This window comes from Budorcas taxicolor, chromosome 1, assembly GCF_023091745.1.
Source record: "Budorcas taxicolor isolate Tak-1 chromosome 1, Takin1.1, whole genome shotgun sequence".
Classification (NCBI taxonomy): domain Eukaryota; kingdom Metazoa; phylum Chordata; class Mammalia; order Artiodactyla; family Bovidae; genus Budorcas; species Budorcas taxicolor.
In genome coordinates, this window is record NC_068910.1 from 47,786,973 (window position 1) to 47,852,114 (window position 65,142).

The 65,142-nt window shown below is 44.3% G+C and overlaps 1 protein-coding gene and 2 non-coding genes across 3 annotated transcripts; 1 reads left to right on the forward strand and 2 right to left on the reverse strand.

Moving 5' to 3' along the window:
• The first annotated feature begins 24,634 nt into the window (after positions 1 to 24,634).
• Positions 24,635 to 24,706, forward strand: TRNAA-UGC (transfer RNA alanine (anticodon UGC)). The gene has a single exon. It is a non-coding gene; the product is annotated as a tRNA-Ala (tRNA).
• A 4,167-nt stretch (positions 24,707 to 28,873) lies between these two features.
• Positions 28,874 to 38,045, reverse strand: MOBP (myelin associated oligodendrocyte basic protein). The gene is made up of 3 exons (XM_052648712.1): positions 37,840 to 38,045; positions 37,303 to 37,548; positions 28,874 to 28,913 (listed from the first exon to the last, which is right to left on the reverse strand). The coding sequence occupies exons 1-3, from the start codon at positions 38,043 to 38,045 to the stop codon at positions 28,874 to 28,876; spliced, it is 492 nt and encodes a 163-aa protein (XP_052504672.1).
• Positions 38,046 to 41,984: 3,939 nt separating this feature from the next.
• LOC128058648 (U6 spliceosomal RNA) lies at positions 41,985 to 42,091 on the reverse strand. The gene has a single exon (XR_008200508.1). It is a non-coding gene; the product is annotated as a U6 spliceosomal RNA (small nuclear RNA).
• Positions 42,092 to 65,142: the final 23,051 nt, after the last annotated feature.

Sequence of the window (65,142 nt, forward strand, 5' to 3'; positions counted from 1 at the left end):
TTGGGGCCAGAGAGAGCCTGCTTGGTTTCTTCCGCCTCTGCCAGCAGCAAAATGTACTGTCGGTACCACAGTCTTTGGGCAGAGAATGCCTTGGGCACCAAGGCAGAAATCCTAAAGCAGGCAAGGCTCTCGGCCAAGCACATTTAAATAGCGCTGGTAATAGCGTGAGGACCTTCGTTTCCCCAACACAGCATTCTTTGTAAGCAGGGATCTTGCCAGCTGGGCAGGAAGCCACCATCTCCCTACATTTTGTGGAGAGGGGGTTGTAAGTGCGGATTCATCCAGAACACTAACCAAGGTCATACCGTTGGTCTAGGATAGAGGTGACTTCTGTCTGCGAGGCTGGTGTCCTATTTACTCCACAAGGACACCTGCCCTCAGGCGCTGTCAGTGCTGGGAGGAAGCTGCAATCAGCCTGTGACAGGATGACTCACTCTATAAATGTGCTTATTTGGAGAAACTCTGTGATAGGAGGGCTTCCCTGATGGCTCAGACGGGAAAGAGTCTGCCCGCAGTGGAGGAAACCCAGGTTCGATCCCTGGGTCGGGAAGATCCCCTGGAGAAGGGAATGGCTCCTCACTCCAGTGTTCTTGCCTGGAGAATCCCATGGACAGAGGCGCCTGGTGGGCCACAGTCAATGGGGTCACAGAGTCGGACACGACTGAACGACTAACACGTCACTTCTTTCTGTGATAGAAAGAAAGGAGGACTTCCCAGTGGGCCTAGAGATTAAGACTCCATGCTCCCACTGTGGGGGCTGCAGGTTCGATTCCTGGTCAGGGGGCTAAGAGCCCCCAGGCCTCATGGCACGGCCCCAAAGCAAACAGCCCTGTGGTAAGTTCTTAAAGGAAACATTCTACAGTAGAGTACGCCTGCCCACCTACGTTCCCATGGAAGCACCTCTCCACTCCCCACGTCCATCCCGCTCTTACTTTACCACTGTTTATCAACTCTGGGAATCACGGAATCCCCTATGGGGGCCCTGGCAGGTGGGGTGGGCTGCAACCTCAGATGCCTGTTTGGTTCATAGGGAAAGCATCCATGCTTAATAGGTCTATGCAAGTCTACATCAAACAAAAAGTGGCATCATTGAAAACAGGAATATAATCAGACCCACGTCCCTTCTGCTCTTCCTTTGTCATAGCAGCTCAGCCAGACATGGCCTCATCACCTCAGTTAGGCTCCTGCAGAAGGTGAGTTTTGCCTTGAGATGATTTAACAGAACACTGAGGCAGGCCCACGCAACATGTCTCAGGGGTTCTGATGAGGATTAAAAAGCTGCATGAATCCTTGTCTGGGTCAGCTAGCTGTTACTTCTCTGCCCTCCCCATTTGGTGACGGAGAGAAGTGAGCCCACCCACAGTTCCTACTGAAGGGATAGCCTGAGGTTGACCACAGCTGAGCAAAGGTGGCCATCTGACCCCGCTGTGGGGAAAGATGCAGGAATAGCGAATCCGTGGACTGGGCTGAGGCTGGTAGGTTTCTTTTTTGAGAATGTCAGTTACAAAAGCCAGACCCTGCAACTAGACCCTGGGGCATGGAGAGTCAGGCCCATCCTGCTGCCGGGGTGAGTCTGAGCCAGTCTTTCCAGTATTCGTTGAGAATCTCTGATGCAGAGGAATCAGACAGGAGCAGAAGTGGGAGAGTCTTAGGGCCGAAGAGTCAGAGACCCTGGGTTCTGACTCAACAGACTCTGTCCCGTGAGCCTGGCTGACTTTATTTTCAGCCCTTGGAAGTCTATTCAGTTGCCTGTTAAGGCCTCACAAATAACCCTCCTTTTCTTAAACCTCCACAAGGGGGATTCTTTTTCTTGCTGATCTGTGTGCCTGGAGTAAGACAGCTCTTTATACCCACCATGAAAGTCAGTGATGGTGGGATGTGCGGTCAGGCCGGCGATCCTGCTTCTAAGGGCAGGAGGCTGCCCCGGAACCATCCCCCTATGGTTTAGTCTCTGGGGTGCAGGCACACTGGCCGGATGAGAGGGCTGTTGGTGGGAGGCAGAGCTGCCATAGAACGTGCTCAAGGAGCAAAAGCATAGCTGTTACAGTGAAGCAGATCCAAGGTGTTTGTCTCTAAAACATGCTTTTTTTTTTCCCTTGATAGTTTCTCATTTGTGAAATCAGGATGTCTCTCGCAATTCATGGTCTGGCAGCTAGAACCATCACAGTTATTGTGAACAAACTTGGCCAGGGCTGTTCCCAGTGTTGTCACTTCAGCTGAGTTATATGCATCTGTCAGACCCACAAATGCTGAATTTGTTATTGAAAATATCTTCAGAAAGATTTCACTGTAATTTGGCAAACAAAAAAGTCATTGTGTTTGCAGAAAGGCATGAAAACGGAGCAGTGGAGTATATATTTTATATTAATGAAGCCGGTATTTTTGTTAAAGGAATGATTGCAATCTCATATTTCTTTCAAAGCAATAACCAAGTGCTTTAGAAACTTGCGGGTAGAAGAAATGGAGGTACATTTTGTTGCTGAGATAAATGCACAAGGATGGCTTATCACCCACCAGCACAACGCGACCGCAGGCAGGAGAGATTGCCAAGTCCCTCAGAAGAGATGAAAGGCATTTCAAAGCACCAGGAAGCTGGCATGCCCTGTCCATGCATTTCTAAGGCTGTGACCCAGTGTACTAGGCAGTGGTTTTCTTTTTTTTTGGTGGCACGTAAAATATTGATATGACTTACAGTTGAAGGAATCTTAGATTAGGTGAAATGCATTAATAATAACCATCAAACTGTGGCTGAACAGGCTTATGCCCAAAAAAGAAGCACGCCAAAGGCCATTCAGGCTTCAGTCCCTGTTTATCCGCAGCAGGTAACAGTAGAGGAGGGCAAAGGATCTCATAGCTCTGCAAAACTGTGAAGTCAAAGGCTTTGTGGCTACGGGTTTAATACATGAAACCCACCCTCTGCACTACACCAGACACTCAGAAACTTGCCCTTGGTCACGCTGTCTGCCAGCGTTAATGAACATGTGGAGTGAAGACAAGGGGAGTTTTGGTATCCTGTGTTTCTCTTCACTTCAGGGTGCCCACACTCCCGGGTCCACACCTCAGTTCTCCTCTTCCCTACCTGACTCTCTTGTTCCTTCTTTCTCCATCACTCTCAGGGTTTTGAGAAGTAGTGATGTGAAGGCATGAGTTCCTCCCAGTGTATCAAAAAAGTCCATCAAGAAAAAATATAGATGTGTTCCCCAGTATCAAGTACCTCCATTTTCATTCTTTTTATGGCAGAGTAATATTCCATTTAGTGTGTGTGTGTGTGTGTGTGTGTGTGTGTGTGTGTGTGTACACACAACATCTTGGGTATCCATTCATCTCTGGATGGACGTTTCGCTGGCTTCCATGTCTTGACTCATAAATAGTGCCGCTGTGAGTGCTGGGGTGCATGTGGCTTTTGGAATGATAGTCTTCTCTGGTTATACACTCTGGAGTGGGACTGTAAGGTTGTGTGACAACTCTGTCTTTAGTTTCTTAAGGAACTGCCATACTGTTCTCCATAATGGCTGCACCAATTTACATTCCCACCAACAGTGTAGGAGGGTGCCTCTTCAGTTTGCAAAATGACTTACAACTCTAAAACCTTATTCTATGACAATGCTTTCAATTGATTTGTCATAGACTATTTCAATTTTGATATCGTCACTGAAGAGAAAATTTGTCTTTACAAGTACAATGGTAATTATAAGTCAACTGTTGTCATTTTGACAACACCAACTTAAAGTCATCCCAAAGAGGCTTCGCAACCCATTAAAAGTTCAGTGCTGTCGCTTCAAGACAGGGATCGCTCGGTACCCACTTAATGTCAACAGAGCTCATAGACTGTATGGCAGAAGCTGGGTCGAATGTTGAGTGTATCATCCATGTGACTGAGAATATGCTTAAGACAATTCAAACCAACAGTTTTTGAGAACATAACCTTTTCAAGGTTATCTTTGGGGAAAAGGAAAAAACCTTTAACTCTCCAGGATTCTCCCATCCACAGATACCAATGTGTATTATACTCTAATCTCTGCCATCTTCATTGTTGGGGAGAGACAATAGGCCAGGAGAGATGGAAAGCAAGTGACCCAAGGCCATTCAGTCACTTCCAGGCATGGCTAGAACTCAAGCCCAGGGCCTGCCCCATTCCACCCAGCTTTGCGTTTGTATCATTTCAGTTCTTATGCTCCATGAAGCAAGTCTGGGCTCCACTCAGTTCAGAAATACAAAATGGTGGTGCTAAAGGATCTCTTGGTTTCTTTTCTTTTTTTTTTTTTCTTTTTAAAATATATAGTCTCTGTGTCTCCATTAAATCCTAGAAACTTTCCCGTTAACATCAATTCATGGAGGACAGTTTTGTTTCTAAGCTGCAACCAGAGCGCCCTCTAATGGCTATTTATTTGAAAAATTCTGGGGAAATGAAATAACTCCCGTTCTTTTAGAACTGAGGACCTTTAAAACTATTATTGTCTAACGGGTCATTACCGACCTTTGCAACTAGGTCATTTTAAACAAGACTTAACCCAATGTGCTGATTAATTTTGTGTGTCAGCGTGACCGAGCGACAGGATGCCCAGATATTTGGTCGTACCTTATTTGGGATATTTCTGTGAGTGTGTTTTGGATGAGATCTACGTTTGAATCAGTAGCCTGAGTAAAGTAGATTTCCCTCCCTCAAGTGGGTGGACCTCATGCAATCAGCTGCAGGCCTGGATAGAACAAAAAGGCTGATAGTGTCTCAAGCAAGAGGGAACTCGTCCTGCCTGACTGTTGAACTGGGGTGTCAGTTTTTCCTGCCTTTGGCGTGGAACTGAAACATTAGCTCTTCCTGAATCTTGAACCTGGCCACTCTGGGGTTGATACTGAAAATGTTAGTTCTCGTGGTTGTCAGGCCTACCGTCTCAGACTAGTTACACCATCGGCAAGCTTGGCTGTCAGCTCGCAGCTGCAGATCTCAGCTTCTATAATCAGAAGAGCCAATTATGTGTGTGCATATGTATACACATGCAGTCTATCGGCTCTGTTTCTCTAGTGAACTCTGACTAATACACTAAAACACTTGATTTCAAGGAACTTAAAAAAAAAAAAACATGAGGGACTTCCCCAGTGGTCCAGTGGGTAAGACTCCGCCTTTCAATGCAGAGGGTGTGGGTTCACTCCCCTCTCAGGAAGCTAAGGTCCCACATTATGTGGGATACAGCCAAAAATTTTTAAAAAATAAATTAAAGCAGTTGTACTATTAAAAATGTTCAACTCCACTGATATTGCATTTACATATGCTTATACCACATTTGATGATGCTGTGAAAGTGCTGCACTCAATATGACAGCAAATTTGGAAAACTCAGCAGTGGCCACAGGACTGGAAAAGGTCCGTTTTCATTCCAATCCCAAAGAAAGGCAATGCCAAAGAATGCTCAAACTACCACACAATTGCACTCATCTCACTTGCTAGTAAAGTAATGCTCAAATTCTCCAAGCCAGGCTTCAGCAATACGTGAACCGTGAACTCCCTGATGTTCAAGCTGGTTTTAGAAAAGGCAGAGGAACCAGAGATCAAATTACCAACATCCGCTGGATCATGGAAAAAGCGAGAGAGTTCCAGAAAAACATCTATTTCTGCTTTATTGACTATGCCAAACCTTTGACTGTGTGCATCACAAGAAACTGTGGAAAATTCTGAAAGAGATGGGAATACCAGACCACCTGACCTGCCTCTTGAGAAATCTGTATGCAGGTCAGGAAGCAACAGTTAGAACTGGACATGGAACAACAGACTGGTTTCAAATAGGAAAAGGAGTATGTCAAGGCTGTATATTGTCACCCTGCTTATTTAACTTATATGCAAGTACATCATGAGAAACGCTGGACTGAAAGAAACACAAACTGGAATCAAGATTGCCAGGAGAAATATCAATAACCTCAGATATGCAGATGACACCACCCTTATGGCAGAAAGTGAAGAGGAACTAAAAAGCCTCTTGATGAAAGTGAAAGAGGAGAGTGAAAAAGTTGGCTTAAAGCTCAACATTCAGGAAACGAAGATCATGGCATCCCATCACTTCATGGGAAATAGATAGGGAAACAGTGGAAACAGTGTCAGACTTTATTTTTTGGGCTCCAAAATCACTGCAGATGGTGACTGCAGCCATGAAATTAAAAGACGCTTACTCCTTGGAAGAAAAGTTATGACCAACCTAGATAGCATATTCAAAAGCAGAGACATTACTTTGCCGACTAAGGTCCGTCTAGTCAAGGCTATGATTTTTCCTGTGGTCATGTATGGATGTGAGAGTTGGACTGTGAAGAAGGCTGAGCACCGAAGAATTGATGCTTTTGACCTGTGGTGTTGGAGAAGACTCCTGAGAGTCCCTTGGACTGCAAGGAGATCCAACCAGTCCATTCTGAAGGAGATCAGCCCTGGGATTTCTTTGGAAGGAATGATGCTAAAGCTGAAACTCCAGTACTTTGGCCACCTCATGCGAAGAGTTGACTCATTGGAAAAGACTCTGATGCTGGGAGGGATTGGGGGCAGGAGGAGAAGTGGACGACCCAGGATGAGATGGCTGGATGGCATCACTGACTCGATGGACGTGAGTCTGAGTGAACTCCGGGAGATGGTGATGGACAGGGAGGCCTGGCGTGCTGCGATTCATGGGGTCGCAAAGAGTCAGACACGACTGAGCGACTGAACTGACTGAACTGATACCACATTTGATAGGATCCTCACAGCCATGCTGAGATACAGAGCAAATATCCTGAGCTCAGAACATAGATAGAACTGGTGCCCTGATCCCCACAGATAGAGCTGACCTCTAATATTGTGCCTTTTCCATTATAATCACAGTATCACTCTGAGTCATTCTCTGCCGTAAAACAGGAAGACAGCCTCTCCAGTTGTTTCACTGATCACTTAGGCTATTGATGATTTTCAATCCAATACACGCTCTTCAGTGGCTGTTTTCTGGCTGAGTTGGTCCAGTAATCAAGCACACAATGTGAATAATCCCAGGCTCTTAGGAGAGACAAGAGAATAAGATTGCTTACTGTTTCACACAAACAACTTCATACTGGAATTCCAGGCACTTTGTTATTTTTTCAAATAGTTTTACTGTGATCCTTTTTTTCCCACAGATTTCTAAGTGGAAACCTGATTATGAGGCTCCTGCAAAAGTATTGATTTATCTGTGGGAAGGCGGTATAAGTGATCCACATTTACCAGTATTACCATTCCCCTGGATCTAAAAATGAGCAGGAATTGTTCCCAATAAAAACCAGGACTTGCTCTTTAAACTAGGCTTCTCTATCATCTCAGTTTCCCTGGACCTTGACCTCTTCCTTTAGATCTCTTGGAGATTATTTAATAACAACGATGAAAGCTTTCACTCATTTCCCTAGTATTGTATATTATTCCCTTATGTGAATTCCCAGTAATTAATGGGACAGCTTAATAATAAAATTCAAGTCTGAAGGCAGAATAGAATATATTAATTAGTGATGATAATAAACATGTCTCCAAGACCATGCATTTAATCTTCTTTTTATACAGAATGTTTATAAATATGGTGATTTTTACTTGCCTGTCTTCATGGAGAAAACTGTAACTAGAATTCCAGATGAAGATAGATGGATTGAAATTCCTCAGTCATAGATCTATAATATGCATAATCACAAGTTGGGATTCAGGTCACCTGTATTACAATTACAGGAATATCCATATAGAAGAGAACCATGTTCAGTGTATAACCTGAGAGCTGTAAAACCTTGGCAAATGTTACCCAAATGTAGGCCTTTCCTCAAGAACAAAAACAAGAGCAAAAGCTTGCTGTTTTCCCCTTTTCTTTTCCATCTGTGTGTAGAAGAGATAGAATATTTTATACTCTGTCATTTTCTACTGCATTCATTTATATATATATTATTATTAAAACATAGTTGACTTGCAATGTTGTATTAATTTCTGCCGTAGAGCAAAGGGGTTCAGTTATACAAATACATGCATTATTTTGTATATACTGTTTTCCATTATGGTTTGTCATAGGATACTGAATGTAGTCCTCTGTGCTATACAGTAGGACTTTGCTGTTGATCCTTTCTGTATATAAAAGCTTGCATCTCCTAACCCCAACCTCCCACCCCAGCCGCCCCAGCCACCTCCCTCTTGGCAACCACAGTTGTGTCTATTTGTCCACGAGTGTTTCTGTTTTATAGGTAGGCTCATTCGTGTCCTATCTTAGATTCCATGTAGAAGTGATATCAGATGGTTTTTGTCATTCTCTTTCTGAGTTACTTCACTCAGTATGATAATCACTAGTTGCATCCATTGCAAATGGCATGACCTTCTTTTTCTGGCTGAGCAGCCTTCCACTGTATGTATGTAGCGCATCTTCATACCCATCCATCTGTCAGTGGACATTTACGTGGTTTCCGTGTCTTGACTACTGTGAATCATGCTGCTATGAACATAGGGGTGCAGGGACCTTTCTGAATTAGAGTTTCATTTGGATATATGCCCAGGAGTGGGATTGCTGGCTCATGTGATAGTTCTATTTTTAGCTTTCTGAGGACCTTCCATGCTTTTTCCTTGGTGGCTGCACCAAGTTACCTTCCAACCAACAGTGCAGGAAGGTTTGCTTTGTTCCGCATCCTCTCCAGTATTTGTTATGTGTAGACATTTTTAACAAAGGCTATTCTGACCAGTGTGAGGTGGTACCTCATTGTGGTTCTGATTTGCATTTCTCTAATAATTAGTGACGTGAAGGATCTTTCCATGTGCCTATTGGCCATTTGTATTTCTTCTTTGGAGAGATGTCTATTCTGGCGGTCAGTCCATTTTTCAGCTGGGTTGCTTATTTTTTTGTTGTTGAGTTAAATGATCTGTCTGTATATTTTGGAAATGAAGCCCTTTTGGGTTGCATTGTTTGCAAATATCTCTTCATTCTGTCGGTTGTCTTTTCAGTTTTATGTTTCTATGGTTTCCTTTGCTAGGGAAAAGCTTGTAACTTTGATCAGGTCCCATTTGTTTATTTTTGTCTTTATTTCTATTGCCTTGGGAGACTGACCTAAGAAAGCACTGGTATGATTTACATCAGAGAATGTTTTGCCTATGATCTCTTCTAGGAGTTTTATGGGGTCTGTCATGTCTTATGTTTAAGTCTTAAAGCCATTTTGAGTTTATTTTTGTGTATGGTGAGAGGGTGTGTTCAAACTTAATCGATCTACATTCTATTACATTCATTTTTTTTTAACTTTCTGCCACTTTCCATAGAAGACTTAAGAAAAAACACAATGAAGTAGAAAACTATTACTATATAAAACTGACATCAAGAAAATGCAAAAGAACAAACTGAAGAACAAAGTCAAATATGAGTGTGTAAACTATTACTTATCAGAAGTAGAGTGGCAGGAACCGTTCATTGTTCACCAAAACCTGTTTTACTTCTTCCTGGGCACATAACTGGATCATACTCCCCAGCCTCCCTTGCAGTTTGAATTTCAGCCAAGAGAATGTGAACAGAAGTTGTGTGTACTACTCATGGTCCATGAAAGCCTTCCTTTACATTCTCCCATGCTCTTTCCTCCTTCCACTTGACCGGAAAAGACGTGGCAGAGCCCTGCTCTGATTATGGCAGAGCATCTGTCATCCTAGGTATTAAATACCTATGTGAGGGAGAGGTATCCAGCCAATCCACACGCCTTCCCAGGATTGTCCTCTGAGCCAAGGCCCAAATTTTGATTGTCTTTGATCCATTAATCAGTGTTTGTTAATTCAGCTTGCTGCTGCTGCTGCTAAGTCGCTTCAGTCATGTCCAACTCTGTGCGACCCCAAAGACAGCAGTCCACCAGGGTCCCCCGTCCCTGGGATTCTCCAGGCAAGAACACAGGAGTGGGTTGCCATTTCCTTCTCCAATGCATGTAAGTGAAAAGCAAAAGTGAAGTTCCTCAGTCGTGTCCGACTCTTCATGACCCCACGGACTGCAGCCTACCAGGCTCGTCCGTCCGTGGGATATTCCAGCAAGAGTACTGGGTGCCAGCCTAGTGTAGTCTAAATAATACATGCAATTGACACAAAGCACAATAAACCTGTATTTTCTTTTTGGAAAGTCTTTTGGCAAATGGGAAATAGACTAGACAGAGATCCTTGCAGCAAATAGCAATTCAGGGCATGCCTGGCTTTAAATTAATTAGTCCTCTTTTTTGACGTTGGAATAAGTCTCAGCTGGAGGGAGAGGTTAGTTTATTAACCGAAGGGTTAAGCCCACAACACTTGGGCAATGTGTCCATTGAGCCTCAGGAACCTTCGTGGCCAGGAGGTGTCCAGTTGAAGGACATCACCGGTTCAAAACACAGAACCATAACTGGAGACTGAGGAGCCCATGTTGTCTGTGAGTCACTGATTTGAAACCAAGAAGAGGAGCTGTGGCCAGTGTCTGGAGTCGATCCAATGGCAAAATCAAGAGCCCTGGGGAATGGCAGGTCCATGTGGAAGTCAACAAAGCCAGGATCCAAGCTGCAGGGCCCATATCCCAGCTTCACTCCTGACTAGTTATGGAATCTTGAACAACTTATTCATGTTTCTGGGCTGATAGATTTCTTCTCTTACAAAACTTGGATAATAAAGCTATGTAATTCAGAGCATCATGAGAATTAAATATACCTAAAGGGCTTAGTTCAGTGTCTAGCCCATGATAAGCATTCAGTAAATGATGACTGTTTTTTATTCATATGAATGAGAAGGATGATCAAGCACATCTTGGAAGCATCAGGATCCAGTGCAAACCAGGAGCCTGGCCAGCAAGAGCTGAGCACCAGGCTTTGCCCAATATAGGCATTCCCCTATGTGGGATGTGGCTGTCTGTCTTGGCCCACCTGGATCTGAAGTGTGGAGGAGTAACCAAGTCATCCCACTACCCTACAACTTCCGTGATTCACCTCCAGTGGCCACCAGTGGCTAGATAGCATGTAGGAGCTTGCTGGCCACTCACATGGGGGAGAGAGGGCAGCAATAGCAGGAATCACCCATCCTGAGGGAAGACACCCCTAAGGCCTCCCAGCCATGCAGGGGGGCACCAAGCATTGTCAGTTATTGAGATTTACCAGGAAAAGAGGGTTTGCATGGGCATCAGAATCTCAGATCCTCTAAATATCAGCTGTGTGACTTTGGGGTAAGTCTCTCAACTTTATTTCTTCCTCATCTAAAATACTATCTTAAATTGCTATATGATGAATAAATACAATAACATGGTATCTTATGGAATAACCAAGAGGATATAGCTGAGTAAACCTTTAACACATGTCAGTGGAAGGAGGGAAATCGTGTTTATATGATCTGTGCTAATGGGTGAGTGGCTGGGTCGGGCATGTGAACAATTCAGTTTATTCCACAAACCATACTTGGAAGCATGGTTGGTTGTGATTAAATGCTTAATGATGTCCGGTGTGTGGTGAGCTGGTCCCCATACGGTAAAGGACCGCGAAGACGCTGTGAACGGCTCTAGTGGGTGCACCATCCTACTTGGGGGCTGCCCCCGGGTTCCTGTCTCCCACATCCTCTGCATCAGCAGTGCTGCTAACGTGGGTGCAGAAGCTGCGGGTGACTGCATCTGCACTCCTTTTATTACTGGGCTTGCAGTATTTCCACCGTATATTGAATCCTCCTCTGGGACTTCACCACAGGCTGAGTTCCTGGGTACAGTGAACTTTGTCCAGACTTTGCGAGGAAGTCCTGATTCCACGGACGTGGCCTTATGACCTGCTTTCCCTCTACATGCCTCTTAAACCCCCTCCAAGCTGAGTCACTCGGGGCCAAATTTCCTGCCTCCATCTGACCGTACACAGTGTTACCTCACCTAGGAGGGTCTGGTTCCTGGGAAGAGTTAGGGATGGGCAGGTGGGTGGGTCTCTGGGTCATTCGCTGGTGAGGCAGTTTATCTAACAGAAGAATTTCTACTCCTTTGACAGTACAGTCTATTCCTTCGTCAACTATTTTTGGACTTTTAAACATCCTCCTATATGTTTTTCCTGCCAGTCTCCTCCCCACTTATCTCTCTCCTCACAGCCTCCAGAACTGACATCGCTTTCTACACGGTGCTCTTAATGATGGAAAGTGTTTTGAACAATGAGTCTGGGTGTGTCGCTTCAGCACAGCTTCTCTGAGGAACTTGGGGCAGATCGTGCACCCCTCAGGGATGCAGCTTTTCACCTGTAAATCAGGCATGTTGGACTATATGAAGTCTACAGTTGCACTTGCTATAGAGGGCTGAATGAAGGGAGTGGTTTTACAACCTTCACCGTCTTATAGCAAATGACACCTATGCATGAGGACATTTCTGACTCAAAAATGTCACTGGCTCTTATAAGAAACTGTGGGATCCATTTTGTGTAAAAATAATGTTAGTGAAGAATTAGTTGGGGTGAAATGCCCACTGGTTTATGAGAGCACAGAGAAGAGACGGACTACATGGTGAGAGAGGACCAGCGTGTTGTGTTTGTATCACAGGAGTGTGGCATGAAGCCCCGTGGGTAATAGAATTCAGGTAGAGGAACAAAGCCAGGAGCAGACAGCCTCTCAGCATCAGGAAGAAGCTACTGCCCAGGACCTAGGGGAAAGCTGGGTTGGGCCACACAAAGTTCAGATGGTGATGGCAAAAACCAAGAAGAAGCAGGGCAACGTCAGGAAAAAAAGGCAAGATAAAAATCCATTCTGTCAGAGCAAGGGAAATCGGAGTGTAAGGCGCAGATTTGAGAGAATTTGTATCTGGAATGTTATTCTGACTATGACCTCAGCAGCCTGTGATTATAGAAATGGATAACGTATAGTAAGGCTCCCAAAACAAACTTCAAGTCCCAACAAAATACCTCGAATTTCCTGAGTGATCACAGTGGGGTTGACCCCCCAGGCTTCCTCAGCAATTCCCATTAAATCTGCCTTCTCTTCATGCTGACATTCCCATCTGCAAGGGCGCCCATCTCTTCTGCTCTCCGAAGGTCTAGAGACAGAGCCTTCTGGATTATTTTTACTAGATCCAGACCATAGAGGCTCAGCAGGGCCAGAGCCGTATCCCCTAAATCCTGTTCAGAGATTTGAGGAGCCAAGATGGGGACAACGCTCACGTGGTGACAGGCTTCCCTTTCACCCTGTCTTCAGGAGCCTCATGTTTCCTTCAGAGACGCTAGGAACAAGGGCAGCTTGCTTAGAGCAGCGGGCTGTCTCCATCACTGTGAACCCAGCCCCTGGTGTGAGTTCTCACAGGGACACCCATGGGAGAGCAGAGGAGACTAAGCTGCCAGGCCTGTGTGATGGACACAGCCCTGCGTGATTGACACAGACAATGGACGGTGCTCAGAGGCTCACAAACACCCATCCTTGGACTTACACATTGAAACAAAGCCCAAAGCCTCCAGTTTCCGCCCATTACTTCCTGATGCCGCCCACTGAGCAGCCCCTCCGTGTGCTGACCTCTTGCTCAAAGCAGCCCCCCTCACACCCCCACAGCACCTCCTCTGGGGAGAGGGTATGACCTCCTCCTCGCATGGTTGACACCCTGCTCTCCTTTGTTGATGATAAACCTGTTGCTAGGTGGATTCCTTCCGATTTCCTGTAAAGCACAGTATGTGCCTAAGATACCGATTTTGCGAAGAACCAGATGTTCTCAGAAGCACCAGTTCATTTCTGAACGACCTTTTTCTCGTTTGTTTTATCATACATTTAGTTCTTATAGACATCAGTTGACACTGTAGTGACCTGCTTTCCACTTGATTTTTGTGCTCTTGGTTGGGGCTAGTGCAGGCATTTCTCTCCATCTATTCATGACCAAGCTTATCCCTTGTCATTCTACTTTCTGTCCCTTATCTTCTATACTCCCTTAATTTTAAAGTCTCCTTAGAAAGAGAAGCTCACTTAAAATTTAATTTTTAGGGCACATTTTCCCTTTGTTTTTCTCCTCTTACTTTAAAACTAGCATTGATACCCTTTACCAGCATGCTTTGTTTCTATTTGATATTGCCGATTCAGAATTGTCTATTCTTCAGGGTCCACTTAACATTTTTCTGACATCTATGAGATTTTCTCCTCTTCTAGTGAGACATGGTGAGGGTTACTGCAGGAAGAGAAGCTGGTTCTGACTTGCCACCTGAGGCAACCAGTCACAGGGTGGTAAAAATAATGTAGAAATAGGATGTAGAGCCCCTGCCTGTGCGAAGCAAATCATTGTTGGATAAATGGTCATGTGTGTGTGTATGTGTGTGTGAGTGTGAGCATGCGCACATGTGTGCTCAGTCATGCCCGACTCTTTGTGACCCCGTGGACTGTAGCCCATCAGGCTTCTCTGTCCTTGGGATTCTCCAGGCAAGAATACAGGAGTGGGTTGCCATACCCTCCTCCAGAGGATCCTGCTGACCCAGGGATCGAACCTGCATCTCCTGTGTCTCCTGCACTGGCAGGTGGGTTCTGCACCACTGTGCCGCCTGTGATGCCCAAATGGCCGTAAGCAGCATGGCGTATATGACGTGCACAGCGCATGTGTGTTGACTACTTGACTAAAAATCCAGCAGTTTTCAGGGGGTGCCTCTCTCCACTATGCAACCACAGTGGGGAGTACTTAGGAAAGACTGTAATTTATTGCTGGAAAGATAAGAGAAACTACTCTTTAAAAGTCACCCCTGGCATCATGAAAAATCTTGATTCCCTCCAATTCACTTTTCTATCAAATAAACCACATGTCACAGAGATCTTGAATATTGCTATTCTCATGACTATGTCCTGTTACGAGTTCATCTCCTTATAGGAAAAGACAGTTTCTTGCATTTTCAGACTGTTGCTTGTGTGTAGGCCTCATGTAATTTTTATTAATCAACATATGGCCTTTTCAGTCTGGAGAAGGGCATGGCAACCCACTCCAGTATTCTTGCCTGGTGAATCCTATGGACAGAAGGAGCCTGGTGGGCTGCAGTCCATGGGGTTGCAGAGAGTTGTCCACAACTGAGCGATTACACACACACACACACACACACACACACACACACAGCCTTTTCAGTAAACAATTTCAGAGACTGGCTGTATTTTTTTCAGGCAGCTCTGTTTTATCTTCTCTTTTGAACCATTATGGATTTATGACTCTGATACCTTAATGCAACCTTGCTTTCTTTTTTTAAAATTTAAACTTTTCATTTTCAGTTGGGGTATAGCTGATTAACAATGCTGTGATAGTTTCAGGTGAGCAGTGAAGCGACTCAGCCATACATATGCATGTATCCATTCTCCTCCAAAGTCCTCTCCTATCCAGGTGCCGTATAACATTGAGCAGAGTTCCATGTGTTGTACAGTAGGGCCTTGTTGGTTATCCATTTTGAATACAGACGTGAGTACATGTCCATCCCAAACTCCCTAACTATCCGTTCCCCCAGTCCTTCCCCCTACCCCCGCCAAACTTAGAGAATAAGTTCATTGTCTAAGTCTGTGAGTCTCTTTCTGCTTTGTAGGCTCATTTGTGTCACTGCTTTTTAGATTTCACTTATGAGGGGTGTCATATGCTATTTCTCCTTCTCTGACTTACTTCACTCAGGATGACAGTCTCCAGGTCCGCCCATGTTGCTACAGATGCAACCTTGCTTTCTTCCTTTTTTTAATTTTGCTTTATTTTACTTTACAGTACTGTATTGGTTTTGCCATATATCAACATGAATCCACCATGGGTGTACATGAGTTCCCAATGCTGAACCCCCCTCCCACCACCCTCCCCCAGGTGGATGAAACCCTGCTTTCTTTTAACATCTAGAATTTACAAACGAATCCTGAATTTTCCCCCTGCCCAGAAATATGGAGTCAACTATCCCCCAAGGGCATCTGTCCCTCTCATTGGAGAATAGTTTTAGAAACCATAAGCACTATTCTACAAATAAGCTTGTCCTACTTTCTGACTGGAGTTTGACAGATGGCAGCAAAAATATCCAATGGCATAAATCGCTGCAGGGACAGAACAGATAAAGCCTCCTTTAAAAACATGTCCGTGGATTCTTATTGAAATTTCCGATTCATCTCAAGTTTAATAAATTTCTTCTTGGCTTACTCTAATAGAAGAGTTTATTATTCCATTGTATCTCAATTTTTGAACAACTGGCTTTTCTTGTTTTCATGAGCATTAATTTTTTTAAAGTAATACATTATCATACCAAACCATACATCTAAATATCAACATCGCCTCCCCAAACTCAGGAGGCTCTGTGTCTTCTCTTCTGCCTCCACCATCAGCTCGGCCCTCCTGAAACTGGCTTCACGGTGAGCAGGTCCCATCGATTCTTCGGTCAGCATCGTCTTAGCACCAATATCTGAAAGGAGAGGGAACCCTAGCCTCTATCCAGGGGAACACCAAAGAAACTAAGCGTTCAGAACACTCAGGGTGACACACAGATGCTTAATAAAAGATAATAATAAAATGTAGAATATAGACAAAGTTTTTCAAAAAAATCCTCCGCCAGTTTTCTCTGTTTGAGCTCCCAGTTGGAATTTATTTTTCCTTTCACTAATGCCTTTGTATATTTATGGGGCAATATTTTTAGTAAAAAATTGTAGTTTTACACAGGGCCACAAGTATATACAGTGTCCTATACCGACTCACAAGGATCAACTTTGTGCACCTCTTCCCAATTCTGCACTCAGTGATACCACATTTGTAGCCTGCAGTCAGCCATAATGGAAGTATTTACAGCATGGAAATTGGCAAGCACTATCAACCAGGACTTTCCACCCAGAGAATCACAGTTTAAGCATGTCTCAAGACAATTCCAGATACACACCACAGTTTTCCCAAAACCAGTCAAAATGTCAAAACATAATCAGTTAACATACAGAACTATTAGAATAATATGCCAAACATTACAGTTGGGAATTCCCACTCAAGAAATTTACCTAGAGTAGCTTTTGGAGCTTCGTGTGATTTTTGTAATGTTCACTGCATAGGGCGCCGCAGAACCAATCATTAAAAGACAAAAAAATACAGTTGGATTATGGTACATTTTAGTTATAATTCTGTTTAGTTATTCATCAGTTTCAAGTAATTTCCAGATATTTTTGACCCACCTCCCAGTGGCCTTTGTGTCCACAACAGACAACATAGAGAATCCAGTCATTTCTAGTTATTAACATTTCTGTGCTGATATACAGTTTCTTACATGAATTAATACACACCATGCTCTCTGCTCAGTGTCACATTCTGTAGTAACCCTGTTGTATCTCCTGGATGACATGGAGGGTAGAACCCAGCAGGCTTGGAGCATGGGGTCTGGCTTTGCAAGATCTGCAACGAGCTAAAAGAACATGAAGTTTCCTCCCCGGGTCTGAGTGGGGCTGGCCCACTAATGTGCTCTTTCTGGCGCCTGTCATGGCACCTCGGGCGTTACTCCCAGGAGTGTAATGATTCGGCGTTCTCTTCGTTGGAAACTGTTCATTAGAGGTTCTCATTTGGTTGGTCATTTAGCACCTGAATGTAGGCAGGAAGCATGTCTATCTGAAAGCTCTGTGTCCTTCGACTCCCTGCCTGTTATTAACATCACCACTTTCACCGAGAAGTGACCTTCCTACGTGAGGAAGCCAGGGCACTCTGTCCTTCCAGCTGCCTCGGGACAGTACTTGGGCGACTTCCACTCTCCGGGAGGACGGCGTTCTGAGCTAAGCCCATCTGAGTCTCGCACGCTTCCTCCCGGCTCCCTCCCGGCACGCCCTCTCACCCAGCCCCCACCTCAAGCAGGACGTCCCCTGGCATCGCTCCCCCAACTCCTCACGTGCCCCTCAAGCCTGGCTCCGCCTGGCCGTGCCCACTCAGGGACACGGGTCTGTGGCCTTGTTGGTACTTCAGGCATTCGTGCTTGGCCGTCCCAGCCCCCAGCGCCATGCAGGCCCACGTACCCTCGCCCTCCTTGCTCTGAGCTTCCCTCCACTTAATGCTGCCCATTTTACATCCCTCCACATTCTACTACGTTCCATTATCTTCTACTGTGCCTTCCTGCCTGTCACCAAGGGAAGCTTGGGAGGGAGGAGTATATTCTAACGCTTCCCCTTTGCCCCTGTCAGAAACGACAGTTCAACTCAGATTTTAAAAAATGGACTCCAAACAAGTATCTTCGTTTTCTAAGACTTTTAAGTCTGGAGAGACCCCCAGGTTGGTCATTTGTCTCCCTTGCCTCCCCAAGCACATTTGTGTCTGGCTAGTACTATTGACCACTTCTATGCAGCCTTTAATTTCTGTTATTTCTTCAAGCCAGGAATTATTTCAAATCTTCTTTTTGGTTTCCATGAGGATAGATATTTCTTGGATTGCCTTTTATTCTGTTGTCTCTCTCTCTCCTTTTTAAAAAATTCTGTTGCACTCTAGAGAGTGAGAGGTCTTACTGTTTCTGCATATTGGACAATTATTGCTTTGTGGGTGGTTAAAATCTATACATAGGGCATCACTCCATTTACCATCTATTTTTTACATTCCTCATTTTGTCTTCCAAATTTATCTACCTGGTGTGAGAATACCTGATTCATTTAACTGCTGTCCAGGATTTATTTATTGGCGATCCCATTATTGATTCTCCTATTGATGGACATTTTGATTAATTTCTTTCTCTCCGCCCCCCAATGGCAAGCAATGCTTCACTGAACAGATGTACCTGTATCTCCTTTTTCTATGAATGCAAGTTTTCTCAGGATTGGTGCCTAATATCATAATCACTTGATCATAGGCTATACAGAATCTTATTTTGCTGGTACCCCCAGATTGCACCCCAGAAGTGTTGTGATAATTTATAAATTCTCAACGGTGGCTTGAATTTTTCCCACATCCTGGCCGACAACTGATAATTTTTATTTTTGCCTTTACCGTGGTTGTACAACGATATCTTGTGGTGTTATTACACATCCCTGAAGAAAGATACATGTCTTCAGATTGAGAGAAACTTGAGTCCTGAGCAAAATAAATAAAAATAAATCCATACTTAGTGACATTATAGTGAAGACAAAGAGAAAAAGCTTTAAAAGTAACCAAAGAAAAAAATACAATTTACTTACAATGGAAGGACTGCATATTTCTCATTGGCAATTATAGAGGTCAACAGACCACAGGACAGTATTTTCAAAATGCTGTTGAGGGAGGGAGGAAAAAAAAAACCTGTCAGATGAGAACTCCATTTTCCCAGTGGTTGCGTCTGTGCAATCGACCTCCCCACCTTCTTCAGAAATAGATACTGTTCCTTGACTGAAAGCATGGGTAGGTGTCTGAAGCTGGGCAAATTCTAGAACCTCACGCCTTCTGGCCACATGACTGGTCCTTTCCTTTGTTCAGTGCCCTTTCGCTTCATTCTAGGATTGTAAATACCACTTGGCAAGGCAAAGTGCTTTGGTTAGCCATGTATTTCCTGTTCCGACAGCCTGCCCTACCTCAGGGAACTTTGTTCACTTTGCTCAGCCCTAGACATGCATTAGTCTAGGTCCAGAGTAGGGGACCAACATATCCTCTTCTCATCCCAGTACAGTTCCAGGCCTTGTTCTGTATCAATAAACAGACTGGCTAGACTCTGATCACAGCAGTCATCATAGCAGTCAAGTTCCTGGCATTCTAGATGACTGAAAAGTGATAAGCCGACCTCTGTCAACTAGCCTCTGAAAGTAGCCCCTCCAAAAATTTATTTCCATCTTAGTGTGCCAAATCTCTTAGATTCAAAAAGTTCATCTTCTTTACTCTGCACAGTAGCCCTGTGAGAAAGTGAAGGAAAGGTAGGCATCATCCTTTCCCGTTCACAAATAAACCACGACACTGGTGAGTTGAATGACTTGACCCAAGTGATACAGCTGATGAGAAACAAGACATGTCTGACTCCGTTTTTGTTATAAATGCCCTTTCCAGAATCCAGGATTTTTGTCCATTTTCCTGAAACTTTCCTTGAGCCTCTACTTTCAATGCCAGCAATTGAAAAACTTACTAATTTACTATATTTGCTCTTATGTGAAGGTATTAAAATTTTGCAAAGTAAAGGTGTAGACAGCAAGATAAGAAATATCAAGAAACTGAATGTATGTTTAGAAATCAGATAATTTTTTAAAAATCCACATATATATTGTACTGAAAGGTTAATATATTCAAATGAAATCTTACTTTATATTCATTGTGGATAAAGCCTAAATAGAAACATTCATAGGTATATTGCTCAGGGCAGAGGAAAAATAATTTGAAAAACCAAAGAATTTTAGTGCAGTAGATTCTTATTTTCTGAAAGCCATAGCTTAAGTGAAATCAGGTACCTTGATCGTGAGAGTTACTCTGTGGAACAGTGGCAAGGATCCGTATGTGGGGTCTGACATCATTATCTCCTTTTAGATACTCTAATGGAGACAGAGGGCCCTGCAACAGAGGAAGGACTCTGCCTATTTCTTTTGCTCTGAACTGATAACATGAGTTCATATTTGGTCTTTCCGTGGCATAGAGTCTCTGGCTATAGCCCCTCCAGTAAAATGCCTTATTCCTCACTAGGGCCAGGGCATGGAAAATAATCGCCTATTTGTCAAAGTCACAGCTGTAATCCCTGAGTAAACGAACTGGAGGATGAGGGGAGATGGCCGTGCACTATTAGGTGTGCTCTGCCAGTCTCTGAAAGAGCTTTGTGACCTTGAGCATCTCAGGTTGTCATCTGGGCCCTCTGCCTGCTGGTTGGCATTTTCATTTTTTGAGTCTTTACTTACATACTACTCCGTAAGCCTCTAAATAATTTTTTCAATATATTTTCATTATTTACTCAGTCAGCAAATATTGACCTTGTTGGCCGATGTCTCTGGGGATGAGCAGACTTATCTGTGAACTTGAGGACAGACCCTTTTGTTTTGATCTCTTAGGTATAAATATAAAAGTGCTTACTGCTCCAGGGTTGTATGTGAAAGGAGGGCTCCTAAAAATTACAGGTGGAGAGCAAAAGTCAGGTAGTCCTCTAAAATGTTTTAATGGGGGCTGAGATTTTGAGGTAAAATGAACTCTCCATTTAGGAAGGGAAAACACACACACACACCCCGCTGATTTGCCCCCCATATAAACAGTGTCTTTGTTTAAACAATTTCATTGGCATAATGAATTCCCTGTAGGAGAAAGTCACTGTATAATACTGTTCTAAATCAGTTATATCCCAGTAGGGGTTAGAAGTGTTCAAAAAACAGAGCTGCTTTAAGAAGCAGCTTTAGGAAACTTTGTTGGATGATATATGTACACTAAAGCTCCTCCATTTTCACAGCAACATGAGTTTCACAAGTCAAAAGAGAGAGGGAATTGGAATGACGCGCCAACCAAACCTCCTTCTGTGTGGGCAAGAAACACCAGTGGGTTTACCCTTGCCAGGGAACCCTGTACCTCCCACCATCTGCACATGATTTTCAGCACAGGGGTGACAGGGAGTCAGGGGGTGGGAGGAAGGGAGCCAGCCTCCCCAGAGCACCCGAAGCAGCAGAAGGAAAGAGGCCATAAAAAGGAAAGACTCTGTCTCTGTCTCCCTATCTGTCTCTGACACACACATGCACACACACACACACGTGCGCACACACACGCACGTACGCACGCATGCACGCACACACACACCAGTTTGGTGCTAAATGCTCCCAGCTCTTCCTTTGGACTCCAGACATTCTCTTACTAGGACTTCAAGAGCTCACTGAAGGGAAGCGTACACCAGAAGAAAAGGGAGTTGTCATCTGAGGAGGTGGATTCAGGTATTTGGAGGACCTTTGGAGACTTGAGAAGATGCAGGTAGCAGTAAATTAAAACCGTGGGTGAAAGCAAGTTAAGGAGGCAGATTCAGTAGTGAAACAACCGTCGTGACTCAAGAGCCTGACATGATGGCACCTTGGCAAGGCCAGTTAGGGAAGTGAAGAATAGGGACTGGAGAGACCTGGAGCCAGAATACACCTGGGTGTGAGTCCGCACCCCTCTCGGCGTCACTCTTGGTCACCTGAGGGTGGAGACCTGCACAAATCAACGTGCTGGTTTGGGCAGACTCTCCATGAACAGCTGAGAAGAGCATCTGGAGAAGGCAGCGAAGACATTGTGAAACCCAAAGCAATAAAAATGTGTCAAAACTGTTAGTAGCTCTGCTCGAAATCTAAGCACCAAGATCTTCTGTGAATTTAAACTGTAGAAAAACAGATGAGGGCGGGAAAGAGATGAAAGGAAGACGGGAGCTAGAAGGAAAAGCAGCCATTGGAGGGGGCAGGGTGATCCCCTTCTGCCCCTTGCTGTTCCTACCCTCCCAGCCCTGGCCATGGGGACTGGTGAGCAAATCAATTCAGATTTCACGTCTCAGGAAGAAGCTGTGACTTAGAAAAATAATGGTGTTGAAGTTCTCAATAAATATGCTCTGCAGCTAAAACCTAGTCATGAAAGATCAGAGGAGAAAAATCATAGGGAAGGAAATGAACGGGATAATTTTAAAAATAAAGATTTGGTTGGCAGATTACCATTGTAAAAAAAAAAGTCAGGAAAGTAGAAAATCCACATTAACAAGAGTTGAAGAAAACAGACACTATTTACATTCCAAGCCAAATAATGAAGTGTCAGCAAGGCATCAGGTGGAAGAAAAAAAGTTGGAAAATGATTTTCTTTTTCATTGCTTGCAGGCAAAGCTCTGGTTGAAAATAAATGCAAAATCTTGCAGCTGGCAGTAGAGGTCCTTAATGATCTCCATCAGCAGAAAACTAAGATTCTGTTAAAGGGTCTGACTCACAAAGCTTATAAGCCAGAAGAGAAAGAACAGAAGCTGTCAGCTGCAGAAGGGGATGTTCACAGAGAATTCAAGAAACGGAAGATGAATTATAGTGAAGATAGATTATGTAAAAATCTGTTAGATCACCATGTGGTGAAAAAAAAAGCCCAAGAAACCAGAATTTTTATTCCTGATGCATCAAGATTTCTTCCTGGAGAGAAGAGAGATGCTGCCTTGCGGAGACAGGAATTGCAGATAGCAAAGCCAAAGATGGATGTACTTCAGAGGTCTCAGAAGTTAACCAAATCCAGGAAGATCACTAAGTAACTCCCATCAGTGAGACATCCTGGGAGCTCAGGCTCCCTGAGCACACTCCCTAGCAGTACTAGGGCACTCGACCCCACTGTGACCTTCACTTGCTTCTTGCTATGGAAGAGGCATGCCTACAAGTGAATTAGTTGTGAATGGGCTACCACCTGGGTAAAGGTACCTATCAGGTATCAGGAAAAGCTTTGCTTTTGATTTGTAAACATGACTTGATGAAAAACTGCCTATTCAATAGAATGTCTATTGAATCCCACACTCTCTGAATGACAGACTACCCAGCCCTCCTTAATGGTGAACACAATGGGGATTTCTCCACTTCATCGCTAATCGAACAGACTTGCTTGGTGGTCAACAAGGGGCTACACTTGGACCACCTCCTGAGCCAAGGAACTATTTTCAGGATCTGATAAAATATCTGCAACTAATATTGGCCCTGGTGTGGCTTCACTGACAAAGAATGGCCCCAAGAGCTCTTAACTTTCTCCAGGGAGGGCTGGCTTAGCTAATGCCGGTGCCAATAACTTCCCATCTTCACCAGAGCGTCTGCCATTAACTCAACACATAAATGACTAACATTGCCATCAGCCACCTTCTCAAACATGGACGCACACATCCCCAGTCTTTCTTCCTAGCGAGCTTATATCTCTTTGCTGTAGGAAAGTTTAGAAACCTAGAGCCTCTGGCCTTGAGACAGCACCTTCCTTCTTGACCCTCCTTACTTGAGGTTATCTGTCTTTCTCTCGCTACAGAATACATGCAGCCTAGGGTTCTAGAAAGGACCTTCTCCTGATATTACCACCTGCTCCCCCAGGATTCCAGCCTCGGGATATGTTGGGATGCTTCAAAATCCACTGTGAATGTTATTTTAGTAATTAGACAAACACTGTCTTAGAGCTCAGGCTTCCCAGATGGCTCAGTGGTAAAGAGCCCACCTGTCAATGGAGGGGAGACAGCAAATGTGGGTTTGATCCCTGGGTAGGGAAAAGTCCCCTGGAGGAGGAAATGGCAACCCACTCCAGTATTCTTGCCTGGAAAACTCCATGGACAGAGGAGCCTGATGGGCTACAGTCCAAGGGGTCAAAAAGAGTCGGACATGACTTACAGATTGAGCACAGCTCAGAACTTAGTTTTATTGTTAAGAGATCTTTTTGAACCAAATGACTCAAATCTGATAGATATTTGATTTGTTATGAAGACCACCCCTTGAGCTGTCACCTTTCATCTTCTCCACTCTCCTCAAACCTGTTTTATGTACTATTAATATAGTTTATACAGTTAATGTATCTTGTGCAACAGAGATGAGTTTGAGTATGATCCATGTTGAATATAAAACTTTTATATCAATTTGCTTAAAAGGAAAATAATTATCAGAACTATTGGCTAATCTATGTTCTTTTGCTCATCCAAATGTTGGCTAAACCTTGATCAAAAGTCAAAACACTCAACTCGGTGGTAGATGAATGTTGCCTTAGAGGAAATAAGCAGTCATTGAAATACTCTTACCCATCAACTGAACCTAAATCTATAATGTCATTGCCAAAGAATACACTCTTCAAGAAATCACTTAGAAAATTACTAACATAAGTATTCTGTCAATATTTGAGAATTCCCTGCTGGTCCAGTGGTTAGGACTTGGCACTTGCACTGCCAGGGCATAGGTTCAATCCCTGGTCAGGGAACTCAGGTCCTGTAAGTCCCATGGCAAGGCCAAAAAAAAATTTTCTTTTTCTGCTTTAGCTATGAAAGTAGAGATTGTTTGACTCTTTTACCCTAGTAGGACCCTTGATCTATATAAAATTAGAAATCAACATAGACCCTAAAAGCTGCTTTAGTTGACATGGAGGTGGCCTGGACCCCTATTGGTTCTACTTCCCGCTTATCTTATACAGTGGCATCTCCAAGTACCCCAGGGTTTCACCAAGCTCAGTTTGGCAACTTCCATTTTGCTACATAATAGCAGTAAGGTCAAGGTCATGATTCAATGGCCATGGAGGCCATAACCAACTTCTCCTATTTACAAACATAAAACTCTATGTGGCACCAGATAGATATATAATTGATACTCAACAAAAAAAATTTATCACTATCCTTACCCAGCATTCTTGCAAGTGTGTACCTGTGTTACAAATAAGAAGAATAAGTAGGCAAAGTCTCACCGAATTGGAAATAAAACACCCCACTTTTGGGCCAACAGCATCATCTTTGTCTGTTAAAAATACTTCATTTTCTTCAGTAGAGATAGTAAGTACCCGTTATGATGTTATTAATGGGGCTGACATATGTGCTATGGAGTCAGGCAAGAAGCTCTCCTGGGAGAATAAGTTTTCACATTTCTCTGGTGTCTGAACAGCAACCTAGATGGACACTCAGCAATTTACTGCCCCATAGCACAGCCCCATCTCACTGTGATGCATCAGCATTTTTGCAGCTTCCCATAGTGAAAGCTTCCCTGTGGTTCTATATTCTTTGGGAAGATTAAACTCTGCCTTTCCTCTCCAACTCTTCCATCTTCCTCCTGAGACCACATGAGTCTCAGATTTAGATCTTAGATTCACATTTAAATGTGACATTATAGACAACAATTTAGTGTCAAGATATTGCCTTGAACTATAACTTAATTAAGGAAATTCATCTGGAGAAAGGTTTAAGAAGATTTCAAAGACCTTAGATAAAGTGATTTCTTTATAATCCTCTCCACTCTCCTCATATCTCTGACCCCTAACAGCACCACCATCACTCCCATTTGTGAACAGGGCACTTTCCCTCCTGCTCCAGTAGAAAATCAAAGCCATGGGCAGGAATTGCCTCAGGCTCCTGTCACTGACCCTGCAAACCCGCCAGAACCTATGCTCTCCTTTCCTTTTTTCTGATGAGAAGGAACCCCTTCTCTGCACCTGATGCCCCCGCCTGTGCCCTGGCTTCCTCTCGCCAGCCTCCTCACTTCCTGTCATTCAGTCGCTAGGTTGTGTCTGGCTCTTTGCAACCCCGTGGACTACAGCATGCTAGGCTTCCCTGTCCTTCACTGTCTCCCAGAGTTTGCTCAGTTCCTGTCTCCCCCAGTTATCTCCTCCTCCTCCTCACACCCACTCCGCTGCCTCCTTCCCAGCAGCATTCAACATGCCAGGTGTCAGCTGGCTTCATGGAGCACCCCTGCTATGGCCCCCTCCTCTGCCTCCCTTCCTGGTGGGGCTGAGTTGAGGGAGTTGCATCTTCCTTCCCCAATTTCTGTCCTCACCTCCCATGGACTCTCACAGAGGATGCCCTACAGAGTCACACCCTAGAAGGTTCCTTGCTGCTGAACACAATAGACACCTTTGACTTCTCTCTCTGAACTTTTGGAAAATTATGCCTATTTTAAGAATAACAAACAAACACCCATTCAGTCAACAAGCATTTATTGAGTTCTTACTAGTGTTGGGAACTTAGAATGTGGCAGTAAACAAGTATTGGCAGTTGTAGAGTTTACATTAGGAGGAGATGGGGTCCCAAGCAATAAACAAGTAAATATATGAACAAGATGGTTCAAGAAGGTGATCACTGCTAGAGCTATGTGATAGAGCGTTAACTATGGAAACCACACTGACTTCCCAGGGAAGCCTCTCTGACATGGTATTTGAGTTGAAGGCATTAGTGCAAAGATCTTGGGCCAGAACATCACAGGCAGAATGAACAGTAAGAACGGAGCCCTGAGGTTGGCACAGGCACTAACAGATAGGACAACATATCACTTACACGTGCAAAAGCAGAGACCAGAAAGAGGCAAGACAGTGTGATCCTGCTGGGTAGCGAAAGGGCTTCTGAGTCGCAAGCAAAGTGGACCAAGTCTGGAAGAACAACGGTCCCTTTGGGGTTGGGGCCTGGCTCCGCCTCCCCTCCTCCAGCCTCATGAGTAGAAGGGAGGAGTGGAGGACTGGGAGGAGGATCTGTTCCCTGTATCCTCCACCCTTCAACCCCGGCTTTAGAAACCAGTAGGCGCACTGGCAAAAAGAAGTTGGAATAGCCTTCTGGAATGGACCCCACTCGAGCCTGAAGAGAGATGGATGCCCTCAACTCTCTCCTCCCACCCCTCCTCTCTGAGCTGGGTAAGGAAACTAGCCCAAGGAGGGGTGCTCCTACAAAGCCGCTGCTGGGTTTCACAGTGGAATCCTACATCAAGGTCGGCCCTGAAGGGACCGTGGTCTTCTCTCATGATCAGCTTCAGCGGTCAGGGTCCTCCAGGGTCGTGGGATCAACACAGAACTCAGAGGGGCTCTCCAGTATTTGTGCCTGGGAGCGAAGACAAGCCCAGAGATATTCTCCCAAAGCCAAGTTTCTAAACACACACACACAGAGACACACACACCAATCCGCAGGAGCACCAGGTGATCTGAGGGTCCTCTGTTGTACCGGGGGCACTGCCCCCAAAACGTGCATATGTATGGGGAGTATAGTAGAACCAGAGTGGAGTGAGGGAGTAAGTTCCTATGGCCCTGATCAAGAGCCCATCCTCAAGATCAAAAAGTCCTTTTCAAGAGCCTAGGGCTACAGATAGAGGGAGCAAATCAAAACGAAGAGATGAGAAGTCAACCCCAACCCTGCTCCATGATAACTGGCTCCAGACCCCCACACCCCACGGAGTGGGTTCACACACAGGGAGGGAAGTCTTGGACAGCTCAGCTGCCCCAGCTCACCCCTCCCCTGGCTTAATTCTCCTCTCCCAAAGGCCAAATTCCTCTCCTAGCTTTCCTGATCCCTCTACAGTATATAAAGGGGTCCAGGCACGGAGAGCGGGGGTGGGGGTAGGGGGGCAGGTCTCAGCCCTCCCCCCAGGAATTTGGGACTCCATGGCCTGAGAACAGCAACTCTCTGAGCACCCTTTCTGGCCCTGCGAAGGTGGCCTGGGGTCTGCCTGTGTCCTGAGGTGGGGAGGGGGGAAAACAGCTTCGCTGCCTCCCAAGGGGCCGACTTAGCAGCCTTGTCTCTGAGCCTTCGGGAGAGGGGAGGCGGGCAAGGTACTGAGCCCAGATTACTTGCACAGGGTTGCACATTTTACAGAGCAGATAGTGCTGGAGTTGAGACTGTCCAGAGGGGTTGGACTTAGACGGTTGCCTGAGAGTATTTGCTGTCACCCAGGGTGGGTCGGGAGAAGACACCCACAGATCGCTGTGTGAAGCTGGAGACAGGGGCCTGAGGGTGGGAGGGAGCGCCTTCCTCAGACTTTTCTCCAGCTTCTGACCCAGCACATTGGCCTCCTCTGGCAACTAGACAGCTCCTACCCTCCCTGGGAATCTCCGTGCATCTCCGGACCATTTGGCAGCCTAATGTCTTACTACAAAAGAACTTGTAGTTCTTTGAAGCCAACTGGGCCTCTGACTGTGAGCTAGTACAGGGACTGACTAAGGAGGTCAGACGGAGACCAAACGGTGCAGGGGGACAGAGGAGCCCAGGCAGAGGACTGATGCCAAAGGAGGAGGCCAGGATTACAAGTCAGCCTAGGCAACAAGATGCCAGGCACGGAGGGGTCTTGAGGTTGGAGGACAACATATGGGCTGGCAGTGGGGCCGTCCTGCTCCAGAGATCCTGGAGGCCTGTGTACATCCTCCAGGGGACAGGACTGTGGCTGAGACCAAAGGGTGCTGCAGGGACCCACCGCCTGGAGCCTAATGCACAGAGGTGTCCCCTCTCACCTCCAGGCAGGCTGCCCGGCGGCGCCCGCCCCACGGGGACTGTGGGCATCGGCTGTGGCCACATCAGCAGGTGGTGGCCCCTGCGTCATATTCAAAGCCGGGTGACCTGTCCCGGGGCACGTACGTCGAGAAGCAGTGAGTCCAGGAGCTGAGGCCAACCGTTCACCTGAAAGTCCTCCATCACTTCTTCCGAGGGGTCGGCTTGGTCCTCCTTTTCAATCTGGTTAACAAAAAGAAACAGAAGAGCCCTCAGCATCGCTGAGGGATGTGTCCTTTCTCGGGGGTTGGTTACTAGAATTGTAGACTACTTGGTTACTAGAATTTATAGACTACCTTTGAGGTGATCACGTCTGGTAAACTCAGCCTTAAAAATCTCTCTTTAATTTCTCACTTCTGGAAGTATCTGGCCAATATTTTTTATTTTATAATATTTTATATTTCGGGGCTAAGCCTGGGAAAGATATTCTTTAAAAACTCTTCTGTCTTTATATCCAGTGATTATTGTTTCGCTGTTAATCATTGAAAATATTTTTAAATACAGAAAAGTGAAAATGAAAGAAAGTGAAAGTGAAGTCGCTCAGTTGTGTCCGACTCTTTGCCACCCCGTGGACTGTAGCCCACCAGGCTCCTCCGTCCATGGGATTCTCCAGGCAAGAATACTGGAGTGGGTTGCCATTTCCTTCTCCAATTGGAATACAGAAAAACACAAAATCAAAATACCACCACTCCTAGAAAAAGCTACTTTTACTGTCTATAGACATGCACACATGAACATATACACAAATGCACATGGGGTGTGTATGCACATTATAAAATTGTGACCATATTGATGTGTTCCTATTTTGATGCAGAATAGACTTTTTAAGAAGGAGATAACACCCAGTTATTTCCTTATAAATATGTGATCATTATAAATATGTGATCCCAAAATACTATTGCTTGAAAGTCTATTCTCCAGCTGAGGGATTAAATTATTTAGACTGCAGAAATCTATGTGGCTACCTTCAAAATAAGGTCCTGTCAAATAGTTTCAAAATATCATCAAAGTTCTTAATTTAAAAAATAAATTAAAAAAAAACAAGACAAGTGCATCAGGAATATGCATTTTTTCCACCAGAGATTAACCTTATGAGGATCACAGCTTTTCCTATAATTTGGGGACTTTGAAAAATTCAAAATAAAATTCAAAATAAAAATAAAGTGTTAACAACAGCATTCTCCCAAACCCCAAATTATATGGCAAGTGCTAGTGCCCATCAGAAAGGATCCAGGACACCAGGAAAAACAATGAAGAAATACTTTGTTGAAACTTGCCTAGTGAACTGTAGCCTGATAGGCTGGAACACGTCTCTTGACATTTAGGAAGAGAATCTGTTTTCTGGATCTTTTCCATGCCTTCCAGACATAGGCCAGCCTGTTTACATTAGAACATCCTATAGATCCTGCTGAATATAAAACCCTGGATGCTGACACTCGTGTAGATGCTCACATAGCCTGGGTACCACCTCTGCAGTTACCGCAGCACAGAGACCACTTAGCATCTTAGATACTCTGAGCATCTGGTTATGTCACAGGCTCCCCTGTATCCAAACTGTGCAGCAGCAGCTCCTGAGTTCCTTCTCAACCAAGGGAAGCAACCAAGTGGGGGAGGATTTGCCAGTAGTTAGGATTGAGTGACACAGTGTATCTGTTAAATAAAAGTTCTAATAAGAGCCACTTACTAGTAGTAGAAGATGATGAACTAAGCATTTCATCATGATCACAAATAAGGTAGATAATAGCCACATGACACAGATGGGGAAAACACAGCTTTAAGAGAATAAGTGACTTGGATAGACAGCTGTGCTTAGCCTCAAATCTGATGCTGGGGTTTGACCTTTCCATCGGGCTGGACTGACTGCTAGGTGTATTGATAGGTCTGTTCAGTCAAGCCCTGAGTCGGGCCCTGGGGTTGTGAGTATAAGATAGAGTCCCCGGAACTTCCCTGGGGGTCCAGTGGCTAAGACTCTGTGTTCCTAATGCAGGGGGCCTGGGTTCAATCCCTGGTCAGGGAACTAGATCCCACATGCCACAGCTAAAAATCCCATGTGTCACGATTAAGACCTGATACAGCCAAATAAATAAATAAATATTTAAAACAAAAAGGAAAAAAAAAAGTCCCTGCTCCCGTGACTCCTGCACCCTCCAGCAAGGGAGATGGACCCTGGGATGTCAAATGTACCAGCTGAGCTCACACTGGAGTTGGCCTCTGCTCAATGAGAAGGCTTGGTCTAAGGGCCATTCCCGGGCTCCTTCCCACTGACAGCAATGATGACTCTGCAGACACAGGGGTCCTCTGGCTACGTGACATACTCTGCATATCATCCCCGTTGGCCGCATCTGGCCATTGGCCAAACCAAAATAGGAAAATAACTGGTCACTATTAAGCAAAAACCAAAGCTGTATAACAGGTCCTAATCATCATCTTGTAGCCTAGCCCTGAAGGGTGAAAATTATAAAGACCTTCCACGTGGCAGAGCAGAAGAAACAAACGGCTCGAGGCCCTGTGGGGCTGGGGAAAGAAGAGGCGTGAGTTCTGGCCTACACATAGTCAACCATCACAGGACTGTTCTTCAGGGTCTTAGTTCTCCTTAAGAGCTGGCCCTAAATGTAGGTTAGAATTAAGTCCATCAAGTAAATGCAACCCCGAGAGCTTCATCTCTCATAAGCATCAAGGTGATGTCAGTACCTGGTGATCCTGGACAATTGCCCAAGTTAAGAATTCTACTGGTAATAGGAACCTCTTTGATTCTGTAAATGCAAAGCATATTCATGCCCATTCTCTAGTCTGATGCTAGAGGATGTCAATCAATGAGCTATGAGGAAAGACAAGCCACATCCTGAAATAAGAATTTGAGGTAAAAACAGGTATGAACCTACAACTCAACCCAAGTCCAATATCTGGTTGGGCCCAGGCCTTTGGGATCTAATCCCTTTTAATTATTCAGAAAGACCATTTGGCAAGGACTTAATCTTATTAAAATATTTTTCTAAAAATAAAATGTTCTAGGTGAAATAGCAGGATAAACCACATACAGAAACGAGGCATAGAGAGCAAAAAGGAAAAAATAAAACTGTCTCTTTTTACAGATAACATGACTATCAATGTAGAATATTCCAGAGTCTACCCTCCCCCCAAATAAACTAGAATAAGTGAGTTTAGCAAGATCACAGGATATAGGATCAGTATAAAAAATCTTATATGTTTATACATTGGCAATGAACAATTGAAACTGAAAAAGAACCATTTTAATAGTACATAAAAGCATGAAATGCCTAAGTGTAAAGCAAACAACATGTGTAAGACCTGTATGCTGCAAACCACAGAGCAAGAAAGAGCTAAATGAATGGGGAGATACGCCATGTACTGCTCTCCCCAAGCAGACTTACAAACTTAACACTATCCCATTCGGTTCTACCAGGATGTATTATAGAAAATCACACACTGATACTAAAATTCCTATGGAAAAGTGGAAGAATGAGAACAGCCAAAAACAATTTCAAAAATGAAAAAGAGTGTTGGAGAGTTTATAATAAACTGATTTTAACACTTACTACAAGGCTATAGTTAATGAAGCTTGTTAAAGAAAAGACACATAAATTAATGAAACAGAATAGGAAGTCCAGAAATGAACTCACACATGACCAACTGATTTTTGACAGAATTGCAAAAGTTATTCAGTGGAGAATCTTTTCAGCAAATGAGGCTGGAACAATTGAATATCTGTATGTAAAAAAACTTGAACCTCAATCCATATCTCACACCATTTACAAAAAATTAACCCCAAATGGATAGTAACGTAAAAGTTAAATTTTTAAATTTTGAAAAGAAAATACAGGAGAAAATCTTTGTGACCTTTGGCTAGGCAAAGAACTCTTACACACAATACAAAAAGCACACATACAATACAAAAAAAATGATCTATAAAAATAAAAAATTAATAAGTTGCATTTAGCCAAGGTTTAAAACTTTGGCCCTTCACAGAGACACTGTTAAGAAAATGAGGAAATATTTGCAAAACATATATTTAACAAAGGGCTTGTATCCAGATATATATTTTTATATATCTGATATATATAAAATAATTATATTATTTTACAATAATATGGTATACAATAATACAATATTAAGACACAATAATAAAATAATTTGCTTTTTAAGTGAGCAGAAGATCGAGTACACACTTCACCGATAAATGTCTTTGGTGGATGATATACAAGTTCATTTAAAAACCATCATTAATCAATAGGAAAAGCAAAATTAAAACTACAGTGAGGTACCACAACTCTTATATTAGAATGGATAAAATTGTAAAGGGCTTCCCTGGTGGCTCAGTAGTAAAGTATCCGCCCACCAACGCAGAAGACGCAGGTTTGATCCCTGGATCAGGAAGATCCCCTGGAGCAGGGAATGGCAACCCACTCCAGTATTCTTGCCTAGGAAATCCCATGGACAGAGCAGCCTGGTGGGCTACAGTCCATGGGGTTGCAAAGAGTGGGACATGACTTAGTGACTAAACAACAAGAAAATGAACCCTTATGTTCACTGCAGCATTATTTATGAATAGCCAAGATATGGAAACAAACGTGCATCAGAGGATAAGTAAATGAACTGTAGAGCATGTACACACACACACACACACACACACACACACATACACACACATGCATATAGTTGGCCAAAAAGCAAAAAGTTTTTCCGTAACACCTTGCATATATATGTATATGCAATGGCCTATTATTCACCCAGAAAAAGGTACGGAATCTTTCCATTTGCAGCAACATGGAAGGACCTGGAGGGCATTATGCTAAGAAACAGAAGTCATAGAAAGATGAGCATCATAGGATCTCTTCTACATGTGAAATCTAAAAAAGCAAACAACCAAATGAAAAACAAGCTCAGAGAGAGCATAGAGGCAGAGAGTAGGGAGGAGAAGTGGGTAAACTGTTTTGACTTTTTTTTTTAGTTTAAATAAATAAATAATGAACACTTGGAACATTTTAAAATCAAACTACCAGGATTAAAAAAAGGAGTCTGATGGAGAGAGAAGGAAAAGCCAGAGGCACCTGGTGAAGTTTAAGAACAGCTGCTGTTGGCACCCTAACAGCGTAGAAAAGCAGGCTGTTGATGAGCTGGATGCGTCCACTGGTGGTTTCAGAACTGGCTCTTTGTTTCCGTCCCTGGAGAGTAAACTCCATACGAACAGATGGTCCAGACGCAGCTCCATCCAGCAGAGCTCAGCAAGCCCTCAGCACTGCCTCACAGCCTGTGTCTCTGGTATTCCTGACCTACCCTAACCTTCCCAGACCCCTGATTCTCTCCTGCTCAGAGCATGACTTGCCTTCCTCTCAGCCCTTTAATGGGTCTCTCTGCTTTCCAAAGCCAGGCGGCTTCTTCTGCTCCCACCAGCGGCCCATCCCTCCATACACACCATGAAGGAGCGTTACTCTACCCACCACCTCTATGTCCCCTTTGTTTCTAGGCTCAGTCTCCCTTCTGCATCCCTTCACATCAGCTCTAAATGTACTTTAAGTTATGGTTAAAAAAAAAAAATCCAGAAAGTAAAATTGGCAAGCCTGTGTGTGTGGTGAGAGGTTGGAAGTCAGACTGGCGCTTCGGTTTCCAGTGGGAGTGACTAGAGGGGCTGTGATGTTATTTGCTGAGATTGTTGATAAGAGGAAGAATGAGAATTACTAAAGACCCAAAAGGCCTTTGTCAAAATTGTATAACCTCTAAAGGTCAGATCTCAAGAATGTCACCATTTCTAAAAGTCAGTCAGTTTCAGGAAAGCTTTTTGTGACCTTTTCTTCACGTGGAATTTAGTAGCTCTGCTTCAGAGTGAATTTTTCCCATTAACCTTCCTCCTACCCTTTGATTTAGGACAGTCAGTGTCAGTAGAGTATTGTATGTATATTGCATAGTACGGTGAAGTAGTAGCCCTATTGCATTGCCTTAGGACCTTTGGGAACCTGAGAAGGGAGAATGAGTACCACAGGAAGGGTTCAGATGAGTCTGGGATGTCACCGGACATTATGATTGAAGCCTGTCAGGTCCCCTGGTCCCAGGGAAGGGCCAACAACCGAGGAGGCAATAGCCTATAGAGGTGTCTTCTCTGATACCCACTGAGAACAGCTAACTGGGGGAGTCAAAATATGCCACCACTAAAATATTTAAGTAAGTAAAACCAGCGAGGCTAAATCCAGACACATCTGTGTCTCAGAGGAGATTGGCTTTCATTGTCTTCCTCCTCCTGATGTCCTGGTTCAATTCCCAGCCACCCAACAGCCATCACGCAACTCACTGGGGATGGTAGGCTTGAAGCCACCACCGTGGATGCCTTGCCATGTACAATTAGTTTCCTCTGCTCTCCGCGTTTCCTGCTGCTGCTGCTAAGTCACTTCAGTCGTGTCCGACTCTGTGCGACCCCATAGACGGCAGCCCACCAGGCTCCCCCATCCCTGGGATTCTCCAGGAAAGAACACTGGAGTGGGTTGCCATTTCCTTCTCCAATGCACGAAAGTGAAAAGTGAAAGGGAAGTCGCTCAGTCGTTGCGGGGGACTGCCCGTGAAGGGTTAAGTCTTGGGAGCTGCTCGGCAGGTATGCAGAGCCTTAGGCATGTTCCTAAGCTCCCTGTCCCGCCACCCTCAAGAATTTTTATAGCCCTTAAGGCCCCAAGATGTCTTGTTCTTGCAACATGTCATAGAAGATAGATAATCTTATTGTGCTCTGTACACAATGGTAAGGGTCTGGTGATTGTATCCTGAGGTTAAAGAATAATCCTGTGCATGTCTTAAGTCACGTATTTTAGCCTATAAATATTGTAGCCTAATAAAGAAAGGCATCAGCCATTTGTGGTCTGATCCTCTCAACCCCATCTTTTGTCTCTATCTCTTATTTTTCTTAGCGGGGACACTCCGTTCTCTCCCTGTGCAGGTGCAACTCTTGCTTGTGCTGGCCGCGGCAAGTCGTGTCCGACTCTTCGCGACCCCATGGACTGCAGCCTCCCAGGCTCCTCCGTCCATGGGATTTGCCAGGCAAGAGTACTGGAGTGGGGTGCCATTGCCTTCTCCGCCACATTTCCCAACCTCTTCTATATATCAAAACTTACCTGTCATAGGACCTTAGTACTCAGGCCCCTTCGGAAGGCAAAAATTAACGACCAGATTACCAGGTATACAACTTCCTATTACACTTTTAGTGACTTACCAATCACTTACCAATCTGTTATTTCTCTTCACAAATTAATCTCACCTCATCTATGCTGGGGATGGGGTGGTTACTTGTTGAAAATGCAGCTCCCCTGACCTCAGCAGTGACTCAAAGAATTAGATTCTTTGCGAGCATTTTAACATTCCCCACTTGATTCTTCTATGAACTAAATCTGAAAACATCATGAGACATCCACACACTATTATACTCTATGTAGTCTCTGAGCATCAAAGCATATATGAGAATCTCAAATACAATTAATAGCCATGGTCAACTTATAAAACAGGTTCATTTTCAAATACTCAAAGAATTGGATTGCCATGTGTGTGGGCAGAGTATATGCGAAATCTCTAACCTTCTGTTCAATTTTACTATGAACCTAAAACTGATCAGAAAAAGCCATTTAAAAAAAAGAAGGCTGACCTGCCTAAGATGGAGCTGATGAGCACGTGCTCTCCAGTCCACCTGTTCTGTCGACAAGCATCACCCCCTTGGGTTGTTCAGCCACCAAGCTGTGTCCAACTCTTCGGGACCCCATGGACTGCAACATGCCAGGCTTCCCTGTCCCTCACCATCTCCCAGAGTTTGCCCAAGTTCATGTCCATTGAATCGGTGATACCATCCAACCATCTCATCCTGTCGCCCTCTTCTCCGTCTCCCTCTTATCCTCTACTTATTCTAACCTAACCTCTTTGAAGCCCCAAACAGGGAGCCATTCTCCAGGTTCCCATCGCCCAATGCACATGCTGATTATATGAGTACTAGAGCATTTAACCCTACGCTGTGGATAACTATTCTCTCATTTGGTCCTGCTGAGTCACAAACAACCTGGTTGTTCCAGCTGCATCCCCATCCCCAACACAGTATGTGGAACTCTATACATACGCAATCAAGCTTGTTGAATGAATGACCGGTCTTGCCATTGAGATTAACATCAGATGGCGTGTGTTGGGAGGAGGGTTGAATGATCTGGCTGACCCTCTCCTTTAGCACACACACAGACACCCCTGAGAGTCCCCATTCCTTCTCTCTCTGAGGCACAGGAATCGAGGGCCTTGTTTATTCAGTCTCGCACTGCGGCTCACACTCTGACTGTATACATTAATCATTTCCAGCCCTGTTAGACAAAGGAAGCAACCCATACTGCCACCTGAAGTATTGCACCAACAGCATCTCTGAGCAAAACGGGAGCCTCACGAGAAGTTTCAAATGAGGGGATTTAATGCAGGGAACCGAGGACAGTTTGTAAGGCTGAATGAAGGGGGACCATTGAGATAACCCATTGGTAGTAAACACAGGAAGCAGCTACTAACCTGAGGGCTGGGGGGAGCAAAAGGGAAGAGATGGTGTTACCAGAACCTAGAAGCTTTGCCGGGGGACCCCCCACGGCTGGGGCCTGGCCCTCTCTGGGGGCTGCTGCGCGGCTGCTGCTTGGCCTTCTGAGGGGGCCGCTGCTTGGCCGGTGGAGGTCGGACTTCTGGGCGGGGGCGTGGCTGACGTTCGGGCCTCGGAGGGGACCGTGGCTTGGCTGGCGCTCTGACCACCGCGGGGGGTGCAGCTGGCTGGCGCTTGGGCCTCTGAGGGGACGGTGCGCGGCGGCTGGTTCTGAGAGGGCCAAAAGAAGCTGCAGGCTGGGGCAGTGGCTCTCCTCTGCTGCCTACGTGATGCTGACCGGAGCTGGAACAGGGAGGCAGCCCTGCGCCCCCTCCCGCCTTCCAGTCTCCCTCCAGTACCTTCCAGTGGCAGAGCCTAACGGGGAGCCGCCTGCCAGCGGGCTGGGGAAAGCGCAGTTTGCAGAGAGCCCCGGCCCCAGAGCAGAGCAGGAAGGGGGAACCCGGAGCCGGAGACAGAGGCCAACGCCCAGCCCAGGCGCCGGGCGGCAGCACGACCACTCACCTGGTCTTCTGGCAGGCACAGCAGATCCAGTCCTCCTCTTTCTTCTGATAGAAGCAGCCACTTTTACAGATGCTGTACTTGCGGTCCACGATCTCGCGTTTGGAGTTGAGGAAGGTGAACGGCGGGCAGCAATGTATGCTGAAGTGCTCGGAGAACTTCTGGTTCTTGGAGAGTCTGGGGCCCTCCTTAACCACTTTCTGACTCATCTCACTGGAAAAAACAGTGATGGGGGCAGGGGGCAGGGGGAATGGGGAGACATAAAACAGCTCATTAGCAAGGAGGTTTCTACTCCAGGAGCCCACCCCCGGCCACTCGCTGGTCCCAGCTCACATCCAGGGCTGTCTTCCATCCTGAATCTAGGTCAGTTTCCTGCCCAGCTCTATAGAAAGGCGCTATTGAATAAATTGCCCTTTTTAAAATAAAATTAATTTTAAAATTTTGAGTATAGTTGCTTTCCAGTGTTGTGTTAGTTTCTATTGTACAGCAAAGTGAATCAGCTATACATATACATGTATCCCCTTTTTTGGATTCCTTTCCCAGTTAGGTCACTGCAGACCATTGAGCAGAGTTCCTTGTGCTATACAAGTTATCATTAGTTTCCTGTTTTATAGGAATCAATAGTGCATATATGTCATAGTATATATATAAATGTCAATCCCAACCTTCCAATACATCCCATCTGAAATTAAAAAAATATATATATTTATATGGTTTTTAAAGGTTGCATTCCATTTACAGTCATTACAAAATTTTGGCGGTATCCCCTATGTTGCACAATACATCCTTGTAGCCTACCTTACACCCAATAGTTTATACCTAGGCAGGAGAAGGACATGGCAACCCACTCCAGTGTTCTTGCTTGGAGAATCCCATGGACAGAGGAGCCTGGTGGGTTGCTGTCCATGGGGTCACACAGAGTTGGACAAGACTAAGGCAACTTAGCAGCAGCAGCAGGCAGTATAAGGGAAGAGTTTGTTAATTTCTATTTGTGTATTTTAAAATCATGTATTCTGAAAATGGACTCTCTTTTCTCTTATGTGTTAGCCAGTCATTTAGGACAGGAAAAAAATATTATAAAGCCAAATACATCTATGGCAAAATAATGTTGAAGATATAGGAGTGACTATTTCTCTAAAGAATCAAGGAAGATTTGTTATTAAAAACATAATTGCTATTCATCCCATAATATGCTACACCAGAGAAACATCAGGCTATAGACACACATCAACATGGTTGAATCTCACAGACATGATGTTGGACAAAAGAAGTCAGATCCAAAGAAGTATAAACCATGATTCAATTTATATGAGGTTCAAAAACAGGTAAAACCAGTCAAGAGCATGGTGCTAGAAATCAGATCATAGCTGTATTTGGAGAAGGTGGGGTCTGAGAAGAGGCAGGAGGGAGCCCGCTGGAGCAGAAAATGTTCTGGATCTTGATCTGGGAGATGACTGCTGCTGCTGCTGCTGCTGCTGCTGCTGCTGCTGCTGCTGCTGCTGCTAAGTCACTTCAGTCGTGTCCGACTCTGTGCGACCCCATAGATGGCAGCCCACCAGGCTCCCCCATCCCTGGGATTCTCCAGGTAAGAACACTGGAGGGGCTTGCCATTTCCTTCTCCAATGCATGAAACTGAGAAGTGAAAGTGAAGTCGCTCAGTTGTGTCTGACTCTTCGCGACCCCATGGACTGTAGCCCACCGGGCTCTGCCATCCATGGGATTTTCCAGGCAAGAGTACTGGAGTGGGGTGCCACTGCCTTCTCTGGGGAGATGACTACACAGGTGTATATGTATATAAAAGTTCAGTGAGCTCTGCACTTCATTTTTGTGCATTTTACTGCTTACCTAAATTAAAAGGAGGCTTCCCTGGTGACTCAGACTGTTAAGACTCTGCCTGCAACACAGGCAACCCAGATCTGATCCCTGGGTCAGGAAGACCCCCTGGAGAAGCAAATGGCAACCCCTTCCAATATTCTTCTGGGAAATCCCATGGACAGAGGAGCTTGGCGGGCTACTGTCCACGGAGTCGCAAGAGTTGGACACGACTCAGCGACTAAGCCACCACCTAAGTTAAAAAGGAAGAGTAAGAGGAGGAAGACAAGAAACTAGGGAATTTTGATTCTTGGAAAACTTCTGAAAGGGTGGGTAAAGTCTTAATCACTATAACATCCTTCGAGAAATGTGCCACATGCAGAAATAGTCCTACCTATCACTCCAAAACACTGAGGCACACAGGGGACTTAAATGACTGGTAACCAACGAGAGCCTACAGATAAGCACAGGAAATGTGCATATATACTGGACACTGAGCATGATCTTGCTGTCAGCAGACTCAAGGTCAAGTTGCACACACAGGCATGCAATATGTCATTGCAAGACAGGATGATATCAACCAACAGAAAAAAGTACAAAGATCAAGGAAACCATGAAAAAGTGTTGAATTCTTTGAAGACAGAGCAGATAATCTGGGTTGGGTTTTATTGCTGCTGTTTATTTGCCTGCGCCAGGTCTTAGCTGCGACGTGCGAGATCTTCATTAGGGTATGTAGGATCTAGTTCCTCAGCCAGGAATTGAACCTGGGCCCCCTGCATTGGAGGCCCAGAATCTTAGCCACTGGACCGGGGAAGTCCCGGTCTAGGTTTTAAGGATGAATATGTTAAAAACAACTAAGTTACTTTGAAGGAATATTTTGATTTCTGTTTTTGGTTTCCTTTGTTGTTTATTCAAATATAGTTGATTTACAGTGTGTAATTTTTGTTGTTGTTTTTTGATGGGGTTGCCTTCTGCTGTAGTTAGAAGTGAGGGCTGAGGGGCAAGTTGAATGTAGTTATAAAAAGAAAATACGTCCTTTTCACCTCGTAGACCTTGTAGAGTCCAAATTTTGTGTTACACCTGCTATACATGTTGCAACTGTTCTTTCCTGATGTTTCACCATCTTTTATCATGTCAAAAATAATTAATCTTTTAAAAAATGAGTGGCTGTATCAGGTCTTAATTGCAATGTACAGGATCTTTCGACGCAGCAACGTGGGCTTCTCCCTCGTTGTGGCACACAGGCTTAGTTGCCCTGAGACATGTGGGATCTTAGTTCCCCAACCAAGGAACAAACCCTGGTCCCCTGCATTGGCAAGTGGATTCTTAACCACTGGACTACTAGGGAAGTCCCCCAAACTATTAATTTTTAGGTAATTAGGTTTCCTACTTCCCAGGGAGGTCAGTGGTAAAGAATCTGCCTGCCAGTTCAGGAGGCCCAGGTTCAGACCCTGGGTCAGGAAGAGCTGCTGGAGAAGGGAATGGCCCACTCCAGTATTCCTGCCCGGAGAATTCCATGGACAGAGGAGCCTGGTGGGCTACAGTCCGCAGGGTTGCTGAGAGTCGGACACAACTGAGCGTGCACACACACAATGCAGTTTCTTACTTGGGGTTTTATATTTTACTTAGGAAAGTCTTCCTCACTTCAGAAGTTCTTAGTCATAGTCATGAATATCCCATTTTGGAAGAGAATCTTCTCTGAACCTCATTTTCATGTCTCTTATCTCTGTAACTCCTCACTTCTATAGAGAAGTTATCAATAAATACTCTTTTTTCTCTATTTCCACATCTCCTCCCCATCCATGCACTTTTGTCTGGTTTCTGTTCCTATTTGCCCAAAAAGAAGTGCTTCCCACAAAGACCTCCGTGCTGCCAGACCAGCCGTCTTCTTATTTATTTATTTATTTATTTATTTTATTTAATAATCTGCTTTTTTTTTTTTTAAATTTTAAAATCTTTAATTCTTACATGCGTTCCCAAACATGAACGCCCCTCCCACCTCCCTCCCCATAACATCTCTCTGGGTCATCCCCATGCACCAGCCCCAAGCATGCTGTATCCTGCGTCAGACATAGACTGGCGATTCAATTCTTACATGATAGTATACATGTTAGAATGCCATTCTCCCAAATCATCCCACCCTCTCCCTCTCCCTCTGAGTCCAAAAGTCCATTATACACATCTGTGTCTTTTTTGCTGCCTTCCATACAGGGTCATCATTGCCATCTTTCTAAATTCCATATATATGTGTTAGTATACTGTATTGGTGTTTTTCTTTCTGGCTTACTTCACTCTGTATAATCGGCTCCAGTTTCATCCATCTCATCAGAACTGATAAAAATATGGAACGCTTCACGAATTTGCGTGTCATCCTTGCGCAGGGGCCATGCTAATCTTCTCTGTATCGTTCCAATTTTAGTATATGTGCTGCCGAAGCAAGCACCCAGCCGTCTTCTTGTCTGAGCTCTCTTTCCATGTAAACACTTCCCTGTCTGGTCACTGACATACTCTTAGATTCCCTCCACCATCTCTAGCACTTCCATCCCAGTATCTCTCATAGGCTCATCTGCTTTGTCCAAAACTTTTAACGTTAGAATTCTTCAAGGCACAACAAATACTAAATGATTAATACTAAATGATTAATGGGGTTGCTTCAAGCATCCAATTCAGCATTTATTATATGTTCCAGTTGTGCCAGACACAGCCTCTGTAAAAAACACAAAGCTGAGTCATACTGAGTCCTGTCCTCAAGAAATGTATCCACCAGCTGGGAAGATAGGCAAGGATGCACATGGCATGCTCATGAGTAACAAGACCCATCTATTGAGCCCAAATATGTACACATCTCTGGATCAGATAAACATCCTGCTGACAGCGAGCTCACAGTGTACACGAGGAATGTTGCATAGATGTCAGTAAGTGCAATTCAAGGATGGCATGCTCTGGAACACGAGAATGTGCTGAGCAATGGCACGGAGAGTCCACAAGAGCGGGGCCACGTGTCAGCTGGGGAAGCAGGTAGAATATAAGTGGAAACCTTTCATCTGGCCCCGAGATTTGGACAGTCAGAGATAAGAGTTTGTGGAAGGATGGGAACGGTTGATTCCTAAGCAAAGATACAGAAAGGTGAATTGCAGCATGGGAGAGGTGGTGGTGTCAGGACACAGGTGATGAGGTAGCAGAGTTACCTGTCACTGTGAAGGCTCTAGCCCTTGCGGGTCGTGCCATCAGCTGATCAGAAGTCTAAATAGAGGAGAGGGAGAGACCATCTCATTGGTCTGGCTTATTGTTAAGTTGAAGTGTGTATACGACATCTGCGTGGAAATGGACACCTGAAACTCAGGAGCTAGAGCTGTCATCTCGAGGGTCCTTCACCTCACGGAAGAGGCACCACCTTGGGAGTGGGTGTGGTGGGTGTGAGCTGAGTGAGGCGCCAGGGCAAGCGAGGCTCCCAGGAGCAGCAGTGGGCCTACCTTCAAGCCCCAGGAAGAGGGTCTGGGAAAGAAGGAGCCTCAGGGGCAGCAGGGAGGTGGGAGGAGCCTCTTGGAAGTCTCCAAATTTGCGGGAGGAGGAAATGGGTCATCAGTATCCAAAAAACTGCTTTGTACAGACAAGCATTTTTAGACCAGTGAGACACTGACGTTGATTTTTAGAGTCTGACTCACTGTGATTACAACCCTGATGATCTTCCAAGCCCTACCAAACCCTACACACAGGCAAAGTCCAGCTCAGGTTTCTGCTCCCCTGGGAAATGATGAACTGAAACCCTCTTTAGGCTCCCAGCACACAGAGACACTGCTACCCAGCTTTTCACAGGCACTTCAGACATCACCAGTTCCTCTAGCCTGCTCGGGTCATCTTTCCCCCTGGTGTTAGAGGGAGATTTTAAGTCTCCTGGGCCTCTAAATTCCTGCTCTGACTAAATTCTCAATTCCCATCCACCTGACAGGATGCCTGGGCCCACTCTATGCCCATCTAGACTCCTACCCGGAGAGTTCTCAAATTATTCCCTGACAACTCTCCTTACTCTCCTCCTTACTCACCATGTCCAGCAGGGGGCAGCCTCACCACTTGTTACCCATCGAGCGTGTTCCTAAAGGGGAAAGCAGTTCTCTTCCCTGGAACCCTGACATTCTAGAGAACCAGCCGGAAATTCACCCCGCTTTCACACAGCACTTCCCACCTTCCTTTAGTAAAATGTTTACAGTTGGTGGAAAGTCTCTGGCTACTATTGCCTGTGGAAGCAGAAACACTGCATTTGGCTGGGGTACATGGTTAATTGGTTACGTATACTCCTCCAACTCTGCCCACGCCATGCCCCAGCTTAAGAATGCTAAGATCCATGTGCTGAGCCATAGCAACAACATACAAACACAAGCCATCCTTTCCCACCACACCAGGCTTCCGAGTAAGTTAGTTGTGTTATTGCTGTTGATCAGTCACCCAGTCTTGTCCAGCTGTTTGTGACCCCATAGACTGCAGCATGCCAGGCCTCCCTGTCCCTCACCATCTCCCAGAGTTTGCCCAAGTTCATGTTCATTGCGTCAGTGATGCCGTCCAGCCATCTCATCCTCTGACGCCCTTTTAGTTTAACTGCAGGCAAATAGGGCTGGGTGGCTCTGTAGTAAAGAATTTGTCTGCCAATGCAGGAGACGCAGTTTCAACCCCTGGGTCGGGAAGATCCCCTGGAGGAGGAAATGGCAACCCACTCTAGTATTCTTGCCTGGACAATCCATGGACAGAGGAACTTGGAGGGCTGTTACTAGTCCATGGGGTCACAAAGAGTCAGATGTGACTAAGTACACACGCACGGGCAAATAACTAATGGTAGAGGAGCAGATTCACACTTCCTGAGACCCTGTTCTATGGTGGTTGCTGCATATTCTTCATCTCATTTTTCTAATATTGCATAATCATCAGCAAACTAAAGATGAGGTAGGCTAAGGAACATGACTAAGTGCAAAGAGTCAGTGAGAGGCAGATGGGGGTTTGAACCTAGGTCCCTGTAACTCCAGCTTCCGGTGCACATCTGAGCTCCCTGTGCTCAGCCCTCCTCCAGGGGGAGCAGGTGTCCCAGGCGATGGGACCAGCTTGGACTATGAGGGCCCGGAGGTCGGCCCAAGGATGGGATGCGGGCACAGAGATGCATGGGCCTATGTCCCAGGGTGACAAACACCAGAAGCTGGGGAAACAGCTCCCTGAAGAAAGGCAGAGGGTGGAGTTTGGAGACATCACAGCCCCCTGCCGGAGCCCGGGCTGGAATGTAAACTCACGTCAGTCCCTCTCCCTCCAGCCTTTAGGTGGTTTTAAGACCTATATTCACTGTTGAGAATTAGAAAGCCTGGATAAAGGAAAATAATGAAAATTCTTAAATTACTATCTCATAGTTAACCACTTATAAAATATTTGAACATTTTTTTGCCTTGAGAATTTTACATGTAAATATATAGTTAATAAAAAAAGTCACGGGATTTTCCAGGCAAGGGTACTGGAGTAGGGTGCCATTGCCTTCTCTGAAAAAAAGTCACACCATACCTTATATACTTTTCAAATTATATGCTTGAAAATTCAGTCATTTTTTAAGTTTCATAGATACAGACATAATAGTACTTGTGGCATTTTCTTATACCTTTTAAAATCTGTAATAACTTTATAGTCACAGTCCCCTTTATGGTTGATAACATGTATTTGCATATTCCCTCACTTTCTTGATTAATCTTGGCAGAACTTAGCCCCTTTGTGACTTTTTAAAAAAAACAAACTCTTGGTTTTCTTGCTTGTCTTTGCTCTTTTTTTCTAGTCCATTAATTTCTGAGTGCATTTATTATTTCTTTTTTTTTTTTCAGTTTTCTTTAGATTTATATTCTTGTGCTTTTTCTCACATGTGCATTTATAATATAACATTTGCATACAACTTCAGCTGCATACCACAATATTAACATAAATTTTTCGTTTTCTCATTTTGAATATGAATGAGTTCTTCTTTGATTCATCAATTATTTTTTAAAACCTGTTGTAGAATTTCAAAGTGTATGACGCTATTTTTATTACAGTGACTTCTGGCTTTAAGGCATTCTAGGCAGAGAGTTGAACTTGGTAGAGTTCATGTGTTGTTCACAGTCAACATTTTTAAATGTTCCAGGTGTGCTTTGAAAGACTGTGCATTTCCAAAAACCATTTGGAATTATATAGGGAAGATAGGAATGTGAACAAGCTACAGTCTAGCAACTTATTCTGCGCACAGACTACAATCCAGCAATTTACTTTTGGCTCATAGCTCAACCTTGCTGATAGAGCCCCTTGGTGGAGCACAAAGCTGGAGGAGCCCGAATCACTGATGAGAGTCATTCTAGCCTTGGACCCCTGGGTACTGATCACCTTTTATGGGAGAGACAAACCAACTTCCACCTTGTTTAAACCACTGCTTCAGCCACATGTGGTGAAATACAATTCTGACTTAGTACACTCAGTTCTTTCACCTTAAAAAGTGTGTCTTAGTCAATTTGGGTGTTATAACAAAACTATCATAAACTGAGCAGCTTATGAACAGTATAGATTTATCTCTCATAGACTAGAGGCTGGAGAGTCTGAGATGAAGGTGCTGGCAGATTCTGGGTCTTGCAAGAGCCCACTTCCTGGCTCACAGATGGTAGGAAGAATAAGAGAGTCTCTGGGGTCTCTGTAATAAGGGCACTAATTCCATCCATGAGGTCTCCACCCTTATAACTTCCCTAAGGGCCAACCTCCAACTACCATCACATGGGTTAGATTTCAAAATATGAATTGTGGGAGACACAAGCAGTCAGTCCATAATAGAAATAACAAATAATATTTAGCTCAGAGGGCCTTTGAAAGAATTAAATAAAATAAATAGGATAAGAACCTAGTACTACCAAATATGAGTAACTTGCTTCATAAATTCCATTTTCCTTTCACTAAGAATTCATTCAAATGACGTGTCTAATTCCACTGACTTCTTCAGGCACACTCTTTATGTATCTCACATGACATTTAATTCAAGCATTAATTAAATGCTTAATAAAGTAAAGACATCTTTATTTACTTCTGTGACTAAAAGCAGATCATTATAAACACTACATGTGTTTTCACAAACCATACCACCTAATCACAGAGAAAACATAAACTGTCTGACAGGATGAAGAGAAAAAATGACTGAATTTGAAACTGTAAAATTATCGTTTCTTCCAGGCTTTCCAGATGTCTCCATATACTCTAAAAAGGAGGGGAAAGTGAGGCAGTTATTTGAAGAAGGAGAAAAAGTGAAGGAAAGGAACCAAAGGGAGAACAAGAACCTCCTCTCACTGTTTCTTGAGCACCTACTATGCTCCAGATGCTTTCTGTCGTTTCTACACTTGCTCTTAGCCAAAAGGCCGAGGAGCGAGCTGTCATTTCCAATTCCCAGTATAACCTTCCAGGTAGTCTGCACTGTCCCCCTGTTAGAGATGAGGAAATTGAGGCCTGAAGAAGTTACATAAACTCTCCAAAGTTGCATAGTAATGATAACAATAAAAATGATAGAAAACTCATAATGTCCAGTATGACTACTGACTACCCGATATCTGCACTGCCCTTCTATAAAAAACCTTGCTGATATGCCCTGTTAAATATACATAACTTCCTATGTGACCACATTCTGGCCAAGGATGGAGGCAGAAGTCTATGGATGCTTGACCTTTTCCTTCCGTAATAAGGCTTTTATTCAGTGAGGGACTCTCCCCTGGTGAGGGCATTCAGCCCAACTCAGCTCTTCCTGGACCCCAAGGGGCAGGATTATTTCAAGCCTTTGGACCTTGAGCCTTAGGGCTCCTTCCCATACTTCCTTCCCATCCAACAATTAACAGAGCAAATGCTTCTAAGACCTTGGGGCTCAGCCCAAAGCCAAGTCACTTCCCAAGGAGGTTTTCCAGAACCTTCCTTTCCCCCCAAGGAGAAGTGATCACTACTCCCTCTCTTGTGCCCTAGCCCTGTAAGTGAAAAGTGAAGTCACTCAGTCATGTCCGACTCTGCAACCCCATGGACTGTAGCCCACCTCCGTCCATGGGATTTTCCAGGCAAGATTACTGGAGGGGCTTGCCATTTCCCTCTCCAGGGATCAAACCTGGGTCTCCCGCATTGCAGGCAGACGCTTTACTGTCTGAGCGCCCAGGGAAGCCAGCCCTGAATGTTGTGCATAATTCTGGGGGAGCATCTGGAACCTGGAAGGGTGCCCTCGTTAGGTGCCTTGTTCAGAGCAGGTGTTCCGTAGATGCTGAGTGTCAAGAGCATGAACAGGGGGCACCTCTCACGGCTTCTGCAGGGGCCCTCAGACTGCCACTGCCTGCCCCCAGATGCTCTTCTGCGGTCCCCGCGCCCCTCAGGGACCCCTGCGCTGATTCAGACAGCAGGTCTGCCCAGTGAAAAAGGCAACACAGGAAGGGACTTTCCCAACTGATCTTGAAAATTATAGAACTGGGCTCTTTAGGAAACAATAAAAGACACTGTGAACTCACTACTCTTTTGCTTTTCCTTCTTTTTAAAAAAATGCTGTTGAAGTATAGTTGATTTACAATGTTGTGTTAATCATTTACTCTGTACAGTGAAGTGACTCAGTTATATATTCTTTTTCACATTCTTTTCCATTGTGGTTTATCATAGGGAATTGAATATAGCTTCCTGCGCTATACAATAGGGCCTTCTTGTTTATCTGTCCTATATACCATAGTTTGCATCTGCTTATCCCAAACTCCCAACCCTCCTTCCCCTATCCCCTCTCCCCCTTGGCAACCACAAATCGGTTCTCTATGTCTGTTTCATAGATGAGTTCTTCTGTGTCCTATTTTAGATTCCACATACAAGGAAGATGACATGGTACTTGTCTTCTCTTTCTGACTTACTTTGCTTAGTTTGATATTCTCTAGGTTCATCCGTGTTGCTGCCAATAGCATTATTTCATTATTTTTTATGGCTGAGTAATAGTCCATTGTATATACGACCAAATCTTCTTTATCCATTCATCTGTTGATGGACATTTAGGTTTTCTCCATGTCCTGGCTGTTGTAAATAGTGCTGCTGTGAACATTGGGATGCATGTATCTTTTTGAATTATAGTTTTGCCTGGGTATATGCCTATTTTTGGCTGAGCACTGAAGAATTGATGCTTTTGAACCGTGGTGTTAGAGAAGACTCTTGCGAGTCCCTTGGACTGCAAGAATATCCAACCAGTCAATCCTAAAGGAAATCAGTCCTGCATATTCATCGAAAGGACTGATGCTGAAGCTGAAACTCTAATACTTTGGCCACCTGACGTGAAGAACTGACTCATTGGAAAAGACTCTGATGCTGGGAAAGATTGAAGGTGGGAAGAGAAGGGGATGACAGAGGATGAAATGGCTGGATGGCATCACCGACTCAATGGACACGAGTTTGAGTGAACTCCGGGTGTTGGTGATGGACAGGGAGGCCTGGCATGCTGCAGTCTATGGAGTCGCAAAGAGTCAGACATGACTGAGCAACTGAACTGACTGATGCCTAAGAGTGGAACCGCTGGATCATACGGTTATTCTTAGTTTTCTGAGGAACCTCCATGCTGTTTTCCATAGTGGCTGCACCATGTTACATTCCCACTAACAGAGAAAGAGGGTTTCCTTTTCTCCACACCCTCTCCAGCATTTATTATATGTAGTTTTTAATGATGGCTATTCTGACCAATTGTGAGCCTATTACGCCTTTTTTTTTAATCCCATGGACAGAGAAGCCTGGTGGGTTACACAGTCCATGGGGCCGCAGAGTTGGGCAGGACCGAAGTGACTTAGCACGCAGAGATGGCACTCGCATATCCGTGTTCCCACCAGTGTCCTGGGGATCTTTAAGCACACTTTCACTCTTCCCTAAGACACTGCAGGTGAAAATGAGAATCATGAACATAAAATGGATTTTCCTCCTTCGGTTCATCCTTCCTAACATCTTTTTAAAAAGGCAGTTGGGCTGTGGGTAATTGTTTAACAAAAGCAGTATGTGGCCCTTAGCTGTGGATGGTCCTCTGGAAAGAAAGACAGTGCAAGTAGTAAGTTGCCATGCTATATGTCCATAGGATCACAGAAGTCAGACATGGAAATGGTACAGGTGCTACCGAGTGAACGGCAGCGTGCAGGTTAGTATTTGGAAAACAAGACACTTCTCCAATTCTTGTCAATCAGATCCCTCAGCACCGTGAGCAAGGGCCTGCCCTTGTCTTGTGATTAGAGAACTCAACGTGGGAAGGACAGGAGGCAGCCTTTACCCTGACTACCCAGGGCCTGAGCCCTCTGAGAGAGCAATATTCTGGCTTCAGATATCAAAACTCTAAAGGAGGAAAATGATCAGTCCCAAGACCTCTTAATATGTTACATGGATTAAGGAGAAGAAAGTTTAATATATACTTGGTAATTTAAGTTAATAAAGCAAGAAGTTTCAGATGTATTAAAAGTAAGCTCAGTTGTACCTATATATATATATATATATATGACTTTTTCATTGCTCTGTGTTTGTACAAGTGACATGATACTACAAGAAAGGATAGGGAGAGGGAATGAGAACCTCTGCACTCATACCGCCTTGATTATTTCTGGCATGAATTGTCTCTTGCTAATAAGTAGTCAAAGTTCAGCTCCTTATCAGGACTATTCCTCGCCTCCCTGTATTCCTCCTCAAGGTAGATAAGAGTATGGGGAAGCCGAGAGCCCTTGGGGCAATGAGGAAAGGGGTGGCTGGTCCTTGTGGTGTCCACCCCTCCTGGACTCTGTCTTAGGAACCTGGTGTGGTCTCACCTAGCCCCTTGCCATGAATGACACATGTTGCTGCTGGATACTTGACCCACCAAAGCCACAGGCCATCAGGACCCCAACTCAGCAGCCTCCTATCCTGGTCTAGGTGTCCTCTCAACTCCTCAAAATTGCTAAAGGTAGGAGTAGAGACTGAGCAGGAAAGGAAGCCCAGCAATGAACAGGATGTGCAGATAAACTGAACATAGAGAGGAGGGATGAACAGGATTTCTCCAAGAAATATAAAGTTGGGTGATGAATCATTTTGCTAAAGTTTAGGAATGAGAAAAGGGAATAGTCAAAAATTTAGTCTGAGGCGTGTTAAGTTGAAGAACCTTATGAAGCCTCCAAGCAGCTACGAAAGAAAGTAATTTGGCCACATGGGTCAGATCTTGAGAGACAGAGAAAGGATGAGAAATAAATTTAAGAGTATTTGATGCTGGATGAGATTTATAGCCAATGGAACAAAAACACCCTGGGAGAAAGGGAGTATAAGAAAGGGGAGAAAAACTGGGAAACATTTCATTCACAATAGCAGCAAGAATCCTCAGATACCTAGAAGTCAAGCAGAAATTAGAATGTGTAAATCCTTGTGGGGAAAAAATTCATTATCCATTCTTGATAAATATCCTTAGTGGAAAGGGAACAGGAAGTCCTTAACATTATAATGGGCTAGCTACTAAAATATCCACGGAACAGCTTACTGCTGGTGAAATCTTGGAAACACTTTCGTACAAATCAGACACCCCAGGGAGGATGCTGTCAGGGCTGCTATTCAACACCTGAAGTCCTAACTAGTACAAAATACAAAATAAGAAACTGTGAGACTCCATCAGTTGTTAGAACTGAAAGTCCAGTGAGATTTCTGGACCCAGGATCTATATGCAGCTGCTGCTGTTCCGTCTCGCTGAGTCGTGCCTGACTCTTTGGGACCACTATGGACTGTAGCCCACCAGGCACCTCTGTCCATGGGATTCTCCAGACAAGACTACTGGAGTGGGGTGCCATTTCTTTCTCCAGGGGATCTTCCTGACCCAGGGACCAAACCTGCATCTCCTGCTTGGCAGAAGGATTCTTTACCACTGAGCCACCTGGGAATACACCAAAATCAAAATCTTTTCTATAGGTCAGGAAGAGTCAATTTGAAAATGTAAAATAAAAGGAGCCACTCACACTGATCACAAAACCACAGGACACCTTCTGGTAGATGTATATCTGATAAAAGAAATGGAAGACTTCCATGAAGGAATTTGCGAGGCTACAGTAGAAATAAGTGTGCCGAATATCTCCTAATAAATGTATAAACTCAGTGCAATTCCAATAAACAGCAGACTTTCATGGAATTAATAAGATGACTTTATGGTTGTTATAAAGGCCCAAGATGCGCCCAGACAATTTTGAATGGGAACAGGGTCTTGCCCTACCAAGTATTAGCACAAATCGTAAAATATACTAATTAAAACAGTAGGGTAGTGGTTTGGGAATAGACCAACAGATCAGTGGTACAGAATAGAGCACCTGGAAACAGACTCACATATATATAGACGCATGGTTCATACCAGAGGGGGCATTTTTTAAACTATTCCAAAGGGAGACAAAATGGAAGTAAACGAAAGATCCCAACAAGAAAAATGATAGCAGACGCGTGAGATGGAAGTCAGGTACTATTTAAAAGGGCTTTATGTGTTTAACTCAATCCTCATGACCTCAGAATAGCCCCACTTTGCAAATGAGCAAGCCAAGGTACAGAGAAGTCAAATAACCCACTGGAAGACACAGAACTAGAACTTAGGAGCCCTAAGATCCCAGCCAAAGTAGACTAATCTCTATCGCTAATCTTCACAGCATACAGCTTCTAACACAGCAGATGTGAAGAGGAGGGAAGCAAGTCAAAGATTATGATTTTTATAGAATAAAACATACTGTGTACTTACAAGTTTAAAAACCTATGCCAGGAGAGAAGAAAATATACAAACACATAAAACTGTAGTTTTAATCATCAGAATGTTTAAGAAAAAACAAACTACAATTTTTTTTAAACAGGCAAATAATAGAAAGAGAAGATTCTTTAAAAGCCAGTTGCTGCTGCTGCTGCTAAGTCGCTTCAGTCGTGTCTGACTCTGTGCGACCCCATAGACGGCAGCCCACCAGGCTCCCCCGTCCCTGGGATTCTCCAGGCAAGAACACTGGAGTGGGTTGCCATTTCCTTCTCCAGTGCATGAAAGTGAAAAGTGAAAGTGAAGTCTCTCAGTCATGTCCGACTCTTTGCGACCCCACGGACTGCAGCCCACCAGGCTCCTCCGTCCATGGGATTCATTTCCTTCTCCAGTGCATGAAAGTGGAAAGTGAAAGTGAAGTTGCTCAGTTGCGTCCGACTCTTAGCGACCCCATGGACTGCAGCCTACCAGGCTCCTCCATCCATGGGATTTTCCAGGCAAGAGTACTGAAGTGGGGTGCCATTAAAAGCCAGTGATCATATACAAATATGTTTAACTCTGAAGGACTCTAGGAAAGAGACAGTAACAGCAAGGGAATGTCAATTCACACCCCTTGTGATTGGCCCAAAAATGGGATTGGAGGATGACGCTGTGGAAGGAAGGGGGGAAGGCAGTCAATCTGAGCATGGGGAGGGGCACAGGGGCTGGCATCTTCCGTGGTCAAGGTACTGTCCCAGGCTGCCAGAGCCCAGGCTTCCTTCCTTCCTTAAGAGAGGAATGCACCTGGGTGCTTTGTCCAGGAGCTGTTTCTGGGATAAAAGCTGCGACTTCGAAAGTTCCACTGCAGTTCTGAGCTTCTTTCACCTAGACTTACCACAGCCTTCTGCAGACTGCTCAGCCTCAAATCCTCTGCTGTGAAGACCATTACCTCTGAGCAGCAAATTCATTCCACATTCACCACCTCCCTTAGAGATCTTAAATGTTTCTTCAGTTCAGTTCAGTTCAGTCGCTCAGTCGTGTCCGACTCTTTGCGACCCCATGAATCGCAGCACGCCAGGCCTCCCTGTTCGTCGCCATCTCCCGGAGTTCACTCAGACTCACGTCCATCGAGTCTGTGGTGCCATCCAGCCATCTCATCCTCTGTCGTCCCCTTCTTCTCCTGCCCCCAATCCCTCCCAGCATCAGAGTCTTTTCCAATGAGTCAACTCTTCGCATGTACTGGAGCTTCAGCTTCAGCATCATTCCTTCCAAAGAAATCCCAGGGCTGATCTCTTCAGAATGGACTGGTTGGATCTCCTTGCAGTCCAAGGGACTCTCAAGAGTCTTCTCCAACACCACAGTTCAAAACCATCAATTCTTCGGCCCTCAGCCTTCTTCACAGTCCAACTCTCACATCCATACATGACCACTGGAAAAACCATAGCCTTGACTAGACGCACCTTAGTCGGCAAAGTAACGTCTCTGCTTTTGAATATACTATCTAGGTTGGTCATAACTTTTCTTCCAAGGAGTAAGCGTCTTTTAATTTCATGGCTGCAGTCACCATCTGCAGTGATTTTGGAGCCCAAAAAATAAAGTCTGACACTGTTTCCACTGTTTCCCCATCTATTTCCCATGAAGTGATGGGACCGGGTGCCATGATCTTCGTTTTCTGAATGTTGAGCTTTAAACCAACGTTTTCACTCTCCTCTTTCCCTTTCATCGAGAGGCTTTTTAGCTCCTCTTCACTTTCTGCCATAAGGGTGGTGTCAAACCTTGCTAATTCTCAGGTCAGGGGCTAATGCTTGCCTCTGAGAGCAGCTTTACATAGTAAAAGACGGTGCCTTCCATGTTTGTCCAGAGCAGCAAAAATACAATGAGGGAAAAGAACTTTTCTTGTAACTACTAAAGGCTATTTCTAAGGATGGCTGTATCCATTTGTCCTTGCTTATTCATTTGTCGCCTTAGCAACCAAAATGTTTACTAATTAGTACAGCGAATGTTGAACAATAGATTCTTGTTGGGAAACCAGTGCCCCAGTAATGGAAACTTCATACAGATATTTACTTTGAATCGGAGTGCTTTTCCGTAAAAAGCAACATCCTGCCAAAATCCGACCCTGATTTGCAGAGCTGCTGAGGCTTGAAAACATTCACAGTAGTAAGAGGATGCTGATGTCTTGAAGCTGACAACTCATTTTGGAAGACAAAGCCCTCACTGCTTTACTTTGTTTCCAAGTGATAAAGACAAATTAAAGTGGCCCAAGGACCACACTACCCACAGACAACTATCTCACAGATTCATGCAAAAGCCCTTTCTGATTGAGCAAAGTCTGCCTAATCCCAGCTAGATAGATAATAGCACAAAGATAGTATATTTAGCAGTTTGAGGGAAAAAGGCTACATGTATATGTATGGCTGAGTGGCTCTGCTGTGCAACTGAAACTATCGCAGCACTGTTAATGGGCAACATTCCAATATAAAATAAAAAGTTTTTAAAAGATTATATGTTTAGCAAATGTTTTAGGAGTCAAAACCTTCCTTATTATAGTGGAGCTAAATAAACGTGTAAGAAGTACAGTAAGTTTCTGAAAGTTATTTTAGTAACACAATGTTCATTTTTTTAACATCTAAAATTACAGAGTACATTGTTTTAATTGTGTGAATTTACACTGGAATTGAATGTGAATGAATAATCTCATGCTTTTCTGTAGAAGAGGGCAAGCAAGTCCAGGAGAAGCAACCAAAAGCGTAAGCCTATCTCCTCATTTAGCCATTCCCTTACTCAAAACCACAGAGACTCTTCCCAGTTACAGAGCAAAGTCCTTGCTCCTTAGTTAATACGGTGCATAAGATTCTTCATCATCTGGCCCCTCTCCACCTTTCCCCCTTCCCTCGCCTCCCCAAACCCACACACTTCTGTAGGTCAGAAATGTCATCCTATGATCAAAAGATGTGCCTTTGAACAAACTGTTTCCTTTTCCTGGAATGCATTTGCCCCGTGGTGGCTGTGTAGTAAACTCCTATTCATTCTGGACAACCCGTGCGGTTGGTTGGTCGGGGTGGGCTGGCAGGGCCAGGGGTGGGGTCAGCAGGGGACCACCCCCCTGCCGGCGACCTGGCACCGCTGGGTGCATTTCCAACGTGGCAGTGCCTTCTGATCGAGGCCCAGCCCGTGGACTGTGAGGCCAGTATGGGTCTTGCCTGAGTCGGGTTGCTTGGGAATGCAGCCCAAAGTGGGTGGTGAACTCCATCTAAGGCTAAATAACAGCACGAGGCCGGTTGTCAACAAGTACTGTAAGGGAAAGTTGAAAAGAACCAAACAACCCAGCTAAGGTCTCAGCCCAGCAAAGGGTCCTCTCTCCTCTGGGAGGTCATGTGTGTGCACTTCTGTTGGTGAGCACGTCACACTGTTATAATAGTGTGGCTGTGTGTCTGGACCTCCGCTTGGACTCTGTGAGGGAAGGGTTTCCGTCTGAATCCTCAGGATTCTGCCGCTGCTGCTTCTGCTCAAAGAATGAGTATTAACTGGGACGGAATTACAAGTGACCCCTGGGAGGTCATGTAGGACTCAAGCGCTTTTGTCAGATTCCCAGCAAGGCTATTTTAAGAATTAAGGCTTTAGTATAAAATGGTTATATTATTATTATTTCATTTTTTCAAGATGTGAAAAATTGTCTTTCTTAATCCAATGTTTGTGATAAAAAAATAAAGATGTTTCTCTTTCTTTGTGAAAATGATGGTTCTGAATGCACACAAACATAGGTAACACAAATCCTCTCTCTTGTAATTCCTTCCAGGATGATGGAGAAGGAAACCGGTCTACCAGATATGCACTGTCTTATTTAAAACCCTAAATGTTGATTTGGCCTATGGTCATAGTGGGTGGTGGAGGTGCTGAAGAAGAGAACCTAAATTAGCTGACTGACGGATTTATCGCTCCACTCAGAATGTTTAACATGCTTTGGGTTCTGCCTTGGGTTTTCAAAGGGCATCAGTCTCAGGGAGACCAAGAGACCAGGCTAGAAATAAGCCGATTGTCAACCACACCTTTTCCCAAATTTTGTGTCCAAGGTCACCACCTGAGTCATCCAGTAGCAGTGATACTTATGGGCTTCCTCAGCTTGATGAAAGGCCACTTATCTTTGTTCCCTTTTGCAATTTGTATTTACCATATTTTATTGAATTCATTCACCTATTCCACGAGAAGCAAGAGCTGTTGAGGGTGACTTCGAGGTATATAGTTTGAGTGGCTGGGTCAGTGGTAGAAGCCCCTACTGGAGGAGGAGGTTTGAGAAGAGAGGCTAAATCATGAGTTCAGTTCTAGATGCCTTCACATTGAAGTGTTTGAGGGCCATCTAGACGGCAACGTCAAGTGGAGAGTTCAGAGAAATCTGGGCAGGAGATGGAGTTTGAAAGTTGCTAGCGTGCAGGTGGTGACTGAAGCCACGGGATGGATAGGCTTGCCCAGGTGGCAGATCGTGGGCTGAGAGGCAAGCACGGCCATGTGCAGGGCACTCCCACACTTGCAGGTCAGGTGGAGGGGCAAAGTGATTGACGAAGGAAAAAGAGAAGAGTCAGAGAGGAAGGAGGGAACCCAGAGCATGCGGTACCCCGGGAGCCAGGGGAAGGAGTGTTTAAACAGAGGGATTGGTCAGAGCTGTATGCAGAGTGATTCTGAGACGTGGTGAGATAGAAGGCTATAGAGAGTACATTAGCATAAGTGATAGGGAGAGATTTGGTGAATTTAACAGGAACTGTCTCCACGGAGTGGTTGAAACAAGATACACTGATGGCCCAGTCGAGGTCACTGACCATTAATTTGTAGTGGTACCAAGCCTCCTTGTGTTTTTCTCCAAATGTTCTCAGCAGCCCGGGTGGAGACACAGAGAAGACACATGGGTGCATCCAGAGCTGGGGTTTGCTAGAGAATGTGCAGAAGAACAATTGAAGTGATAAACCCTAGAGTCTATTCATAATAGAGAGAAAGGCAGAAATGGGTGATTGTTGAACGGATGGGTGAATGCATTGACGGAGAGGTAAGTAAATGGATTCATAAATGGATGGGGAGATGAAGGGGCAAGTCAATCCGAAGCACCTGATGAAAGAATAGCTGTAGTGGGGCACTTAACAAATCAAGTTGAAAGAAAGGAAGGCTGTGAATCAGATGCTAGCCAGACGTTTGCACGATTTGATTCAGAGAGGACAGTTTCGAGTATCGCTAAGTTCCAGCATAGCGGTGGATGGATACGGCGGAGTGGATAATTCACTGGAGTGGTGAAGAGTTTATTCACACAGACACTGTCATCTAAGTGGGTGCAACTGAAATGGAGGGGGGGGGAGTATACTGGTACTGGTAACAAATCTATCGTAACAAAACTATCAGTGAAAGACAAGGAGTGACTGGGAATGCAGCTCGGCTTCAGGTGATGGAGAAATGACGAGAGGGTGAAGGAGCCGTGGCCTGAGTGCGGCATGGGGAGGATGCTGCCTTGCTCTCAAATCTGGAGCTTCTTGGAGTGTAAAATGGCCCTCACTTGACAGGCTGACAGATGAGGCATTGTTCTCAGAAGACTGGCTGGATTCAGTTAAGACAATGAGATGGACAGAATCTCCCAAGGAGAGTCCGAGGCTGCAGGGGATGAAGCCTCTCTTCCCACTTCACTATGCACTGTGGCACGTGGGTTTGTCAGAGGTGAACAAATGGTCGCTTGGGTCATAGTGCCTCTGACTGATACAGGGTAGTGTCTTTTCATGTTTCTATTCCCCAAGCCTAGAATACTGTAAGACACCTGGAATCGTTCTCTAAAGTGTATAACACTTATTGAAAGTTTGACTGCTCCACCTTTCGCTGGTTCTACATTCCACCCTGACATTCTGAATACCAGTAATCATTCTACCGTAATTTAGTTGCTGATCCAAAAGAGTGTAGGAGATTCATTTGTACCTGTATTTTCATCCGTGCACATCTGGTGAATAGATCTCTGTTATGGGCTTCTCTTGGTATCATTTGCTTCTTTTTTCCCTGAAAAATGAAGCAGTAGAATGTATTCTGGTTAATTCCATGTTTTGATGACTAAAGTTGTAGTTAAGTGTCTTAATCACAGAGCTTCACACACACAGCCCCAGGAAGGCATGGTATTTCATCTAGATACTGTCTGTCAGATGGAGGATGGGCTAGGAGGGGATATAATGACAAAATTGCATGCAAACTTTTTAAAGTCCACCTTATAATCATAGAGGAAAAATGCCATATATCCAGGTAATTCACCATCACTAGGTAAAAAATAGTCATTTCTCTCAGTAAATCTGAGCTCTACAAACCTGATTTTTGCATATAATGCTAATAAAATTCCAGAGTCCTGCTCTAAAAACGCAAATCTTCATAATTAAGTAAAGCACCTCAAGAAAAGATTTGAAGGAATGTCCTCCTCCCTTATAGCTCTGGAAAGAGATGTGGTTTTTGCATTGTAAACTCAATGAAATATCCTTTGACAAGGTAGCAAATTGAGAACTTCTAGAAAATTTCAATGTAGTTTTCTCATTGCACTACAGAGATTTATGTCATTTGTCCTGTTCTTAATACATGTCAGATCTTGGAAGTGTTCAAAGGGGTCTTATAAAATTGTGAAGATTCTAGACACAAAAAAACCTCCAGAAAAAAATCTGTAATTCTGACTGGTTGTCTTAGTTGATACTTTTTCTAGTGATAATGATGTAATTGGCAACTTCTATCTAACTGTATGAATCTTTGTAAGATTTTTCTGTCAAATCAGATGAAGATCACTAGAATGTTCCTCTTCTCCCAACTACTTGACAGAATAATTGAAATCACATGACTCTACAAGCTTTCTTACTTAAAAAATTAATCATGATCTATTAACAAGAATTGAACTTACACGCCCACTGAAAACAACCACAAAAGCTGAGCAAAATATGCAAAAGAATTGTTTGCAGGCACTGGAGAGCAGATATTGCAGGGCTTTGATCCTTGAGAGAAAGGAAGCAAGAGAAGATTTCCCCTGGTTTTCTGCCGAAAGATAGTTTTCAAAGTGTCCTACGGGGGAAAAGAGGCTGAGCATGGAGAAGAGACAGAGATCGGAGCCAGGGGTCACTGAGACTGCAGGGACCCAGAAAGGGGTTGAGATGCAAGCCGCAGAGAGTAGGGACCTGCTAAGAAGATACATATAACTTTTCTCAGATCCTTGGCCACTTCCAAAGCTGTGCATTTGCAGGGTGAAACTGTGGGAAGCCAAGGAGGAAAAAACAATAGCAGTTACAAAGAGGCTGATAACTAAGTAGAAACATCAGGGCTTACACATTACTGGGGTAATTGCGAGACTCTGGTGAACACCCTAGACTTTCAGTTGAAGCCCCAGAAAGATCTCACCCGAGGGCAGGGGGCATGCCTAGGAGAAAGGGCAAAGATAAATAAGCCCTAACAAGGCCTAAAACCAAACCTGGACAGGACCAAGGTGATCCTCCAGTAATTTAGCTTAATCCAGAACCTCTGCTACGACAGTGTTCAGCACACAATAAACTTACAGGATTGGAAGATACAGGAAAATGTTCATCATGGAAACACGTAATCCTTTAAGTCAAAACACTTCCTCAAACTCCAGGGTGAATCTGGTGGCCCAGATAAACCAGTCGTAATAGGTAAATCGGTAATATACATTTTCTCCAAAGCTTCGTTCTTCAACATTAAATAGCACCACGTGCAGAACCCCAGACTTGAAAGTATCTACCAAATCCAGGGAACAATTCTGTTAAAGCCATAATATATTCACTTGGCCAAAGAGATTGTAATCAAGTTAATCAATTGCCCCATACTCAGATTTATGATGACTACAAAGTTTTCTCTGGGCGGGGAGGATGATTTTCATCTGCATATCTAAAGAATCCAGTTTAGTAATACTCCCCAAACAAAGGACATTTGTTGGGAAACTCTGAAATGATAACTGCCAAATACTTCCAAACAAAAGTTTTCCCACTTACAAACAAGATGAAAGTTCTTTCTCTACCAGGTACCATGTCAACATGCTAAAGGCCAGGGAACCTGGACTTGCTCCTCAGGACAATACTTTATTGAATCTGTTTTCAGCAGATGATTTTGCTTAGAAAAGAAGGGTCACATTGGTGAAATGAATACTCAGAGCAGTAGGCATGAATCCAACACACACAAAAGAAACTCAATAAATACTTCACTACATGCCTATCAAGTTCTTGTACATATCATTGAAATTACCATTTATAATGCAAGGACAGCACTTGCATACTTCGGCTGAATACTTGAGAATTGCATATAAAAGCTCTGGATTTTTAGTTTTTTGTATTTTCTTGTAAGATTTTAGGTTCTCATTTAAAATCCTGGGTACCACCAGATGAATAAGACCTCAAATTAAAAGTGTGTACAGTTCAAGTATGAATTTGGATATGTATGATCTAAAATACAAGCCTATCCCTACAAAACTGCCTAATTATGACCTAATCATGAGAAGACATCAGACCAAATCCAAACTGAGGACATTTAACAGAATAACAGGCCAGTGCTCTTCCGAACTGTGGAGATCATGAGAGAATAGCTGTCTGAGGACCCTTCCAGATTAAGGGAGATTAAAGAGACATGATAACTAAAGGTGATGGCTGATCTTCGATCGACTCCATGGATGGTTGGTGAAATCTAGATGTATGTTGATTAGATGAGAGCATTTCCTCAGTGTCATTTTCTGATTTGGATCACATCTGTAATTTAATCTCAAAAGGCTTAGAAAAAATATATAAGTGCGTATACAGAGAGAGAGTGGTAAAGCAAATATGACACAGTGTCAACATTCAAGTGATGGGGGTGCATCTGAAATTTTCCTACTGTTGGAAGTTTTTTTTTTTTTTTGTAAATCTGAAACAGTTTCTAAAATGCACGCACCAAGGCATTCTCCTGTTTTTCTAAATGAACACAAAATGGCATAGCTGCCTATCTGGTGGCAGTCTGTTCTCTGCCTCCCAGTTTTACTCACAGAGCATTCAAAATTCTTTCCCCCATTTTCCTCCTAGTATGCTAGCCAAGTTGAATAGTTTTATTCCCCAGACACACAAAATCTTTTCGTTCCTTTTTCTATCAACCATTACACTGAAAATGGTTATTTTTAGGAGATTCTGTATGAGACAAAGCATTAGCATCTTTTCACTGAAAGTTGCTAGTCTACAGGGAGCAAAATTCTAACAAGATGTGGGCTTTGTTGTTCCACAAGTATTCCCCACACGTAAACCCAGCTGTATAAGGCAAGAGGCTGATCCTAAATAAGAAGAGAAACTCATTTTCAAATTATGACAAGCAATAAAAGAACTGGGAAAAAAAAAGAAGCCAATGAATGCTGTTGATGTAGCCCCAGTAACATGGGGCTTTACACCCAGGAGAGCCTGGATTAAGGTTTGGAGACTCTCCCAAGTCTCAGACAATCCCAAACACTAGCCAGAACCTTCCAGGAAGGCCCACGGTCCACAGCGGAATCCCCTTGGGGTCCTCTGTGCTTATTTCCTCCGTTCTGTGTCCTCCCGACCTTGGCTGCTATTATTACCCCATTTCCCTTCGGATATAGTGAAACTGACCTGTACAGAAATGTGCGCCCGCCACCAGAAAGTGAAGCACAACAAGCAGCGAGAGGAAAACCCGTGGAACCCCTTACCTTCAAGCAGCAGCTGTTTGAAACAGGTTCCACGTCTGCACCAGGTCCTGGGGTGGGGTGGGGGCCACCTCAATGCATGCAGAATATATAGGGGCAGATTATATATCCGGGTTTTTCATTACACAAGGTGTTTTTGATGGGTTCTCAGCCAAGATCCACTTAAAAACAAAAGCTACACAAAGACTACAAAAAGGCCACACAAAGTTTAAACAAAAGGCTAAAGAAAGACCCAACAAAAGCCAAAGCAAGTTTAAACAAAGAATGAAACAAAGGCAAAACAAAGGCCTAACAAAGACAAAAACAAAGAGCAAAACAAAGGGCAAAAGAAAATCTAAACAAAAGCTAAGCTAAGCTAAGCCACAACCGTATCACTCCCTCACATACACACACCATATTACACGCTATCCCCACACACGCACTAACTCTGGTCTTCCACCTCCCACGTCATCAACACCCCATGCCTCACTAAGGCTCACTCCACACCAGCTGTACCCTTCAAACCACACACCAGGTCCCACCACACCACACACCCTTCTGTTGCGCCAGCATGTCACCCCACCGTGCTATACACCACACCACACGCCACAAGCCAAACCCCCCAACCGCAAAAGGAGCTGGAGTTATGCTGGTACTTCTCTATTTTTAGGCTTCTGTTTCCATACTCTATGCAGATTAAATACACATACAGGTTGCCGTCCCTAACACACCTACCCACACAGGCCCAAGATAACACTTACACACACATGCCCTCATACACTAAACTTAACAAGAGCACCTTGGTCTAGTCACAGCTGAGCTTGGATTTGGAAGATTCTGTAACAATTACCTGCATTCAAATTTACGCAGACTTTTGAAAAAGATCATCTCTTTTGGTAACTGATTTCTGTAACTGATGAATTTCATGCAGCTAACATGGTAATATCGACTTCAGTCTTAGACATTTGCATTTTCTTATCATTCTCCTATAACTCGTGGGTCACACCATTGAGTCCTATAGCTCTGTGCCTCTGTTAAATTTCATGGTTCCTATAAGCCTGTGCTTCTGCAAAAGTTTGTTTTATGTACATAGAACTACACACAAATGATTTGAAAGAGGAAAGATCACTTCTGAAACTAATCCAACCAACAGCAGCCTTGCCTCTTAAATTCCCAGGGCTCCCTGCTTGACGTGTGATGGTGAGGTATCAAGGCCAACATTGCCATCAAATTTCCTTTTAGGCTCTTGTCTGTTGTATGCAAAAAATCATCCAGGGAACCTTGAAAAAGCAACCTATTGGAGTACAGACATCCATAGAAATCTCATTGTACACTAACCTCATGGCTAGTTAAACACGTGTCTCTGAGTAAGGAGTTAGAAATGTATGCTGACTGACTCCTGCTATGAGGCCAGGGCTCTGCCAGTGCAGCAGGGGGTGGGTTTGAGGGCCAGGTAGAGGGAGGTGGTTGAGAGCATGGGCTCTGAGCCCTGGGATGGTCACAGGACTCTGACTCCAAGCACAAGCGCTGGAATGGGCAGACAGGCTGGCCCTTGCATGGGCAGCCCTCAGAATCCAAGGAGCTGAAGGCTTTCCCATTTGGTCATTCTATCTCTTCAGCAAAGAGCAATCTATCTTCCGGGCTGGCAGGGTAGGGAAGGTGGGGGAGTTGAAGTATCTTACCACTGATATTCTGTGATCAGGATGGGCAAGGGGCCCATATGAGTTATGTAGATGTTCCCCTTTTAAGCCCTGTCCATCACCCTGCCCTCCCCAGCTTCTGAATCTGGAAATTTCTCCATAATAAACTTCCCAGAACCAGGGCAGGTCGGTGCAGTAAACCTGGAAATCTGTTCAGAATGTGCGCCTTCCCCACATCTTGCCACACTTTCTGCTCTGCCTGCCACCCCAAGCCTGGAGACGAGTGAGGTTTCGACACATGATTGTGACTTGCCTTTTTCTGGCATGGCCCCTGCCAGCTCTTACAACGGAACTTCTCCGGACAGCTAAGCCAGTTACCGCCCTCCACTCGCTTCTACTTTCCCAAACTGTGTTATATTCACCCATCTTTTGTTTAATGGGTTAAAACCTTTTTAAAAATTCTCTACTGCCCCTGTGAAAACCAAAAAAAAAAATCATTCTTTACCTTTTAAAAAATACTGTACTATAGTTTTAGTAAAAATTTTTGGATAAAAGTAGATAAATAAGCTTGTATAGTTAACCTGTCACTTTTAACGAAAAAGAAAAACAATTGTTGTTCTTATTGGGATATGGTGGCTCACTAATAAAGGGTCTGCCCGCAACGCAGAAGACCTGGGTTCGATCCCTGGGTTGTAAAGATCCTCTGGAGGTGGGCATGGCAACCCACTCCAGTATTCTTGCCTGGGAAATTACACGGACAGAAGAGCTTGGCAGGTTACAAAGAGTCAGGCATGACTCAGCAACTAAACGACAACAACATAATTTACATACTATAATAGTCATGATTTTAAAGTGTAAAATTTAAAGACATGTAATATTTAATATAATCACTCTACACGTGGACATCACCAGGTGGTCAGTATCAAAATCAGATCCATTATATTTTTTTGTTGCCAAAGATGGAGAAGCTCTATACAGTCAGCAAAAACAACACCAGGAGCTAACTGTGGCTCAGATCATGAACTCTTATTGCAAAATTCAGACTTAAACTGAAGAAAGTAGGGAAAACCACTAGACCATTCAGGTATGACCTAAATCAAACCCCTTACAGTTATACAGTGGAAGTGACACATAGATTCAAGGGATTAGATCTGATAGGGTGCCTGAAGAACTATGGACAGAAGTTTGTGACATTGTACAGGAAGCAGTGATCAAGACCATCCCCAAGAAAAAGAAATGCAAAAAGGCAAAATGGTTATCTGAGAAGGTCTTACAAATAGCTGAGAGAAGAAGAGAACCTAAAGGCAAAGGATAAAAAGAAAGATATACCCATCTGAATGCAGAGTTCCAAAGAATAGCAAGGAGAGATAAGAAAGCCTTCTTCAGGGATCAATGGAAAGAAATAGAGGAAAACTATAGAATGGGAAAGGCTGGAGATCTCCTCAAGAAAATCAGAGAAAGCAAAGGAACATTTCATG

Coding starts and splice junctions, on each gene's coding strand:
- MOBP (XM_052648712.1), bottom strand. CDS start 38,045: ATGAGTCAGAAAGTGGTTAAGGAGGGCCCCAGACTCTCCAAGAACCAG. Junction 37,549..37,839: donor TGTGCCTGCCAGAAGACCAG/GTGAGTGGTCGT, acceptor TGGCCCTCTCAG/AACCAGCCGCCGCGCACCGT. Junction 28,914..37,302: donor TCCCCCGGCAAAGCTTCTAG/GTTCTGGTAACA, acceptor TTTGTTAACCAG/ATTGAAAAGGAGGACCAAGC.